This window comes from Procambarus clarkii, chromosome 37 (genome assembly GCF_040958095.1).
Source record: "Procambarus clarkii isolate CNS0578487 chromosome 37, FALCON_Pclarkii_2.0, whole genome shotgun sequence".
Lineage (NCBI taxonomy): Eukaryota > Metazoa > Arthropoda > Malacostraca > Decapoda > Cambaridae > Procambarus > Procambarus clarkii.
This window is the reverse complement of record NC_091186.1, coordinates 20,974,690-21,046,778: the sequence shown is the minus strand read 5'-3', so window position 1 is coordinate 21,046,778 and position 72,089 is coordinate 20,974,690. Positions and strand designations below refer to the sequence as shown.

Sequence of the window (72,089 nt, the reverse complement as noted above, 5' to 3'; positions counted from 1 at the left end):
AATGTAAATGTTGGGCATCTTATGTCTCAACAATTACGTCCAAAACCCCACTGGCCCAGATCTGGAAGCGTATCCGCAAGATAGCGGGTAAGTTCGTTCCCGATGTTTCACCGGTCCTTCACCTCCATGATACTCTTGTGGCGGACCCGTTGCATGTCGCTTCCGAACTGGGTTCCCACTTTTCTTCTGTTAGCTCTGGTCTTCATCTTCCCCAATCTTTCCTTCTTCGTAAACCTGTCCTTGAGTCTCGTCCTTTAGATTTCTGCACTCATCTTCAGCTTCCCTATAATGATCCCTTCTCTCTCTCTGAACTTCGCTCTGCCCTAGCCCTCTGCGGTTCTACGGTGGCGGGCTCCGATGGTATTCATTATGAGATGCTTCGCCATCTCCCTCCGAGCACGTCTCAGTATTTACTGAGTCTGTATAATCGGATCTGGGAGTCGTCGTCAGTCCCTGAGGACTGGCTCGATGCCGTTGTCCTCCCTGTTCGCAAACCGGGGTCTCTGGGTACTTCTCCTAAGGACTTTCGCCCTATTGCACTCACAAGTTGTGTCTGCAAACTCTTTGAACGTATGGTTAACGTTCGTCTGATGTGGTTCCTGGAACACCATCACCTCCTCTCCCCTTCTCAATTTGGTTTCCGCAAGTGCCGCAGCACGACAGATGTCCTGGTGAACTTGGAGGTCTATATTCGTACTGCTTTTGCTGCGAAGACCTCCGTTGCTGCCGTCCTTTTTGACCTGGAAAAGGCTTACGACACCACTTGGCGTTATCATATCCTATCTCAACTTCATTCTTTTGGCCTTCGTGGTCATCTCCCTCTCTTTCTCCGCAGCTTCCTCTCTCGTCGTTCCTTTCGGGTGCGCCTTGGTACTGCTCTCTCTCCCTCTTTTCAGCAATACGAAGGTGTGCCCCAGGGTAGTGTTCTGAGCACTACTCTTTTTCTGGTTGCCCTCAATGGTCTTCTTTCCTCTCTTCCTTCTGGTGTCTTCTCCGCTCTCTATGTCGATGATCTTACCCTTTGTTGTCAGGGTGATAATTCGCCTCTCCTTCAACGCCGGCTTCAACTTGCTATTGATGCCGTGTCGTCTTGGGCCACAGATCATGGCTTCAAGTTCTCTACTTCTAAGACTTGTGCCATGACTTTTACGAGGAAACGGGTTGTTCTTCGTCCCTCTTTGTCACTTTATGGTCATCCCCTTGAATACAAAGATTCCGCAAAGCTTTTGGGGTTATTCCTTGACACTCGTTTGTCTTGGTCTCCCCATATCTCTTACCTCCGTGTTGAGTGCTCTAAGGCCCTTACCCTCCTTCAGGTCTTGTCCCATACTTCTTGGGGGGCAGATAGGCGCACTCTCCTTGCTTTACATTCCTCTCTCGTCCTGTCAAAGCTCGATTATGGTTGCCCTGCTTACTCGTCTGCTTCTCCTTCTACTCTTCGCCGTCTTGATGCTTTGCACCATACTGGGTTGCGCCACAGTTCTGGTGCCTTTCGTTCGACTCCCATCCTTAGCTTGTATGTTGACACTGGCTTCCTGTCTTTCCGGGACCGCCGTGATCGCTACTGTCTTCGCTATCTTGCGCGGTCCTTGCAACATCCTTCCTCTCGCCTCTGTCATGCTTTGAGTTTTGCCACTCCTGCGGTTCCTGTTCCTCTTCACCACCTCCCTCTTTCTGTCCGGTTATCTCGCCTACAGGATTCTCTTTCCGTTCGTATTTCTGATGTTTCTCTTCGTGTTGTTCCTTCTTTGCCCCCGTGGAGGGTCCCTCTTCCGCGGTTTTGTACTTCCTTGACCCGTATCACTAAAGCTTTTACCCCTCCTACGGTTCTAAAACGCCTTTTCCTCGAGCACTTTTCTTCTCACTCCCGCTCCGTTTCTGTCTTCACCGATGGGTCTAAGTCAGCGGACGGTGTTGGCTACTCTGTTGTTTTTCCTGATCGCACTTATATGTGTCGCTTGCCTCCGGAGACTAGCATCTTTACAGCGGAACTTTATGCTATTCTCTATGCTCTTCGTCTCCTGCTTTCTCGTTGTCAGTCTTCCTTTGTGGTTGTTGTTGACTCTCGTAGTGCCCTCATGGCTCTCGGGTCCTTTAATCCGGTTCATCCAGTAGTTGTCGAGATCCAGCATTGGCTGTTTCTCGTTCACAGTAAATTTAAGTCGGTTGAGTTTGTTGGGTTCCCAGCCATATTGGTGTGTCTTTAAATGAGCGTGCGGATGCTGCCGCTAAGGAAGCTGTCCGCTCTTGTCCCATCTCTTGTAAATGCATTCCGTATTCCGACTTTTACCCGGTTATCCATTCCTCAGTCCTTACCCGTTGGCAGGCTTCTTGGTTGTCTGTTACTGGTAACAAGCTACGTACTCTTAAATGTTGTGTTTCCTCGTGGCCGTCCTCCTTCCACCGTAACCGGCGGTGGGAAACAGCTCTGGCGAGGTTGCGTATTGGCCATACTCGCTTAACCCATGGTCACTTGATGGAGCGCCGCCCTGCTCCTTATTGTCCTAGTTGCATTGTCCCTCTTACGGTCGTGCATGTCCTTCTTGAATGTCCTGACTTCCAGGACGAGCGTGTGTCTTGCTTTCCGACCACCCCTCGCGGTCACCTGTCCCTCGATAGAATTCTTGGTGACTCGGATACTTTTGATATCGTTCGCCTTATGCGTTTTTGTTCTCGTATTGGCATCCTTGGTGATATTTAGCGCCCTCTGATTATTTTGCGTATTTGATGGTGCTACATAGCCTTCCCGGTTTGGTGCCTTCTTTTGATAATTACTTACTTTCTTACTGTCATAAACAGTGCATAATTGCACTTATGGGGCTGTTACATTTACCCAACCCCCTCCCCCGATTTAATTCTCCTTGTTTTCTGTTAAGACACTCAGAATTTTAGAATGAAGTTTTCAATTTCAATTTGCAATACACAAGTTTTAAATATCAGAAATTTCTTTTTCAAGTTTATTAAGCAATATAGATTTTATACAAAATCTTAAAATATCCTGAGTTACTTTACAATTTATTGATATATTTTAGTTTTGTTTTATTAGTTTTATAAAACTGTAATATCAATATAGCTATAGGTTAAGTACTAATTGTAATTAAGAAGCAATAAAATTATTATCTTCAAAAACTAAGACGGTTAGGTGAGGTAGTGGTTTTCTATTCAGTTTTTCAGGTAAACTCAAATATTTATAATATATTTGACAGTACGATTTAATACTAAGTGAAAATATGTGCAATTCCTAACTGCTATGAGTAGTACATAATTGCACTTATTTGTCTTCTTACATTTACCACCCCATTTTTGGAGAACGGGCTGACCAATGCTATTGCCTTGCAATAATCTTCAGTGTAATTTGCACCAAAATAGTTTCAATGACTTTTCTTACATCGGTCATGTCAGTAAGTAGTTTGGGGGAAGAGTGTATTCCTCATAAACAGAAGATGTAGTATGTTCTGGTTGGAATGATTGTTAGGGACTTTCAAAATAAATCTACCTTTTGGCATTACTCAAAGAAAGATGCAGGGTACCCAGAGATGGTTGGCGACCACAGATCAGATGCAACACCAGGGCTCAATATCATCAAGTCATAAAAGGGACTAAGAAAGAGAAGGATATTTTGCGAGATGAAAAGTTGCTGATAACCTTTCGAGTAATATGTTTTATGAATTTTGGGTGAAATTTGACGAATTTAAAGTTCATGCAGAAGGGGTAACAAATGTCACTGATGAAGCTTTTGGGCCCAATAATATATATGTAATATTTTCAAAGAAAATATTTAATGTACTACAGTGTGAGGTATAGGGCAGATGAGACTGAAACTGATCTAAATACAGTTGTATGTGAGACCTGTGTGCACCCTGCCCCCCTAATGTTAAACACCTGCACACTTTAACCCCTGTAATGGTTGAGAAATCTGCAAAAAAACTAAAAAATTGGACTAATAATAGCTCCTTTAACCATTAAACCGCGCAATACATATACTGTATATACGATGGGAGTGACTGCCTTGAAACCACACATTACATACATATACGATTGTGGGTCTAGCGCACGATTTTAAATGCCCAGCGAGAGAGAGGAGCAGCTATAGTCCAGCCACGGCCGTTAGTATCCAGACGCCACCTAGAAAAAAAATCTTGGGTAACATATCCGGGTGTGAGAGCCTCAGTTCTGAGTGAGTCGCCAAGGCTGGCACACGCAGCATGCACTCACAGCACTGCTGTTCAGCTTGTGACCACAGCATCGCCAAAAAATGTCAAAATATACTGTCTCCACTCGATCATCCAGACTATATGGGACGGACCCCCAGCCGGATTCTCACATTTTTCGGATAATGGTACTTTTTCACCTATGAGTCCAAAAGTGACCATTTCCAACTTTTTTTTTATACTACAAACAACATAATTTGAATTGCCTTGCCACATATAATTATTAAATATTCCACTAGAAACCTCAACTTACCTTGTTGGTGTTCGTCTTCTTGATTGATGCCACACATCTTGAAGTTAAGAATTCTTAACAATTTACGTAACCTATACTAACACAACACTAAAATTAACACTTAAAATTACTGTATAGTTCATTAAGCAAAGTTAGTTTTGACTGCCAGCTGCTGAAGCCTCACTGGTTGAAGGCATTTGGGTTGCCTGTGAGGCCTCACTTGTTGAAGGTGCTTGGCTTGCGCCTCACTTTTTGTAGGCGTTTGGCTTGCCTGTGACGCCTCACTTGATGAAGGCGCTTGGCATGCCTGTGAAGCCTCACTTGTTGAAGGCATTTGGCTTGCCTGTCCCCCTCCCCTTCCGGCCCGCTGGCATCGTGAGGGGGCTTGGTGGACGGCTGCCGGAGTGTGATGCTCCGTTGGGCAGTCCTCTGTCCTTTTCTGGCCTTGCACTCCTGCTGCTGTCTTCTCCAATTGTGCCGGATCGCTTTTCCTTTTCCTTATGTTTCGTTTTTCTCCCCCCTCTTCTCCTATCTGCTTGTCGTTTCCTGCCGACCTTTTGCTTGTTTTGGATTATTTCTTTGGACTTCTTCTATTTTGACGCCCGGGTGCTTGAGGAGGCATACTCTTGCACCCGTAGAACTGTAGTACCCGACGTCTCGAGCGAGGGGAACCTTTTATTGTCAATCCCCCTTTCGTCGCTGAACCCGATCTCGACGGACTGACGGTTCTTAAGGTGGTGTTTGTGGGGCGTATACTCACGACGCACCCCTAGGGGGCCCCGGCATGATCGGCGATAGCTTCCTGTTGGGTGTTCTGCCTCTAATTGTGGCTCCATGGTGGGTATGGGGGCACATTCGTGGATGAATTTGTCACTTTTCGTCTCTATGTCGTTGAATGTTTCTGTTGTACCCTCTCAGGCTCGTGGGGTGGGCGACCAAGCCCCCGAGTCGGCCTGTATTGGAAGACCAGGCTCTGTAGCTCCCGCTGCGTTGGGCCCCGACCTTGCTCCTCCTTTGACCGTCCTGACTTCTTCCCCCAGCTCCCCTCCCTCCTCTGAGGTTGGGTCGAGCCTCCAGCCCCCGGTGGTGACCACTTCGTCCCCTGGTGTGGCTAAGTCTTTCGTTGTGACTACTGCGCCTTTTGACCCCTCTCTCTCTAGGGGTTCTCACCGCCGTTCACGCCCCAACCGCACTCGCTCGATTCCTTCCCGTGCTGATGCGTATCAGGCCTTGTTTGGTCCTGCTTCATGGGCCAAATACTTTGATCTCCTCCCTCTTGATTCTGCGCCTCCTGACGATTTCTCCCTCCATCGGCATCTTGTAGATTCCGTGGATGCGTGTGTTACTTTCAACCCCACTCGTCTCGGTACACGTGTCGTTGCTGCTCCTTCTCAGGATGCGGCTTCCCGCTTGGCTGCCTTATCTTGCCTTGGCGAGATCCCTGTTCGGGTCTCCAAGAACGTTCAGATGAATTCCAGTGTTGGCACTATTCTCCTCCCACCCCATGTTGCAACCGGTGTTCGGAATCTGCAGGATTGCCACGATGATATTCGTCATATCCTTGATGCTCAAGGCCATTCTGTCCTCCAGGTTGACTCGTTTACTCGTCCCCCTCGTGGTCGTCGCCGTCAACCCCTTCGCGTCGTGAAGATCACCTTTGATGGTAGGACCCTTCCATCCTCTGTCATTCTTGCTGGTGCTAGGTGCTCTGTCCAGGAGTATATTCCTTCTCGACTTTGTAATAAGTGCTGGAGGTTTGAGCATGGTGCCCTCCGCTGCTCTGGGACTGTCTCTCTCTGTCCTTTGTGTGGGAGTGAAGGTCACTCTAAGTCGGAGTGCACTTCTCCCCAAGCTCGCTGCCTCAACTGCGGTGAGGCCCATCCTACGTTCTCCCGTGCCTGTGTCCATTACAAGCTTGAGGCGGCCGTCCTTAACCTGAAGCACCGGGAGCGTTTGTCTTTTCCTGAGGCGAGGCGCCAGGTTCGCTGGCTCCCGCCTTATACTAACATCTCTTATGCTCGCGCGTTGCGCTGTTCCTCTCCTCGTCCTTCCCCCCTTCCTCAGACTCTCAACCGTTTCCGGGCCTTGGACCCTGATACGCCCACTGCCCCCTGCTCTGTTCCTTTGAGTTCTTTCCCGAGGGGTCCCCCTCCTGGTCCTCTGTCTGGGGTTCCCCTTCTTTCAACCCGGTCTGTCATGTCTCCTGTGTCTTCTTCCTCGTCCCCCTCCGATCCTCCTTCCCATCCTCTTCCTCCATCTATCGGCTCTCCCCGCCGCCTGTCGGTGCAGGTGGATGTCCATCGCTCTCCTAACGGCCGTCGTGTGTGCTCTCGTTCGGCTTCTCCTGTTGAGACACTGGAATCCGTTGCCCGGTACGTAGTTGCTGGGACACCTGTCTCTTTAAGTCAAAAGCGTAAGCCTGGCTCCTCTCCTTCCTCTTCCCCGGTGGGTAAGAAGGCTTCGCTTTCTTCCTTAGCTCCTACTTCTGGCTCTGTTGCTCCTTCCCCTCCCGTTTCAGTGGTTGCGCCCCCTGTTCCTGCTATGGAGGTTTCTTTGGCCCCTGCTCCCCTTTCGGTTGCTGCTCTTGCTGGGGTGCGCTCCCCTCTTTCTACTCCTCCTCTTCCTACTGCTGTCCTTGACTGCTCCTCTCCGTTGTCTCCTCCTCTTCCTCCTCCTCCTCCGGACCGCGCCCGCCCACCTCTGATCTGTTCTCCCGTTTCCTTCCCTCCGTCTTTGCTCAGTTTACCCATGCCCCCTAACCCTGACTTTGCTGACCCTGATATTCTTTAACGTGCTCTGTTGCTCTTTCGCCTTTGTTTCTTCCTTGTTCTCTGTTTTTGTCCTTTCTCTTCTCGTCGTTGTCCATTCTTCAATGGAACGTTCGAGGTTATTACGCCAATTTCCTCGAACTCCAACTTCTGATTTCGCGGTTTTCGCCCCTTTGTGTCTGTCTCCAGGAGCCAATGCTTGGTGCTCGTCCTGGTCGTTTTCGTGGCTATTCCTTTCTCTCCCCCCCCCCCAGCCATTGCTGGGGCTTCTAATTCTTCTGCTCTCTTGATTCGTGCAGATGTTCCCTTTGTTCCTTTACTTTTTCCTTCGCCTCTCCATTGTTCTGCTGCTCGTATCTTTGTGGGGAAATGGTACACAGTTTGTTCCATTTATCTCCCCCCGAGTGTCCCGCTCTCTCTTCCTGATTTGAAACACCTCCTAGACTCCTTGCCGGAGCCTGTGCTCCTGCTGGGTGACTTCAATTGTCGTCATTCTCTTTGGGGTGACGTTCTGACGAATACCCGGGGTCGCCTCCTTGAGCCGTTTCTCCTATCTTCTTCCCTGTCTCTTCTGAATTCTGGTGAGCCCACTCATTTGGACTCTCGGACTCGCACCCTTTCTTGTCTTGATCTTTCTCTCTGCTCTTCTTCTCTTTACTTAGATTTCACGTGGCAGGTTCTTGATGACCTCCATGGAAGTGATCATTTCCCCATCCTTGTTTCCTTTTTCTCTTTTCGCCCCTCCCTCTCTTTCCCTAGGTGGCAGTTTGCTAAGGCAGACTGGACCCTATTTACCCTCAGTGCTGCTCTCTCTGACCTCTCCCTTCTGCCTCTCTCTCGCGCTCTCCTCCTTTTTCATGACACTGTCTTCAACGCTGCCCTCCGCTCTATTCCTCGCTCTTCCTCTCGGGGTCCACGGAAGTGCGTTCCCTGGTGGACTGCGGACTGTGCTTGGGCTGTCCGCTGTAAGCGTGCAGCCTGGAAGAGGCACCGCCGTAGGCAGACGACCGATTCTTTTCTTTTCTTTCGGAAAGCGAGTGCGGTGGCCCGTAGGGCCATCCGTACGGCTAAACGTGAATGTTGGGCATCTTATGTCTCAACAATTACATCCGAAACCCCTCTGGCCCAGATCTGGAAGCGTATCCGCAAGATAGCGGGTAAGTTCGTTCCCGATGTTTCACTGGTCCTTCACCTCCATGATACTCTTGTGGCGGACCCGTTGCAGGTCGCTTCCGAACTGGGTTCCCACTTTTCTTCTGTTAGCTCTGGTCTTCATCTTCCCCAATCTTTCCTTCTTCGTAAACCTGTCCTTGAGTCTCGTCCTATAGATTTCTGCACTCATCTTCAGCTTCCCTATAATGATCCCTTCTCTCTCTCTGAACTTCGTTCTGCCCTAGCCCTCTGCGGTTCTACGGCGGCGGGATCCGATGGTATTCATTATGAGATGCTTCGCCATCTCCCTCCGAGCACGTCTCAGTATTTACTGAGTCTGTATAATCGGATCTGGGAGTCGTCGTCAGTCCCTGAGGACTGGCTCGATGCCGTTGTCCTCCCTGTTCGCAAACCGGGGTCTCTGGGTACTTCCCCTAAGGACTTTCGCCCTATTGCTCTCACGAGTTGTGTCTGCAAACTCTTTGAACGTATGGTTAACGTTCGTCTGATGTGGTTCCTGGAACACCATCACCTCCTCTCCCCTTCTCAATTTGGTTTCCGCAAGTGCCGCAGCACGACAGATGTCCTGGTGAACTTGGAGGTCTATATTCGTACTGCTTTTGCTGCGAAGACCTCCGTTGTTGCCGTCCTTTTTGACCTAGAAAAGGCTTACGACACCACTTGGCGTTATCATATCCTATCTCAACTTCATTCTTTTGGCCTTCGTGGTCATCTCCCTCTCTTTCTCCGCAGCTTCCTCTCTCGTCGTTCCTTTCGGGTGCGCCTTGGTACCGCTCTCTCTCCCTCTTTTCAGCAATACGAAGGTGTGCCCCAGGGTAGTGTTCTGAGCACTACTCTTTTTCTGGTTGCCCTCAATGGTCTTCTTTCCTCTCTTCCTTCTGGTGTCTTCTCCGCTCTCTATGTCGATGATCTTACCCTTTGTTGTCAGGGTGATGATTCGCCTCTCCTTCAACGCCGGCTTCAACTTGCAATTGATGCCGTGTCGTCTTGGGCCACTGATCATGGCTTCAAGTTCTCTACTTCTAAGACTTGTGCCATGACATTTATGCGGAAACGGGTTGTTCTTCGTCCCTCTTTGTCACTTTATGGTCATCCCCTTGAATACAAAGATTCCGCGAAGCTTTTGGGGTTATTCCTTGACACTCGTTTGTCTTGGTCTCCCCATATCTCTTACCTCCGTGTTGAGTGCTCTAAGGCCCTTACCCTCCTTCGGGTCTTGTCCCATACTTCTTGGGGGGCAGATAGGCGCACTCTCCTTGCTTTACATTCCTCTCTCGTCCTGTCTAAGCTCGATTATGGTTGCCCTGCTTACTCGTCTGCTTCTCCTTCTACTCTTCGCCGTCTTGATGCTTTGCACCATACTGGGTTGCGCCTCAGTTCTGGTGCCTTTCGTTCGACTCCCGTCCTTAGCTTGTATGTTGACACTGGCTTCCTGTCTCTCCAGGACCGCCGTGATCGCTACTGTCTTCGCTATCTTGCGCGGTCCTTGCAACATCCTTCCTCTCGCCTCTGTCGTGCTTTAACTTTTACCCCTCCTGCTGTTCCTGTTCCTCTTCACCACCTCCCTCTTTCTGTCCGGTTATCTCGCCTGCAGGATTCTCTTTCCGTTCGTATTTCTGATGTTTCTCCTCGTGTTGTTCCTTCTTTGCCCCCGTGGAGGGTCCCTCTTCCGCGGTTTTGTACATCCTTGACCCGTATCACTAAAGCTTTTACCCCTCCTACGGTTCTAAAACGCCTTTTCCTCGAGCACTTTTCTTCTCATTCCCGCTCCGTTTCTGTCTTCACCGATGGGTCTAAGTCAGCGGACGGTGTTGGCTACTCTGTTGTTTTTCCTGATCGCACTTATATGTGTCGCTTGCCTCTGGAGACTAGCATCTTTACAGCGGAACTTTATGCTATTCTCTATGCTCTTCGTCTCCTACTTTCTCATTGTCAGTCTTCCTTTGTAGTTGTTGTTGACTCTCGTAGTGCCCTCATGGCTCTCGGGTCCTTTAATCCAGTTCATCCAGTGGTTGTCGAGATCCAGCATTGGCTGTTTCTCGTTCACAGTAAATTTAAGTCGGTTGAGTTTTGTTGGGTTCCCAGCCATATTGGTGTGTCTTTAAATGAGCGTGCGGATGCTGCCGCCAAGGAAGCTGTCCGATCTTGTCCCATCTGTCGTAAGGGCATTCCGTATTCCGACTTTTACCCAGTTATCCATTCCTCAGTCCTTACCCGTTGGCAGGCTTCTTGGTTGTCTGTTACTGGTAACAAGCTACGTACTCTTAAATGTTGTGTTTCCTCGTGGCAGTCCTCCTTCCACCGTAACCGGCGGTGGGAAACAGCTCTGGCGAGGTTGCGTATTGGCCATACTCGCTTAACCCATGGTCACTTGATGGAGCGCCGCCCTGCTCCTTATTGTCCTAGTTGCATTGTCCCTCTTACGGTCGTGCATGTCCTTCTTGAATGTCCTGACTTCCAGGACGAGCGTATGTCTTGCTTTCCGACCGCCCCTCGCGGTCACCTGTCCCTCGATAGAATTCTTGGTGACTCGGATACTTTTGATATCGTTCGCCTTATGCGTTTTTGTTCTCGTATTGGCATCCTTGGTGATATTTAGCGCCCTCTGATTATTTTGCGTCTTTGATGGTGCTACATAGCCTTACCGGTTTGGTGCCTTCTTTTGATAATTACTTACTTACTTACTTGGCTTGCCTGTGATGTCTCACTTGTTGAAGGCACTTGCTTGCGCCTCACTTGTTGAAGGCGCTTCGCTTGCCTGTGGCACCTCACTTGTTGAAGGCATTTGGCTGCCTGTGACGCCTCGCTGGTTGAACAACATGTAATTTGTCTTTAACCCTTCCAATGCTCAGGGGTCCTGAGGACATTTACACCCCTGTGCGCAAGAAAAAAAAAATATTTTTTTTTTTCGTTTTCTAAACATGTTAATTTAATTTGTGTCCCTTGATCACAGGAAAAATAAAAAAAAATCGTAGGTGACATATTTTAGGCGCAATTGACCGAGGAAGTCTGGCAAAAACTGGGCGTTGACAGAGTGGTCGTCAGAGCCAATCAGCGTTACCCGCGCTGACAGACGGGAGTTGCCACAAAGATATTATCACTTAATTATTTCTATATCTCTGATTTTTTCTTAGTTTTTTTGCAGTAATATTCAATAGTGTGTATTGTAATATATTTATATAATAAAAGTGGTGAATAATCGCTATACTCAAAAATATGGTGTGCATATTAGTGATTCAATTATTATGTTCATAAAACTATAAACAAATAGTTTTGCTGCTATTACACTCTATACACAGGTTATATATAAGTTTCTGCATGTTTTGTTCACCATAACAAACCACTAAGTTGGTATTGAGAGTCGAAAAGCAACGAGGAGTTACCGCCACACACCAGCCAACGACTCGCTGCCACTCCCTCAACACACGCACTAAACTTTCTCCCCCAACAATACCATTTGTGGTGTTATTACACTATATACAGACGTTATATATAAGTATGTATATATTTTGTTCACCACAAGTGTACAGCTAAGCTGATATATTTAGTTCAGGCACTAAGAGTCGTCGCTATACACAGCTGGCGGCTCCCTCACTCATTCAAGGTCACACACACTAAACTTTCTCCCCCAACAATACTGTTTGCAGTGTTATTACACTATATACACATGTTATATATAAGTATCTACATGTTGTATGCACCAGGGGAGCCGGTCGGCCGAGCAGACAGCACGCTGGACTTGTGATCCTGTGGTCTCGGGTTCGATCCCGGGCACCGGCGAGAAACAATGGGCAGAGTTTCTTTCACCCTATGCCCCTGTTACCTAGCAGTAAAATAGGTACCTGGGTGTTAGTCAGCTGTCATGGGTTGCTTTCTGGGGGCGGAGGCCTGGTCGAGGACCGGGCCGCGGGGACACTAAAAGCCCCGAAATCATCTCAAGATAACCGTAACTGTACACCTAAGCTTGTAGTGCACCCAAAGAGCATAGTGGCCACCCTCTAAACAGGTAGACAAATCATGCAGACGACGTTACCTCTGTCACCCAAATGGCTCCTCCCAGCATAATCCTTTTGCTGTTATTACACTAATACACACATTATATATAAGTATCTACGTTTGTGTTCACCATAGAGAACCAATGAGCTGGTATGGTGAATGCAAACAATAACAGGTGGCCACACAGTCAGTAAACAATGCTATCTCCCTCCGTCTCTCAGCATCACTCCTCTCACAGTGCTAATTATTACAACAATCGTGCTATTATCACAACCCTGGTTATTTATATCACAGTCAGGGGTCATCTGTAATATTGTCATCGCTAAATAATAACAATTATATATTTATTTTGACATTTTTCGGCGATGCTGTGGTCACAAGCTGAACAGCAATGCTGTTCGCTCATGCTGCGTGTGCCGGCCTTGGTTGCTCCAACAGTACTGTGCCTCTCACACCTGGGAATATTGCCCACAATGTTTTTTTTAAATGGCATCTGTTTACAAGAGCCCTGAGGAAGCTAATGTGAACCCCATGTAGCCGCGGGCCATTTGAATCAGGCCTGGCACCCTTGGGCGTATACAGTATATACGCCATGCGCACCGTGGGACATGTTACTCGGAGCGTATATATACGCCATGCACAGTTTAAGGGTTAATTGCTAGGGCAACCTTCTTTCTCTTAACACCTGAACGATTGATGCTGCCACCAGACATAGTCTTGGCCAAAAATGTTTAAAATTACTATGAAAATAAGAAAGTTATTTAAAAAAATATTTCTCTAATGGCGCAGCACTGTGTATAACACAAGGGATGGACGCACATGGGTTGACCAGTGTTGGACAGGTCCACTTGGGGCAGCTATAGCACATTACGTAGGCCGCCAGGAGGAAAAAAACTCACAATATTTTTTAAGGAAACTTCAGCCTGTGCACATTGCTTTTAGGAAACTTATTTATTTGTTATTACATAATTACTAGTACTTATTTCATTTGTTTTTGGCTATGATTAATTATTCTAAAATTAATGGTTATTCCTGTACCCAGGTGATCCCTCCCGACACTCCCCTCCCACCCTCCAACACCACCTACCCACCCCTCCCCTTCCTCCTCTAGAGCCACAGATGGGATTAATACGGTATGGCAGAATTTTCATCCGGCCAAACCAACTTTTATCTGGTTCCTGTGACCGTTTTGGCCGGATATTGTGATAACTTTATCCGATCACGATTTTGGCCGTATAAGGGCGTTTTCCGGATGTTTGAATCCCGGATAATCGCGGGGTTACAGTATATACATGCTAATATTTAGCAATGATATTATTACAGACGACCCCTGACTGTGATAAAAATGACCAAGATTCTTATAATAGCAGAATTGTTGTGATAATTAGTGCTGTGTGGGAGTAATGCTGAGGAAGGTAGTGTTGTCTCCTGAATCTGTGTGGCCACTTGTTGTCTGTATTCACCATACCAGGTGGTGACAACCCTCTTCTGTGTAGAGGGTTGTCACTATGCTCTTTGGGCACCATACCAGCTTAGTTGTACAGTTATGGTGAATAAAACATGTAGATACTTATATATATACCGCCTTCTGAAGCCCTAAAGCAATCCAGCTGGGATCGCCCCATTGCCGACCAAGAAGCTGCAACTTTGCTAGAAGCTGTGACAACACCACACCACACTGTCCGACTTAGAGTTGTAGCAGCTCCCCATGCAGGTGACTTCCTATTAGCAACCCATAACGCCATTTTCTGGGTGAGCCTCGAAGGCTCCCCAGGCAACCCACACTCCCTCTGGTTGGTGGTTTTCGCGTATTTTGATATCCGGCCTCAGAACTGGTGGTGTGGATCGCCAGCGTGGAGGTCTGGGGCTCCCTGATCCCCCTCCTAGGGAGGTGGGATCTGCGCAGGTATGCGGCTCGTGTGATGTCATGCTTGTTTGCTCATTTTCCCTTGGGGAGTTCTGTCCGCTTGTTTCGTTATTTTCATTGGTTTCACCAGAATAGGGGTTTGTTTTGAGGTGCTTACCTTTCTGGGTGCCTGTCCCGGTCGATGGCAGATATAGAATGCTCCAAAATCACATGTGCGTTTCTATAAGCCATTGCTCCTCGTGCCTCTCTGAGGGGGCCAGGTTCTGGCCGTGGTCCCCGGTAGGCCTAGAACTCAACCCACATTTACTGATGCCAAAAGTTAGGATTATCCCTATCAGCCTGAATAGCTCCGGGGAACCTCCGGGACTCACCCAGAAAATGGCGTTTCATTACATTCAATGCTGTTTATTTTTTTTTTTTGCTGTGCAAATGCAGCTGGCCTGTACAAATTTAAATTACAATGCTTCCTCAGTCTAACGAACCCCGCTCTATTGAATTCCCGGAAGAGCCGAACAAATTGAATTCGGTACCAAATGTTCAGTGGAACATACAAATGTTCAATTAAGCGAGGATTGTTCGTCCAAGCAATCACCGAGACTGAGTTGTCATAGTTGATGACAGCCACTGTCATCAACTATGATTCACCAAAGTGTAAACACTTGTACAGAATTATATTTTGCTTTCCTGGTGGTGAGGGAGGGAGTGGAGGTGGTGAGGGAGTGATGGTGGAGGTGGTGAGGGAGTGATGGTGGTGGTGCTGAGGGAGGCAGTGGTGGTGGTGAGAGAGGCAGTGATGGTGGTGAAGGAGGGAGTTGTGGTGGTGAGGGAGGGAGTGGTGGTGGTGAATGAAGCAGGGGTGGTGGTGAGGGAGAGAGTGGTGGTGAGGGAGGCAGTGGTGGTGGTGAGGGAAGCAGTGGTGGTGGTGAGGGAGAGAGTGGTGGTGAGGGAGGGATGGAGTGGTGGTGGTGAATGAAGCAGGGGTGATGGTGAGGGAGGCAGTGGTGGTGGTGAGGGAGGCAGTGGTGGTGGTAAGGGAAGCAGTGGTGGTGGTGAGGGAGGCGATGGTGGTGAGGGAGGCAGTGGTGGTGGTGAGGAAAGCGGTGGTGGTGAGGGAGGCGTTGGTGGTGAGGGAGGTGGTGGTGGTGAGGGAGGCAGTGGTGATGGTGAGGGAGGTGATGGTGGTGAGGGAGGTGATGGTGGTGAGGGAGGCAGTGGTGATGGTGAGGGAGGCAGTGGTGATGGTGAGGGAGGCGGTGGTGGTGAGGGAGGCGATGGTGGTGAGGGAGGCAGTGGTGGTGAGGAAAGCGGTGGTGGTGAGGGAGGCGTTGGTGGTGAGGGAGGTGGTGGTGGTGAGGGAGGTGGTGGTGGTAAGGGAGGCAGTGGTGGTGAGGGAGGGGGGTAGTGGTGATGTAGGGAGTGTTGGGTGGTCACGTTAGTATAAGTGGCGGAGGGGAGGACGGTTGCTGCACCACGCATGGCTGCCAAACCTCTCGCAAATTCTGTATTAAAAATTTAAATCTTAGCTGTAAAATATTTATGCCAAAATATGTTAATTTTTGTGTATTAATATAAATTATTAATCATTAACATGTTTTATTGTTTCCTGTGGAAAACACCAGCTGACTTGGCATTGTGTGGTGGTGGTGTTTGTGGCCGGGTACCAGTGTGTAGCTCCTTGAGTCATTGGGGGTTGGGGGGGGGGGGGGGGGGAGTTCCTAGATGTGTGAGAGGAAACCTGTCAACCCATCAATTATGGACTGCTGACTCCACGCCACATGTTTGCTTCGATACTATACTCGATGCTTTTTACAGAATTGAGAGAGAAAATTTTACCATTTCAATGGCTTGTAACATTACTCTACCATATTCTCATATTCCTTATTCAAAATGAAGAATGCATAATAAATGGGTGTGTGTCAGTGGTGAGGGGGATGTATTAGTGGGTTAGGAAGTCAGCTAGCCTCTTTTTTTTTTTTAACCCTTTAGTTGTGCAAGACATCATATGATGCGTTGAGTGACTTGCAGTAAATTGCGGCATCATATGATGTTTTGGAGTACCGCGCAAAATTTAAACAGCCCGCGGATACACGGGGTTCACCACACCTTCATCAGGGTTCTTGCAAACAGACGCCATTTAAAAAAATAAATCGTAGGCCAAATTCCCGGGTGTGAGGGTCTCAGTATTGAGTGAGCAACCAAGCCTGATGCACGCAGCATGAGCTCACAGCACTGCTGTTCAGCTTATGACCACAGCATCGCCTAAAAATGCCATAATATACATGTTCTTGCTATTATTTAGCAATGATATTATTATAAAAGCCCCCTGACTGATAAAACTGACCAGGATTCTGATAATAGCAGGATTGTGGTGATATTTAGCGCTGTGCTCCATGGAGGGAGGCGTAAGGCTGTGGGAGGGAGGGTTGTGGCGTCGTCTTCTGACTGTGTGAGGCCACCATTTATTGACTGCACTCACCATACCAGCTTAGTGGTTTGCTATGGTGAACACAAATGTAGATACTTATATATAACGTGTGTATAGAGGGTATAAACAGCAATAGGAATAGGTTGGGAGCCGCCATTTTGGTGAGGGAGGTGCGTCTGCACGACTTATCATGTTGTTTACTGGGGACCACTATGGTCTTTGGGCACCATACCAGTTTACTTGTACAAGTATGGTGAATAAAACAGGTAGATACATATACATAATGTGTGTATATAGCGTAATAACACCACAAACAGTATTGTTGGAGGAGAAATATTAGTGCGTCTGGCCTTGAGGGCGGCCGCCACCAGCTGACTGTGTGAGTAGCTACATCTTTGTGCCTTTACTCACCATACAAGCTTAGATGTACAGTTATGGTAAACAAAACATGTAAATATTTATATATAATGTCTGTATATAAAAGCAAAAACAGTATGGTCGGAGGAGAATGGTAGCAAGTCAGGTGAGGTGAGGTGAGGGAGGGAGTGGCAGCCAGTGGCGGGCTGCCACTGCCACTACCCTCAGCATACCAACTTAGTGGTTCGTTATGGTGAACACGAATGTAGATACTTATATATAGCATCTGTATATAGTGAATAAAAGCAAAAACAGTATGGTGGGAGGAAAATGTGCGCGAGTGAGGTGTTGAGGGAGTGAGTGGCTGACTGGTGTGTGGCAGTCACTCCTTGTTAATTTTTGACTCATAATAGCAACCTAGTGGTTCGTTATGGTGAACAAAACATGCGGATATTTATATATAACCTGTGTATATAGTGTAATAACCGACAAAGTATTTGTTCACTGTTTGATGAACATAACTGAATCAACAATATGCACACCATATTTTTGAGTACAGCGATGATTCACTCATTTTATTATTTAAATATATCACACTACACACTATTGAATAATATTACAGCAAAAAACTACGAAAAATCAATCAGAGACATTGAAATAATTAGGTAATTATCTCTTTGTGGCCACTCCGGCCTGACAGCTGGCGAGCAACAGACCATCTGGGACGCACGCTGAGTCAGCGCCTGTTTTTTGCCAGACTTCCCCGCCATATAGCAGGCAATATATGCCACTTATGATTTTTTTCCCATGATCAGTGAACACAAATTAACAGGTTGAGAAGAACAAATATTTTTTTTTTTTTTGGTATGCGCCTGTGAGTGACACATGCTAAATAGCCAGGCGCCATTTAAGGGTTAATGAGACGCTTCCACGCCTGCTGCTTCAATACACCCCATGGATGGTGTGGTGTGGTGGGTGGTGTGGTATGGGTGATGTGGAAGGTGGTGTGGGAGATGGTGTGAGAGATGGTGTGGGTGGTGTGGGGGATGGTGTGGTGGGTGGTGTAGGGGATGGTGTGGTGTGGGGGATGGTGTGGGTGGTGTGGAGGATGGTGTGGGTAGTACTCACCTAGTTGTATTCACCTAGTTGTGTTTGCGGGGGTTGAGCTCTTTCTCTTTGGTCCTGCCTCTCAACTGTCACTCAACTGGTGTACAGATTCCTGGGCTATTGGGCTCTATCATATCTACATTTGAAACTGTGTATGGAGTCAGCCTCCACCACAACACTACTTAATGCATTCCATTTGTTAACTACCCTGACACTGAAAAAATTCTTTCTAATGTCTCTGTGGCTCATCTGGGTACTAAGTTTCCACCTGTGTCCTTTTGTTCATGTTCCACCTGCGCTAAAGAGTTTGTCTTTGTCCACCCTGTCAATTCCCTTGAGAATTTTGTAGGTGGTTATCATGTCTCCTCTTACTCTTCTGTTTTCCAGGGTTGTGAGGTTCGGCTCCCTTAGCCTTTTCTCGTAACTCATTCCTCTCAGTTTTGGGACCAGTCTGGTGGCATACCTCTGAATCTTCTCTAACTTCATCTTGTGTTTAACTAGGTATGGACTCCAGGCTGGAGCTGCATACTCTAGAATTGGTCTTACCTAAGTGGTATACAAGGTCCTGAACGATTTCTTACACAAGTTTCTAAAGGCAGTTCTTATATTGTCTGCACACTTCCTTCCTCTTGAAGGTATATCAACTAGGGAGTTCTTCTCTATCAGGAGCTCAATGGAGCACAACTTCCCCTGACGATTTCTGGTGCTCAAGTGAGCTCAACGTCCTCAGAAGCGAGCCTCACGCCCCCAGAAATCTCTCCACATCTCAAGTCAAGTCATTCATTCCTATTCATGTTCACTGCCCATATTCTTAAACTGTCTGTCAAATTTAACCAATTGTTTTACGTATGTATCTTCATGTCCCTATATTTCTTTGACCTCTTAGGTCAGGTCTTGCAGAATAACTCTCAAAATAGACTCATTTTTTCAGCTACCTGGGATCATAACAAGGTCAACTAATTGCTTCCCTGTGATTTATAAGAACTAGTCAAATGCGTGTATGTGAAGTAATATTTGCCCCACTGTGCTGCTTCCCTTCCAAATACGGCACCTCCCCCCCCCCCTTTCCCTGTGCGCAGGAAATAAATTCTCAGGAAAAAAATAATTTTTGTTTTTGAAAATGTTAAATATCCTTCCCTGATCTCAGATATATAAAAAACAATGAAATTGTACCTACTTTGGCCGCAATGGGGTCCGGAAAATAGCATGTGACGTCACGATTTGGTGGTCTCCCGTTACGTAGACCCCGGAAGTCAGTCACCCACCAGCTTGAACATGCGCGAGTGGCCACAAATATTTTTTGTTCATTTTTTGTGTACATTTCCAAATACATTTGTTTTGTTTTTTCTTGCCAATTTTATGTATAATGAACACGTACACAACATTATGGCAGTAGAACATTCGTACTGTCCAAAGACATTATGTTATATGTTTCACAAATATGTCCACATATATTGCTCATATATCCTATGTTTCATGCTCATTTATGTATGTTTACAACATATTTACACACTATACACTACCACACACTATATATAGTCACTATCAACACACTCAGAACTTCGCAAGTGTGAGCTGCCACACCCACCCAGCCCTCTCTCACTCCTCCAACACCTAGCTTACTCCTTACACCTTACTCGCCAACATTCCTCCTCTCACCATACTGTTCTTGTTGTTATTACACTATTTACACACGTTATGTATACGTATCAACATGTTTTATTCACCATTGCTATGCAAGTAAGCCGGTATTGTGTCCAAACAGAACAGTGGCCACCATACACTGCATGAGAAATCACACAGCAGCCAGCAGACGATGCTACGAGTACGATGCCACCTCCCTCACCAAAAGGACTCCTCCTAACATACTCCTGTTGCTGTTATTACACTATATACATACATTGTATATACTCATGTACATATGTGTTCACCATAGCGAACCTCAAAGCTAGTATGGTGAGCAAAACAAGAGTAGCTGCCACACACAGTGACTTAACCTGGATTCCCTCCCTCCCTCCCTCGCCAAAATTTCTCCTACCACCATGCTACGCACAGCGCTAATTGTCACTAAAATCCTGCTATTATCACAATCCTGGTCACTGAATCCTGTAAATGAATAACTGACCACAAGTTAGTTTTGTAAAGTAACATAAAGAAGTCATTTGAAGATTCCTACATGGACGAAATAATGCTGTGGCGCTGTGGTTAGTACTGTGAACATCGTGAACAGCATTGATTCACTGATATTTGAACATTGTAACCAGTCATTATCACACTCAGGCTCTTCTGTAATACTATCATGGTTAAATAATACTGGTTACATATACAGTGGTACCTCAGTTTAAGAGTTTAATCCGTTCCTGGAGACAGCTCGTATGCCGAAAACTCGTATTCCGAAGCTAATTTCCCCATAAGAAATAATGGGAAATGAATTAATCCGTTCCTGACTACCCCAAAAACCCCACTTCAAACTAAATCTTATACCTAATTCATCTAAATAAACCTACAAAACTATGTTCAAGTTATTACTTGCCTTGCTGTTGGCGTATGGAAGATGGTGAGGAGGAGGGAGGAGAAGAGGTGTTACTGTTTGGAATGGGAGTCCCCTTCCATTATAACACCCCCTCCCCTTCCGGCCCGTTGGCGTCGTGAGAGGGCTTGGTGGACGGCTGCCGGAGTGTGATGCTCCGTTGGGCAGTCCTCTGTCCTTTTCTGGCCTTGCACTCCTGCTGCTGTCTTCTCCAATTGTGCCGGATCGCTTTTCCTTTTCCTTATGTTTCGTTTTTCTCCCCCCTCTTCTCCTATCTGCTTGTCGTTTCCTGCCGACCTTTTGCTTGTTTTGGATTATTTCTTTGGACTTCTTCTATTTTGACGCCCGGGTGCTTGAGGAGGCATACTCTTGCACCCGTAGAACTGTAGTACCCGACGTCTCGAGCGAGGGGAACCTTTTATTGTCAATCCCCCTTTCGTTGCTGAACCCGGTCTCGACGGACTGACGGTTCTTAAGGTGGCGTTTGTGGGGCGTATACTCACGACGCACCCCTAGGGGGCCCCGGCATGATCGGCGATAGCTTCCTGTTGGGTGTCCTGCCTCTAATTGTGGCTCCATGGTGGGTATGGGGGCACATTCGTGGATGAATTTGTCACTTTTCGTCTCTATGTCGTTGAATGTTTCCGTTGTACCCTCTCAGGCTCGTGGGGTGGGCGACCAAGCCCCCGAGTCGGCCTGTATTGGAAGACCAGGCTCTGTAGCTCCCGCTGCGTTGGGCCCCGACCTTGCTCCTCCTTTGACCGTCCTGACTTCTTCCCCCAGCTCCCCTCCCTCCTCTGAGGTTGGGTCGAGCCTCCAGCCCCCGGTGGTGACCACTTCGTCCCCTGGTGTGGCTAAGTCTTTCGTTGTGACTACTGCGCCTTTTGACCCCTCTCTCTCTAGGGGTTCTCAACGCCGTTCGCGCCCCAACCGCACTCGCTCGATTCCTTCCCGTGCTGATGCGTATCAGGCCTTGTTTGGTCCTGCTTCATGGGCCAAATACTTTGATCTCCTCCCTCTTGATTCTGCGCCTCCTGACGATTTCTCCCTCCATCGGCATCTTGTAGATTCCGTGGATGCGTGTGTTACTTTCAACCCCACTCGTCTCGGTACACGTGTCGTTGCTGCTCCTTCTCAGGATGCGGCTTCCCGCTTGGCTGCCTTATCTTGCCTTGGCGAGATCCCTGTTCGGGTCTCCAAGAACGTTCAGATGAATTCCAGTGTTGGCACTATTCTCCTCCCACCCCATGTTGCAACCGGTGTTCGGAATCTGCAGGATTGCCACGGTGATATTCGGCATATCCTTGATGCCCAAGGCCATTCTGTCCTCCAGGTTGACTCGTTTACTCGTCCCCCTCGTGGTCGTCGCCGTCAACCCCTTCGCGTTGTGAAGATCACCTTTGATGGTAGGACCCTTCCATCCTCTGTCATTCTTGCTGGTGCTAGGTGCTCTGTCCAGGAGTATATTCCTTTTCTTCGACTTTGTAATAAGTGCTGGAGGTTTGGGCATGGTGCCCTCCGCTGCTCTGGGACTGTCTCTCTCTGTCCTTTGTGTGGGAGTGAAGGTCACTCTAAGTCGGAGTGCACTTCTCCCCAAGCTCGCTGCCTCAACTGCGGTGAGGCCCATCCTACGTTCTCCCGTGCCTGTGTCCATTACAAGCTTGAGGCGGCCGTCCTTAACCTGAAGCATTGGGAGCGTTTGTCTTTTCCTGAGGCGAGGCGCCAGGTTCGCCGGCTCCCGCCTTATACTAACATCTCTTATGCTCGCGTGTTGCGCTCTTCCTCTCCTCGTCCTTCCCCCCTTCCTCAGACTCTCAACCGTTTCCGGGCCTTGGACCCTGATATGCCCACTGCCCCCTCCTCTGTTCCTTTGAGTTCTTTCCCGAGGGGTCCCCCTCCTGGTCCTCTGTCTGGGGTTCCCCTTCTTTCAACCCGGTCTGTCATGTCTCCTGTGTCTTCTTCCTCGTCCCCCTCCGATCCTCCTTCCCATCCTCTTCCTCCATCTATCGGCTCTCCCCGCCGCCTGTCGGTGCAGGCGGATGTCCATCGCTCTCCTAACGGCCGTCGTGTGTGCTCTCGTTCGGCTTCTCCTGTTGAGACACTGGAATCCGTTGCCCGGTACGTAGTTGCTGGGACACCTGTCTCTTTAAGTCAGAAGCGTAAGCCTGGCTCCTCTCCTTCCTCTTCCTCGGCGGGTAAGAAGGCTTCGCTTTCTTCCTTAGCTCCTACTTCTGGCTCTGTTGCTCCTTCACCTCCCGTTTCAGTGGTTGTGCCCCCTGTTTCTGCTATGGAGGTTTCTTTGGCCCCTGCTTCCCTTTCGGTTGCTGCTCTTGCTGGGGTGCGCTCCCCTCTTTCTACTCCCCCTCTTCCTACTGCTGTCCTTGACTGCTCCTCTCCGTTGTCTCCTCCTCTTCCTCCTCCTCCTCCGGACCCTGCCCGCCCACCTCTGATCTGTTCTCCCGTTTCCTTCCCTCCGTCTTTGCTCAGTTTACCCATGCCCCCTAACCCTGACTTTGCTGACCCTGATCCCGACCCTGATATTCTTTAACGTGCTCTGTTGCTCTTTCGCCTTTGTTTCTTCCTTGTTCTCTGTTTTTGTCCTTTCTCTTCTCGTCGTTGTCCATTCTTCAATGGAACGTTCGAGGTTATTACGCCAATTTCCTCGAACTCCAACTTCTGATTTCGCGGTTTTCGCCCCTTTGTGTCTGTCTCCAGGAGCCGATGCTTGGTGCTCGTCCTGATCGTTTTCGTGGCTATTCCTTTCTCTCCCCCCCCCCCAGCTGTTGCTGGGGCTCCTAACTCTTCTGCTCTTTTGATTCGTGCTGATGTTCCCTTTGTGCCTTTACTTTTTCCTTCGCCTCTCCATTGTTCTGCTGCTCGTATCTTTGTGGGAAAATGGTACACTGTTTGTTCCATTTATCTCCCCCCGAGTGTCCCGCTTTCTCTTCCTGATTTGAAACACCTCCTAGACTCCTTGCCGGAGCCTGTGCTCCTGCTGGGTGACTTCAATTGTCGTCATTCTCTTTGGGGTGACGTTCTGACGAATACCCGGGGTCGCCTCCTTGAGCCGTTTCTCCTATCTTCTTCCCTGTCTCTTCTGAATTCTGGTGAGCCCACTCATTTGGACTCTCGGACTCGCACCCTTTCTTGTCTTGATCTTTCTCTCTGCTCTTCTTCTCTTTACTTAGATTTCACGTGGCAGGTTCTTGATGACCTCCATGGAAGTGATCATTTCCCCATCCTTGTTTCCTTTTTCTCTTTTCGCCCTTCCCTCTCTTTCCCTAGGTGGCAGTTTGCTAAGGCAGACTGGACCCTATTTACCCTCAGTGCTGCTCTCTCTGACCTCTCCCTTCTGCCTCTCTCTCGCGCTCTCCTCCTTTTTCATGACACTGTCTTCAACGCTGCCCTCCGCTCTATTCCTCGCTCTTCCTCTCGGGGTCCACGGAAGTGCGTTCCCTGGTGGAATGCGGACTGTGCTCGGGCTGTCCGCTGTAAGCGTGCAGCCTGGAAGAGGCACCGCCGTAGGCAGACGACCGATTCTTTTCTTTTCTTTCGGAAAGCGAGTGCGGTGGCCCGTACGGCTAAACGTGAATGTTGGGCATCTTATGTCTCAACAATTACGTCCGAAACCCCTCTGGCCCAGATCTGGAAGCGTATCCGCAAGATAGCGGGTAAGTTCGTTCCCGATGTTTCACCGGTCCTTCACCTCCATGATACTCTTGTGGCGGACCCGTTGCAGGTCGCTTCCGAACTGGGTTCCCACTTTTCTTCTGTTAGCTCTGGTCTTCATCTTCCCCAATCTTTCCTTCTTCGTAAACCTGTCCTTGAGTCTCGTCCTTTAGATTTCTGCACTCATCTTCAGCTTCCCTATAATGATCCCTTCTCTCTCTCTGAACTTCGTTCTGCTCTGGCCCTCTGCGGTTCTACGGCGGCGGGCTCCGATGGTATTCATTATGAGATGCTTCGCCATCTCCCTCCGAGCACGTCTCAGTATTTACTGAGTCTGTATAATCGGATCTGGGAGTCGTCGTCAGTCCCTGAGGACTGGCTCGATGCCGTTGTCCTCCCTGTTCGCAAACCGGGGTCTCTGGGTACTTCCCCTAAGGACTTTCGCCCTATTGCTCTCACAAGTTGTGTCTGCAAACTCTTTGAACGTATGGTTAACGTTCGTCTGATGTGGTTCCTGGAACACCATCACCTCCTCTCCCCTTCTCAATTTGGTTTCCGCAAGTGCCGCAGCACGACAGATGTCCTGGTGAACTTGGAGGTCTATATTCGTACTGCTTTTGCTGCGAAGACCTCCGTTGTTGCCGTCCTTTTTGACCTGGAAAAGGCTTACGACACCACTTGGCGTTATCATATCCTATCTCAACTTCATTCTTTTGACCTTCGTGGTCATCTCCCTCTCTTTCTCCGCAGCTTCCTCTCTCGTCGTTCCTTTCGGGTGCGCCTTGGTACCGCTCTCTCTCCCTCTTTTCAGCAATACGAAGGTGTGCCCCAGGGTAGTGTTCTGAGCACTACTCTTTTTCTGGTTGCCCTCAATGGTCTTCTTTCCTCTCTTCCTTCTGGTGTCTTCTCCGCTCTCTATGTCGATGATCTTACCCTTTGTTGTCAGGGTGATGATTCGCCTCTCCTTCAACGCCGGCTTCAACTTGCAATTGATGCCGTGTCGTCTTGGGCCACTGATCATAGCTTCAAGTTCTCTACTTCTAAGACTTGTGCCATGACATTTACGCGGAAACGGGTTGTTCTTCGTCCCTCTTTGTCACTTTATGGTCATCCCCTTGAATACAAAGATTCCGCGAAGCTTTTGGGGTTATTCCTTGACACTCGTTTGTCTTGGTCTCCCCATATCTCTTACCTCCGTGTTGAGTGCTCTAAGGCCCTTACCCTCCTTCGGGTCTTGTCCCATACTTCTTGGGGGGCAGATAGGCGCACTCTCCTTGCTTTACATTCCTCTCTCGTCCTTTCTAAGCTCGATTATGGTTGCCCTGCTTACTCGTCTGCTTCTCCTTCTACTCTTCGCCGTCTTGATGCTTTGCACCATACTGGGTTGCGCCTCAGTTCTGGTGCCTTTCGTTCGACTCCCGTCCTTAGCTTGTATGTTGACACTGGCTTCCTGTCTCTCCAGGACCGCCGAGATCGCTACTGTCTTCGCTATCTTGCGCGGTCCTTGCAACATCCTTCCTCTCACCTCTGTCGTGCTTTAACTTTTACCCCTCCTGCGGTTCCTGTTCCTCTTCACCACCTCCCTCTTTCTGTCCGGTTATCTCGCCTGCAGGATTCTCTTTCCGTTCGTATTTCTGATGTTTCTCCTCGTGTTGTTCCTTCTTTGCCCCCGTGGAGGGTCCCTCTTCCGCGGTTTTGTACTTCCTTGACCCGTATCACTAAAGCTTTTACCCCTCCTAGGGTTCTAAACCACCTTTTCCTCGAGCACTTTTCTTCTCACTCCCGCTCCGTTTCTGTCTTCACCGATGGGTCTAAGTCAGCGGACGGTGTTGGCTACTCTGTTGTTTTTCCTGATCGCACTTATATGTGTCGCTTGCCTCCGGAGACTAGCATCTTTACAGCGGAACTTTATGCTATTCTCTATGCTCTTCGTCTCCTACTTTCTCGTTGTCAGTCTTCCTTTGTAGTTGTTGTTGACTCTCGTAGTGCCCTCATGGCTCTCGGGTCCTTTAATCCAGTTCATCCAGTGGTTGTCGAGATCCAGCATTGGCTGTTTCTCGTTCATAGTAAATTTAAGTCGGTTGAGTTTTGTTGGGTTCCCAGCCATATTGGTGTGTCTTTAAATGAGCGTGCGGATGCTGCCTGCCGCCAAGGAAGCTGTCCGCTCTTGTCCCATCTCTCGTAAGGGCATTCCGTATTCCGACTTTTACCCGGTTATCCATTCCTCAGTCCTTACCCGTTGGCAGGCTTCTTGGTTGTCTGTTACTGGTAACAAGCTACGTACTCTTAAATGTTGTGTTTCCTCGTGGCAGTCCTCCTTCCACCGTAACCGGCGGTGGGAAACAGCTCTGGCGAGGTTGCGTATTGGCCATACTCGCTTAACCCATGGTCACTTGATGGAGCGCCGCCCTGCTCCTTATTGTCCTAGTTGCATTGTCCCTCTTACGGTCGTGCATGTCCTTCTTGAATGTCCTGACTTCCAGGACGAGCGTATGTCTTGCTTTCCGACCGCCCCTCGCGGTCACCTGTCCCTCGATAGAATTCTTGGTGACTTGGATACTTTTGATATCGTTCGCCTTATGCGTTTTTGTTCTCGTATTGGCATCCTTGGTGATATTTAGCGCCCTCTGATTATTTTGCGTCTTTGATGGTGCTACATAGCCTTCCCGGTTTGGTGCCTTCTTTTGATAATTACTTACTTACTTCCATTATAACATCAGGCAGTGAGGACTTCACTGGTGTGCGCACTCTGGCACGTTTTGCCTGCATACCACTAAGACTTGCTTGTCTTACTAAGAATCTGTCTACAAACACTTGTTTTTCCCTACATTTTAACACTTGTCTGTAGTAAGACATCACATTGTCATTTAAAAGGTCAATGCAACGGCCTGCTACAGCTTTATCTGGGTGAGTTTTTTCAACAAAACTTTGCAATTCTTCCCATACTTCACACATTTTCTTAACACTTCAGCGTTATCATGGTGCTCGAGAGCGTTACCACTTTTTGTGTTGAGGTCACACAGCGAACTCGCTCATAAGTCACGAGAAAAAATATTTCTATAAACTCTTTGTTATGCGATCGACTTTGGGATAGTTTGAAAATGTCCGCCATGAAATTCCTGTTTTCTCTAATAGCCGCATAGTCTATTTGGGAGAACGGCATAGCATTGCACCATCGAGGTAAGACCATTGTATTGTTGACACGACAAGCGTAATCGACGTAATTTTTTATTTGGTGCCGGTTTAACGCATCCTTGTGTGACATTTTATACTTATGTTCTTCTAGAACATTCTATTGCGAACACATTGGTACAAAATTTTAATACGTTCATCGAAAATTAATGTCAGGACAGTGAAAAGTGTATACACTTTTCAGTGTTACCACTCGATCGCCTTAAACGCCGCACTATTTTCTTAGGTTAAACCTTACCACTGGTTTTCTTGGGACCCATGACGAGATATAAAATAACAACTTTTATGGTCAAATGACGAAAAATCCAACAAAACACTGAAAATTTGGGTGAAGAATTGACGTGGGATAGTCACTGGGCGCGAGGCACTGGTAAACTGAGGGGTGAGGGGGTACAATCGCCGTACCACCACGCACTAGGTCGGCCTGTACACGTATCAACAAACTTGCCTGCCGAGGCACATTTTCAGAGCAAATACTGCTCGTATTCCGAAAAACTTGTATTCAGGGACACTCGTATTCGGAGGTACCACTGTTCAGTGGTACATCGAATAACAAATTTAATCCATTCCGGCGCAATCGTCATGTGAAATGGACGTCATACAAAACGAATGTCCCCATTGACATTAATATCATATTCGATGTTTTAAATAATGGAGCAGCCTACCATACATACACTGCACAAACCTTTATGACATTTTTCTTTCTTCAAATTTGTTCAATATTTATTTTTCATTTGACTTATTGCAAAAGGTTCATTTGGTGGTCGGCAGGTAGGTTGCCCCATGTTTCTTACATAAAAAAAAAAAAAAAAAAAAAAAAAATTAAGAATTTGAAAACCCGAACACATGTCAAAAAAAAGTTCGTTCAGTTGTCTACAGGTAGGCATGTTTCTTAAATAAAAAAAACAGTTGAAACAATTTGGAAAATGGACAAATGCCATAAAGGTTCGTTCAGTGTTTGACGAGTAGGCTGCTCCATTATAATAATCTTTGTTTCAAATGTTTTCCATATGTTTTGTATTTTTCATTTACGTCTCAATAATGGAGCAGCCTACCCAACAAACACTGAACGAACCTTTATGGCATTTGTCCATTTTTCAAGTCGTTTCAACTGGTTTTTTTTATTTTTTGTTTTGTTTTTTATTTAAGAAATATGGAGTAGCCTACCTGTAGACAACCGAACGAACCTTTTTGACATTTGTTCTGGTTTTCAAAATATTTCATTTTTTTTATTTTCGTTTTTTTATGAAAGAAACATGGAGCAGCCTACCTGCCGACCACCGAACAAACCTTTTGCTATAAGACAAATGAAAAATAAATATTGAACAAATTTGAAGAAAGAAAGATGTCAGAAAGGTTTGTGCAGTGTATGTACGGTAGGCTGCTCAATTATTGAGACGTAAATGACAAACACAAAACAAATGGAACACATTTGAAACAAAGAAAGATTGTTATAATGGAGAGCCTGCCTGCCAAACATCGAACATATCTTTTTGACATTTGATGTATTTTAGAAATTTCATTTCATTTTTTCTACAAAAACACCAATGCTTTGCAACATCTCAGTGATCACCCCTTTATATCCCAGCATCACTAGCACCTTTAACCCTTTAGTTGCGCAAGACATCGTATGATGCGTTGAGTGACTTACAGTAACTTGCACTCGGCATCATATGATGTTTTGGAGTACTACGCAAGATTTAAAACGACCCGTGGATACACAGGGCTCACCACACCTTCATCAGGGCTCTTGTAAACAGACCCCATATAAAAAAAAAATCTTGGGCCAAATTCCCGGGTGGGAGGGGCCTCAGTATTGAGTGAGCTACCAAGCCTGACGCACGCAACATGAGCTCACAGCACTGTTGTTCGGCTTGAGACCACAGCATCGCCTAAAAAAGCCATGATATACATGTTCTTGCTATTATTTAGCGATGATATTATTACAGAAGACCCCTGACTGTGATAAAACTGACCAGGGTTCTGATAATAGCAGGATTGTGGTGATATTTAGCGCTGTGCGCCATGGAGGGAGGAGTAATGCTGTGGGAGGGAGGGTGGTGGCGATGTCTTCTGACTGTGTGTGGCCACCGTTTATTGACTGCACTCACCATACCAGCTTAGTGGTTCGGTATGGTGAACACAAATGTAGATACTTATATATAACGTGTGTATAGAGGGTATAAACAGCAAGAGAAGGTTTGGAGCCGCCATTTTGGTGAGGGCGGTGGCATCGTCTGCACGACACCACCGTGCAGACGACGGTGTTGTTTACTGGTTACCACGATGGTCTTTGGGCACCATACCAGTTTATTTGTACAAGTATGGTGAATAAAACAGGTAGATATTTATATATAATGTGTGTATATAGCGTAATAACACCACACAGTATTGTTGGAGGAGAAATACTAGTGCGTCTGGCTTTGAGGGTGGCAGCCATCAGCTGACTGTGTGAGGTCCTATGTCTTTGTGCCTTTCCTCACCATACAAGCTTAGATGTACAGTTATGGTGAACAAAACATGTAAATACTTATATATAACGTATGTATATAAGATATATAGTGTAATAACACCACACAGTATTGTTGGAGGAAAAATATTAGTGCGTCTGGCTTTGAGGGTGGCAGCCATCAGCTGACTGTGTGAGGTCCTATGTCTTTGTGCCTTTCCTCACCATACAAGCTTAGATGTACAGTTATGGTGAACAAAACATGTAAATACTTATATATAACGTATGTATATAAGATATATAGTGTAATAACACCACACAGTATTGTTGGAGGAGAAATATTAGTGCGTCTGGCCTTGAGGGCGGCAGCCATCAGCTGACTGTGTGAGGTCCTATGTCTTTGTGCCTTTACTCACCATACAAGCTTAGTTGTACAGTTATGGTGAACAAAACATGCAGATACTTATATATAACCTGTCCTTATAGTGTAATAACTGACAAAGTAATTGTTCACTGATTGATGAATATAATTGAATCAACAATATGCACACCATATTTTTTAGTACAGCGATGATTCACTCATTTTATTATATAAATATATCAAACTACACACTATTGAATAATATTACAGCAAAAAGCTATGAAAAATCAATCAGAGACATTGAAATAATTAGGTAATTATCTCTTTGTGGCAACTCCGGCCTGACAGCTGGCGAGCAACAGACCGCCTGGGACGCACGCTGAGTCAGCGCCTATTTTTTGCCAGACTTCCCCGCCCTATAGCAGGCAATATATGCCACTTACGATTTTTTTTTTATTTTTCCCGTGATCAGTGAACACAAATTAACAGGTTAGGAAGAAAAAATAAATATATAAATAAATAAATAAATAAATGTTTATTTAGGTAAGGTACATACATACAAGAGATTTTACAAAGTTTGTTGGATTAATAGATAGAGCTAGTACATACAATGCCTAAAGCCACTATTACGCAAAGCGTTTCGGGCAGGAAAAACATTAATGACTAAAGCTTAATACTAATCGGTATAAAGAATAAAATGTGTTGAGAACAAATAAAAATAGAGGTAAAAGAGGGGGGAACATGGCTGAAAAAGCAGCACAAATACAATTACAAATTATAACAGACAATTACATTCAAACAGCGTTGTTTTGAAAAAAAAAACATACATGGGTTGACAACAGAGGGGTAAGGTAGGTTACAGGGAATTTATTAGGTAGTGCTTCGTTTTTATCTTAAACTGGTTGAGAGAGGTACAGTCTTTAACATGGTTGGGAAGGTCATTCCACATTCTGGGTCCCTTGATTTGAAGAGCATTTCTAGTTTGATTAAGTCGTACTCTAGGAATATCAAAACTGTATTTATTTCTGGTGTGGTGCTCATGGGTTCTGTTACAACCTTCAATGAATCTTTTGAGGTCAGGATTGGCATTACAGTTCAGCGTTTTATATATGTATAATACACATGAGAGAATGTGCAGTGACTTAATATCTAACATATTCAGAGATTTGAGTAGGGGTACCGAGTGATGTCTGGGGCTAGAGTTGGATATTGTTCTAATAGCAGCTTTGTGTTGAGTAATTAGAGGACGTAAATGATTTTGGGTAGTAGATCCCCAAGCACAAATACCATAGTTGAGATATGGATAGATGAGGGAGTAATAGAGTCACCAGGGTAGGGCGGGGTACATAATATCTGATCTTAGAAAGAATGCCAACAGTTTTTGAAACTTTTTTTGATATATTTAGAATGTGTCCCTGGAAATTCAGCTTGTGGTCGATGAGAACGCCAAGGAATTTGCCATCTAATTTGTTACAAATTTGGGTATTGTTTATTTTGAGATTGATTTGATTAGAGGATTTATTGCCAAACAGAATATAAAACGTTTTGTTAATGTTAAGGGTGAGTTTGTTGGCAGTTAGCCAAAGATGGACTTTCTTTAGCTCAGTATTTACTGTGGCATTTAGAGGAAGGGGGTCAGGACTGGAGTAAATGAAGGTTGTGTCGTCAGCAAATAGAATTGGTTTGAGGTGTTGGGAGGCATTTGGAAGGTCATTAATGTAGATGAGAAAGAGGAGAAGGCCAAGTATGCTGCCCTGAGGAACACCAATGTTGATGGGTAGGGTGGGAGAAATTGTATTATTCACAGAAACATACTGGAGCCTGTCAGTAAGATAAGATTTGAGGTATTGCAGGGAGTGTCCTCTGACTCCATAATGATGTAATTTAAGAAGAAGGTTTTGGTGGTTGACAGTGTCAAAAGCCTTATGCAGGTCCACAAATAACCCAACAGGGAACTCCTTTTTATCAAGAGCTGCGTGAATCAAGTTAATCATACTAATAAGTGCATCGTTAGTGCTTTTTTTGGGTCTGAAGCCATATTGACAAGAGCTAAGTATATTGTGTTTGGCTAGAAAAGAGTAAAGCTGCTTGTAGATTAGTTTTTCAAATATTTTTGACAAGTTAGGCAGGATTGATATAGGTCTGTAGTTGTTAACATCTGTGAGATCACCACATTTGTGGACAGGGGTTACTCTTGCTTTTTTTAGAATGTCTGGAAAGGTTTGGAGTTCAAGTGACTTGTTGAAGAGCAATGCAATAGCAGGGGCTAAAGATCTGGAGGCTTTTTTGTAAATTAACGTTGGTATCTCCTCGAGGGCACTAGACTTGGTTTTAAGGGAAAGGATTCTCATTGACATCAGTGGAATTAGTAGACTTTAGGTACAGAGACTGTGGATAGTTACCTGTAAGATAGTCCTTAACATCAGTACTGGAAGATGGAATATCATTTGCAAGGGATGACCCAAAAATAATTTTTTTTTTCAAAATTACATGCGCCTGTGGGGAAGAAAGGATATTATACCCCTAGAATGTTAGGGTTAAGGGGGCATTTCTAAATTTATAGGGAAACATAATAGAAGAACTTCTAATTTTATATTTAGAGCTAGTTAATAAGGGGTCAACAAGGAAAGAAATTAGGCAAATTATAGATATAACGAATGTCAAGGTAAATAAGGTGTTAAATGAAACTCCAAATATTTCGTTTGAGGCTAATGAGGCTACATAGATAAATAAAGCTAATATACCTCCCATGAAAATTAAAAAGAGGATGTAGGAAAATCAAAATGAATTATTAGAAAGTCCAGAGGTAACACAAATAATTAAAGTTTGAATAAATAATGTTAGTCCTATTGACAAGGGGTGAACTAACCGGGTAAATAAAATGGAGATAAAAACGGTAATTGAAATAAAAATTATAATAATTTTAAAATTATAATTTAAAGCTTTAAGAATTAGTAATTCAATTTTGATTTACAAGACCAAAGTTTTTTTTAAACTATTAAAACTAATGAATACTTTAAATTTGGCTTATATTTGTTCTTTAGCTATATTGTTTTGTGAGAGATGATCTTTTGTTTCTAATCGAAAACATTTATTAAATACTTTGCTTAGATTAGAATTTGTAATATTAAGGGTGTTTTGGATTATAGTTTTATATATTATAAGAGTGGGTATTGAAATATATTTTGTATTACTTTTTTAACTTTAGGAGTTTGTGAGGGTGCATTAGGGTTATCTTTATTAATTTCTATTGTGTGCTCTCATGGTAATGATTATTTTGGTAGATTTAATGTAGTGTAATGATAAAGTTTTTACTTATAAATATAATATTAATATTTTTAATTAATAGGTGAGGTGTTGTTCAATTAGCATATTTTTTAATGTTTTTTAGTGTTTTTAAGATTAGGTCATGATTTTTATATATTTAATTTAGGATTACAATAAGGAACAGATTATTTAAGTATAATTTTAGTAATATTGAGGGTTTGGATTGTTGTACTTGTTATTTATAGGAGTCAGATAGTAAAGAAAACAAATAAATTTAGTTGTTTATTTTTATTTTTTAATTTAATTTTATTTGCTTTAGTAATAACTTTTTGTTCTATAGATTATTTAATGTTTTATTTAAGGTTTGAAAGTTCTTTAATTCCTACTTTAATTTTGATTTTAGGTTGAGGGTACCAGCCTGAGCGAACTCAGGCTGGTACCCTCAACCAAACTAGATTCACACTGCTCCTCCTGCTTCTAATGCTGCTGGTGTCTACTCTATTTCCTGTTCATCTTGTCCTCTCCAATACTTTGGCAAAACTGGCCATACACTGAATGACAGACTTAAATAACACAAGAGAAGTGTTAAGTCTGCAGACACTAACAATGCTCTCTTCTGCCATGTGAGGGATTCTAATCATCCCATTGATTGGTCTTCCTCCAAAATAATCTTTCCTGCCTCTACGCAGACGCCGTCTTGTAGAATCGGCTCTTATACACAATGTACCCAACATGAACTTGAGTCCTGGCTTTGTTGCTGTGGACTCTTCCCTTTCACAGTATATACTCAAATGCTCTAATCTTTCTAACAAACGTGACTTAACATAAGCTTACCCCCTACCATTTATCCTTCTTTCTCTTTCCTTTTCTTTCTCTCTTCTCCCCTCTTTCTGTTCATTGTCTTCTCCTACGTTCCCTTGCTATCCTCTTCTTATTCCTATTACTATCTCCTTCTCATTCGGTGGTTATAATAGGAGCTGCCTCGTATGGGCCAATAGGCCCTCTGCAGTTCTCATTATTACTACAATCCCCTACACCTTACTTTCTTCCTCAACTCTCGCTTGCCTATTTATTGCCTGTCTCTACCTCCTCTTCACAATCGACTTGAGAATGGTCCAGGACGGACCGAAACGTCGTCGTCCCATCAACTTCTAGTGTGTGGTCTGGTCTACATCAATTTGTAAGGTAGTCCTGAAAAGATTGCTTTGTATGGTCCCACACAGGAAGAAATTCAGCCAGCCTCAAAGAGTGTCCATCAGTCAGAAAGAGATTCAGCTAGCCAAGATGGCTGCCTCTCACCGGAGGTCCTAAGAGTCCATTTCGTACACAACCAACCTCGTACACATTTAGAATTGGTACTGAAAAATCAAAAAGAGTTTTCTCGGTAGGCGCAGTTTCCCGCCGACCGAGAATACTCGGTTGGTGCAGTTAAGTGGTTAACTGCACCACCTCCAAATATGACAACCACCCCCCCCCCCCCCCAGTGCACAGGAAATAAATTATCTTGTAAAAATTATTTTGTTTATTTAAAGTGTCAAAAACCCTTCCCTCAGTATGGATATGTCAAAAAAATTTCAAAATTGTACTTACTTTGGCTGCTATGGGGTCCGTACGTTGGCGCGTGATGTCATCATTCCATGTTCGCCCGTGACATACGCTCCAGGGGCCAGTAGGGCACCCGGGGCGGGGCGCGTGAGTTGCTGCGAATATATTTTTATTAATTTTTTGTGCACAGTTCCAAATACAGTGGAACCTCGGAATGCGAGTGTCCCTGTATGCGAGTTTTTCAGAATACGAACAGGATTTCTTCGGAAAATATGTCTCGGAACGCGAGGGTTACCTCGAGACGCGAGTTTGTTGATACGCGTTCAGGCCGACCTAGCGCGTGGTGCACGGCGATCGTCGCCCCTCCGCCCCTCAGTTTACCATTATCTCGTGCCCAGTGACTATCCCTCCTGAATTCTTCACTAGGATTTACAGTTTTATGTCGGTTTTTTGGCCATTTGAGCATAAAAGTTGTTATTATATATCTCACCATGGGTCTCAAGAAAGCCATTGATAGGGTTCAACCTAAGAAAATAGCTGTGAGTAGAGGCAGTAGAGGATGTCCCTTCTTGATTAAGAAAATATGTGAAGTATGGGAAGAACTGCAAAGTTCTGTTGAAAAAACTCACCCAGATAAAGCTGTAGCAGGCCGTTGCATTGACCTTTTAAATGACAATGTGATGTCTTACTACAGACAAGTGTTAAAATGTAGGGAAAAACAAGTGTCTTTAGACAGATTCTTAGTAAGACAAACAAGTCCTAGTGGTATGCAGGCAAAATGTGCCAGTGTGTGCTCACCAGTGAAGTCCTCACTGCCTGATGTGATAATGGAAGAGGACTCCCCTTCCAAACAGTAACTCCTCTTCTCCTCCCCCCTCCTCACCATCTTCCATACGCCAACAGCAAGGCAAGTAATAACTTGTACATAGTTTTGTAGGTTTATTTAGATGAATTAGGTATAAAAATTTAGTTTGATGTGGGTTTTTTGGGGTAGTCAGGAACGGATTAATTCATTTCCCATTATTTCTTATGGGGAAATTAGCTTCGGAATACGAGTTTTCGAAATATGAGGCGTCTCCAGGAACGAATTAAACTCTTAAACTGAGGTATGCCTGTACATTTTATTTGTTTTACGTGCTAATCCTATGTATAATGAACACGTACACTATATTATGGCAGTAAAAGATCCGTACTGTCCAAGGACACTGTTACGTGCATGACACTTGTGTACACATATCTTGCACATATTTACCATGTATCATGCAAATTTATGTATATATACAATCTTTTTACAGACTATACACTGTCACACACTATATACATTCACCATCAACACATTCAGAACACCGCGAGTGTGAGCTTTCACTCCCAGTCAGCCCTCTCTCACTCGTTCAACATTGCATTCGCCAACATTGCTCCTCCCATCATACAGTTATTCACACCAGTGTTTCATGTTCATTTATGTATATTTACAACATATGTTCACACTATACACTGTCACACACTATATACATTCACAATCAACACATTCAGAACACCGCGAGTGTGAGCATCCACCTCTCCCAGCCAGCCCTCCGTCACTCCAACATCTCACTCTGCACCATTCCTCCTCCCACCATACTGTTATTGTTTTTATTACACTATTTACACATGTTATATATACCTATCTACATGTTTTATTTACCAGAACTACGCAAGTAAGCCAGTACAGTGGTACCTCGGTTTAAGAGTTTACTTCGTTCCTGGAGACAGCTCGTATTCCGAAAACTCATATTCCAAAGCCAATTTCCCCATAAGAAATAGTGGGAAATGAATTAATCCGTTCCTGACTACCCCAAAAACCCCACTTCAAACTAAATTTTATACCTAATTCATCTAAATAAACCTACAAAACTATGTTCAAGTTATTACTTGCCATACTGTTGGCATATGGAAGATGGTGAGGAGGGGGGAGGAGAAGAGGTGTTACTGTTTGGAAGGGGAGTCCCCTTCCATTATAACATCAGGCAGTGAGGACTTCACTGGTGTGCGCACTCTGGCACGTTTTGCCTGCATACCACTAAGACTCGCTTGTCTTACTAAGAATCTGTCTACAGACACTTGTTTTTCCCTACATTTTAACACTTGTCTGTAGTAAGACATCACATTGTCATTTAAAAGGTCAATGCAACAACCTGCTACAGCTTTATCTGGGTGAGTTTTTTCAACAAAACTTTGCAATTCTTCCCATACTTCACACATTTTCTTAACACTTTAGCGTTATCACGGTGCTCAAGAGCATTACAACTTTTTGTGTTGAGGTCGCACAGCAGACTCGTTCACGAGTCACAAGAAAAAATATTAATATAAACTATTTGTTATGCGATCGACTTTGGGATAGTTTTAAAATGTCCGCCATGAAATTTTCATTTTCTCTAATAGCCGCATAACCTATTTGGGAGAACAGCATAGCATTGCACCATCGAGGTAAGACCATTGTATTATTGACACGACAAGTGTAATCGACGTAGTTTTTTATTTGGTGCTGGTCTAATGCATCCTTGTGTGACATTTTATACTTATGTTCTTCTATAACATTCTATTGCAAACATATTGGTACAAAAATGAAATACGTACATCGAAAATTAATGTCAGGACAGTGAAAAGAGTATACACTTCTCAGTGTTGCCACTCGATCGCCCGAAATGCCGCACGATTTTCTTAGGCTAAACCTTTCCACTGGTTTTCTTGGGACCCAGGCTAAACCTTTCCACTGGTTTTCTTGGGACCCATGGCAAGATATATAATAACAACTTTTATGGTTAAATGACCAAAAATCCAACAAAACACTGAAAATCCGGGTGAAGAATTGACGTAGGATAGTCACTGGGCGCGAGGCACTGGTAAACTGAGGGGTGAGGGGCGACGATCGCAGTACTACCACGCGCTAGGTCGGCCTGTACGCGTATCAACAAACTTGCCTTCCGAGGTAACCCTCGCCTTCCGAGGCACATTTTCCGAGCAAATACTGCTCGTATTCCGAAAAACTCGTATTCAGGGACCCTAGTGTTCTGAGGTACCACTGTATTGTATCCAAACAGTACAGTGGCCACCATACACTGCATGAGAAATCACACAGCAGACAGGAGATGACGCTACGATTACGACGTCACCTCCCTCACCAAAATAGCTCCTCTTAACATACTCTTGATTCTGTTATTACACTATACATACACACTGTATATACCGATGTATGTGTTCTCCGTAGTGAACCACGAAGCAAGTATGGTGAGCAAAACAAGAGTGGATGCCACAGTGAGGCTACCTCAATTCTCTCCCTCCCTCCATCACCAAAATTCCTCCTTCCACAATACTACGCACAACGCTAATTATAACCACAATCCTAGTCACTAATTCCTGTAAATGAATAATTGACCACAGGTTTATTTTGAAAAGGAACCTAAAACGTCGTTTGAAGATTCCTAGATGGACGAAATAATTCTGTGGTGCTGTGGCTAGCGCTGTGAACATCGTGAACAGCATTGATTCACTGATATTTGAACATTGTACCCAGTCATTATCACACTCAGGCTCTTCGATAATACTATCATGGCTAAATAATACAGATTATATATATATTTTGACATTATTAGGTGATGCTGTGGTCACACGCTGAACAGCAGTGCTGTGGTCACATGCTGCATAGCAGTGCTGTGGTCACATGCTGAACAGCAGTGCTGTGTGCTCATGCTGTGAGCGCCAGCCTTGATTGCTCACTCACTATTGAGGCTCCCACACCCGGGAATGTGGACTACGATTTATTTTAAAGATGGCGTCTGTTTACAAGAGCCCTGAGGAAGTTGATGTGAACCGCATGTAGCCGTTGGAGTTTTGAATGGAACGTGAAAAATACAAATACCCGGAGGCACATAGCACACCCCAGATGTGGGCCTGCAGGCGCGTTGCGCAGTTAAAGGGTTAAACACCACTACAAGATGATGTTTGCCAGACGTCTTAATAATCAGCTAGAAACAATTAAAGACTTATATAAAATCATCACTATAAAGTCAGCTATCTGGACTATTGTTAATGCATGGGATGAGGTACAGCAAACAGCACTAAGAAATGGTTGGAAAAAACCAAAGTCCACGTCAAGTCTGTTTCCTGAGGAAGATGAGACAGATTTTTAAGGATTAGCGGCGAAGAAAGTTAGCAAGAAGTAGTAGTTAAAAGAAAAATTCATTTTATAGGGATTGTAGAACAGAAAGCTGTGCACACAATATGTAAAAATGGTGAGAATTGGTCTGAAACTGTATTTTTTTATCTGTATCTCAAGTTGAAATTCTAGAGAAACAATCGAGAAACAATCTTCGTCCACTCATGGTTTATTCTCAACAACAGCAACAACAATGACGTCACAGGTGTACGTTACATAATTTACTATTTCTTCTTCGCAATACGTGCAGTTTGCATGAAGGTATATCCTCCCAATGACTGCACAAGTAGTAATGTAGAAAGATGTGAATATGACAATGCACAACAACACATCAATGGTCATGACGTGCCCGAGTCAAGAAGATAACGAATCCACCTACGCGGGCGAGGATAAAGGCAAAATAAACAAAAGGAGAGGAACGTAGGATGGGAATAAAGAAAACAGAAGGTGAAAATGCAAAGCATTGCTGCAGGAAAGAAAGCGAGGGATGGAGGCAAGGCAAAGGATGTGAAGGGGGCAAGTGCGAATGTGTAGAAGGGTAGAGAAAGTCAAGACAGGAAGTTAGGACAGGACAGGGCAAGGTACGGAGACAGCATTCGGGGCCTCACGACTGGGACGCTAACGCACCAGACTTTCGCAGAAGCGCCAGCAGGACAACAGGAGGAAAACCTAGGAAGGGTGTGAGGACAAGTCGTGGAAGAAAGCATTGTCAGAGGCCCATCAGGCAAGGTGGCAGGACGCTTGGAAATCGAGATGACGGAGCATTACTTCCGCTTAGTACCGGGGGCAGAGATGTGTGGCAAGGCAGCCTATGGGGAGACACAGAGGAGGCTCGCCAAAGAGTTCCGAAGAGCGTTGTCCAGCATCGGCCTGAAATCGTGCACCTTGCTCCTAAAGAACTCAAGAACGGCTTGATAGAAAAAACTGCGTGCCCTACTATTTCCAAAAACACTCTGATCAGCGGGCGTATCGTCATCAAAGGCGATGATGAATGTACGTAGGCCAGGAGAACTCGTCTGACCGGGAAGGAGTGGAGGGTGTGGAGACAGAGGTTGCGGGAGGGTCACAGGGCACCGCAGGACGCAGGCAACGTTTCGCCTCTATTCTATTAGCCTATGATGTACTAGCCTATATATAAACTATGATGTTTACTGTCCAGAAAAAACACCCTTGGAATCCCCCTCCAAGACCGGGAGAATGTCGTGACCGGAATGCGTGCCAAGGGACAACAGGTCCTGAAAACCCTCAAAGGGATCGGAAAAGTTCAAGGGAAAAACGCTGCGCGAACCACCATCCGTTGCCATGGTCAGCCAGCAGGTCCCCTTCTTACTATTTAAAATGTTATAAACAAAGGAACATCTGCCCAAACATGCTACACTTAACGTCTGTGGTACTTAATCCTACAAACCTTAACCCTTAAAGTGCACATCACGTCATATGACGTGTTGGACGTTGTTCCAGTCAACTGCGCATCACGTCATATGATGTGTTGGAGTACTACGCAAGATTTAAACGGCCCGCGGATACACGGGGTTCACCACACCTTCATCAGGGCTCTTGTAAATAGACGTCATTTTAAAAAAAAATCGTGGGCCAAACTCCCAGGTGTTATTGGCCTCAGTATTGAGTGAGCAACCAAGCCTGACACACGCAGCATGAGCTAACAGCACTGCTGTTCAGCTTGTGACCACAGCATCGCCTAAAAAGGCCAAAATATACTTGTTCATGCTATTATGTAGCGATGATATTATTACAGAAGACCCCTGACTGTGATAAAACTAACCAGGGTTCTGATACTAGCAGGATTGTGGTGATATTTAGCGCTGTGCGCCATGGAGGGAGGAGTAATGCTGTGGGAGGGAGGGTGGTGGCGATGTCTTCTGACTGTGTGTGGCCACCTTTTATTGACTGCACTCAGCATACCAGCTTAGTGGTTCGCTATGGTGAACACAAATGTAGATACTTATATATAACGTGTGTATAGAGGGTATAAACAGCAAGAGAAGGTTTGGAGCCGCCATTTTGGTGAGGGCGGTGGTGTCGTCTGCACGACGCCACCGTGCAGACGACGGTGTTGTTTACTGGTTACCACGATTTTCTTTGGGCACCATACCAGTTTATTTGTACAAGTATGGTGAATAAAACAGGTAGATATTTATATATAATGTGTGTATATAACGTAATAACACCACACAGTATTGTTGGAGGAGAAATATTAGTGTGTCTGGCCTTGAGGGCGGCAGCCATCAGCTGACTGTGTGAGGTCCTACGTCTTTGTGCCTTTACTCACCATACAAGCATAGATGTACAGTTATGGTGAACAAAACATGTAGATACTTATATATAAAGTCTGTATATAGTGAATTATAGCAAAAACATTATTGTGGGAGGAGAATGTGGCTGAGTCAGATGACTGGAGGGAGGGCGGGAGTGGCTGGCTGGTACACGGCGGTCACTCCTCGTTACTTTTTGACTCATAATAACTACTTAGTGGTTCGTTATAGTGAACAAAACATGCAGATACTTATATATAACCTGTGCTTATAGTGTAATAACCGACAAAGTATTTGTTCACAGATTGATGAACATAATTGAATCAACAATATGCACACCATATTTTTGAGTACAGCAATGATTCACTCATTTTATTATATAAATATATCAAACTACACACTATTGAATAATATTACAGCAAAAAAACTATGAAAAATCAATCAGAGACATTGAAATAATTAGGTAATTATCTCTTTGTGGCTACTCCGGCCTGACATCTGGCGAGCAACAGACCGCCTGGGGACGCATGCTGAGTCAGCGCCTATAATTTGCCAGACTTCCCCGGCCTATAGCGGGTAATATATTCCACTTACGATTTTTTTATTTGTTTTCCCGTGATCAGTGAACACAAATTAACAGGTTAGGAAGAAATTTTTTTTGTTTTTTTTTTTCAAAATGACATGCGCCTGTGGGGATGACTGGATATTAAACCCCGAGCATGTTAAGGGTTAATCCTAACAATTATGGTGAACAAAACATATAGATATTTATATATAATGTGTGTATAGAGTATTAACACCACAAACAGTGTACTTGAAGGAAGAATGTTAGTGCATCTGGCCTTGAACCAGTGAGGGAGGGAGGGAGAGTCAATTGTGTGTGGCCACCTGTTACTGTCTGCCGTCATCATACAAGCTTAGAGGTTCGCTATGGTGAACACAAATGTAGATACTTATATATAACGTGTATATATATATATATATATATATATTAGTATATTTTGGTAGCAGTCTTTCCTGTAGACATATTTTATTAAATATGACCGAAAAAGTAAGATTAATAATTCTAACACGAATTTTCTCAATCTTTCGTACATTATGCTTCACTGTTGGAGGTAAATAAAAAATCACTTCTCCAAAATTCATTTTTATTTCTAGTCTGACGCGACACGGGCGCGTTTCGTAAAACTTATTACATTTTCAAAGACTTCACAAATACACAACTGATTAGAACTTGCGTTTCCCTGATTTTATATCTACATTTGAGTGAGGTGGGAAGGGTGATGTGGCATTACATTTGAGTGAGGTGGGAAGGATGATGTGGCATTAGAGGATATTAATAGGGTATTAAAAGTATCAACACAAGACAGAACACGAAACAATGGATATTGAATAGAAGTGTTTGTAGAAAGCCTATTGGTCCATATTTCTTGATGCTTCTATATTGGAGCGGAGTCTTGAGGTGGGTAGAATATAGTTGTGCAATAATTGGCTGTTGATTGATGGTGTTGACTTCTTGATGTGTAGTGCCTCGCAAACGTCAAGCCGCCTGCTATCGCTGTATCTATCGATGATTTCTGTGTTGTTTACTAGGATTTCTCTGGCGATGGTTTGGTTATGGGAAGAGATTATATGTTCCTTAATGGAGCCCTGTTGTTTATGCATCGTTAAACGCCTAGAAAGAGATGTTGTTGTCTTGCCTATATACTGGGTTTTTTGGAGCTTACAGTCCCCAAGTGGGCATTTGAAGGCATAGACGACGTTAGTCTCTTTTAAAGCGTTCTGTTTCGTGTCTGGAGAGTTTCTCATGAGTAGGCTGGCCGTTTTTCTGGTTTTATAGTAAATCGGATGGGCATATGTATAAGCAAGTAGATGGGGTCGCTATGGGTTCTCCCCTAGGTGTCCTGTTTGCAAACTTCTACATGGGTACCATCGAGCAAAAAGTCTTAGTCGACATGAACTTGAAACCGGCCATATACTGCAGGTATGTTGACGACATTTTTACACAGGTACCTGATGTCAGACATCTGCAGGAGCTGAAGGAGGCATTTGAGCAGAGTTCCGTGCTGCGTTTCACTTACGAGACGGAAAAGGATGGGAAGCTGCCTTTTCTAGATGTAACAGTCATGGAAAAGGGCGGAGGTTTCCACACTGCAGTCTACACAAAGGAAACAAACATAGGAATGTGCCTAAATGCCAACAGCGACTGCCCTGACAGGTACAAGAGGAGTGTTGTTAACGCATACGTCGACCGTGCTCTCAGCCACAGCTCAGAATGGAAGCAAGTCGACGAAGAACTCTGTAGGGTAAGGCAGGTTCTAGTCAATAACGGCTTCTCCAATGGTTTCATTGAAGACATCATAAGAAGGAAAGTGAAAAGCCATGCAACCTCCGAAGAGACAACTAACACAACACCTATACCCCCTATTAGACTATTTTACAGGAACTTCTTTTCCACAGCTCATAAAACAGAGGAAAGGGTCCTGAAAGATATTGTTAATAGAAACGTTATCCCTACAGACAAAAATCAGAGGATACAACTGACGATTTACTATAAAACCAGAAAAACGGCCAGCCTACTCATGAGAAACTCTCCAGACACGAAACAGAACGCTTTAAAAGAGACTAACGTCGTCTATGCCTTCAAATGCCCACTTGGGGACTGTAAGCTCGAAAGAACCCAGTATATAGGCAAGACAACAACATCTCTTTCTAGGCGTTTAACGATGCATAAACAACAGGGCTCCATTAAGGAACATATAATCTCTTCCCATAACCAAACCATCGCCAGAGAAATCCTAGTAAACAACACAGAAATCATCGATAGATACAGCGATAGCAGGCGGCTTGACGTTTGCGAGGCACTACACATCAAGAAGTCAACACCATCAATCAACAGCCAATTATTGCACAACTATATTCTACCCACCTCAAGACTCCGCTCCAATATAGAAGCATCAAGAAATATGGACCAATAGGCTTCCTACAAACACTTCTATTCAATATCCATTGTTTCGTGTTCTGTCTTGTGTTGATACTTTTAATACCCTATTAATATCCTCTAATGCCACATCATCCTTCCCACCTCACTCAAATGTAATGCCACATCACCCTTCCCACCTCACTCAAATGTAGATATAAAATCAGGGAAACGCAAGTTCTAATCAGTTGTGTATTTGTGAAGTCTTTGAAAATGTAATAAGTTTTACGAAACGCGCCCGTGTCGCGTCAGACTAGAAATAAAAATGAATTTTGGAGAAGTGATTTTTTATTTACCTCCAACAGTGAAGCATAATGTACGAAAGATTGAGAAAATTCGTGTTAGAATTATTAATCTTACTTTTTCGGTCATATTTAATAAAATATATATATATATATATATATATATATATATATATATATATATATATATATATATATATATATATATATATATATATATATATATATATATATATATATATATATATATATAGAGTAATAACAGCAAAAAGAGTGTTGGGAGAAGTCATTTTGGTGAGGGAGGTGGCATCATCTTCCTGACTTGTCATGCTGTGTAAGGGTGGCCACTATGCTATGTGGGTACTATACCAGTTTAGATGAACAGTTATGATGAACAAAACATGTAGATATATATATATATAACATCTGTATATAGTGATTAAAAGCAAAAACAGTATGGTGGGAGGAGAATGTCGGCAAGTCATGGTGAGGTGAGGGAGGGAGTGGAGGCCAGGGGTTGGCTGGCTGGTGTGCCGGCCACTCCTTGCTGCTGTTTGACTAGCATACCAACTTAGTGGTCCGTTATGTTGAACAAAACATGCAGATACTTATATATAAACTGTATATATAGTGTAATAACTGCAAAATTATTTGTTTATTGTTTTAATATTAGTATATTTTGGTAGCAGTCTTTCTTGTAAACATATGTTATTGAATATAACCAAAAGGGTAAGATTGATGATTTTAACATGAATCTTCTTAATATTTTTTACATTTTTTCTTCACTGTCGAGGATAATTGAAAAATTTACTCTCCAATGTTCATTTTCACATATTTATTTATGGTCTGACGCCTAGAAGCATTTCACAAGAGACTTCTCACACTTTCAAAGACTAAACATTATGTATGCCGTTTCATGCTTATATTTGTTTTGGGTGAGGTAATATGACATAAATGTTTTTGAGTGAGATGATAGAACACAAACCAATGGGTAATAATTGGGTAAAGATAATTTTACATAGTCAGAACTCGAATCAATGGGTACACTGCGTATTTTCTCTTCTTGCTTCTATGTTGGTTCGGGGTCTTGAAGTGGGTAGAATGTAATTATGTGTTAATTGGCTGTTAATTTCTAGTGTTGACTTTCGCCACCCATGGCAATTCCTCGACCCAGAGAGGCCCGGAAAGTGGAGTTGGAGGTCCTATTGGACGACATATTCGACCTCAAGATGCAAAAAAAGGTTACCACTAAAGATACCTTGCAAGCAGAACTTATTGCAGAAGGAGGAAAGATTTGAGGTAACCATAGAAGCACCATACTGTCCCCCAAGCTCAAAGCGGCAGCTAAGAGCCTTCATGAGAATAAGGAGATAGTCGTCAGGACAGGTGACAAGCTGCCAATATGCATTATTCTAAAAAATGACAAATATCTGGCAATAATGAACCTCGTCCTCTCCGACCAAAATAAATTCCAAAGGATAATGAGGGACACTACAAATGAATTAAAAACGAAGGTAAACAGAATGATTGAAATTGTGAACACCAAGAAATTCGGACTCCACCTGCCAAAGGTTATCTGGGAATACAAACCTGGTTATGCATATGGGAATGTCAAGACCCACAAGCCTGGAAACCCACTTCAGCCAATCATCAGCCAGATACCCACACCTACATACAGACTGGCTAAGCGACTCAACTGCCTGCTGACTCCTTATGTGCCTTGTGCTTTTAGCCTGAAGTTTCCAAAGGAATTCGTTGAATTACTGTGGGGAGCACGGGACACAGGAATAAGAGCCTCTCTGGATGTGAAGTCGCTGTTCACCAACGTGCCTGTGAACGAAACAATCAGGATGATAATGGACAGAGTATCATGATCCGGCTTGCACCCCTCTAAACATACCAGAGAGCATACAGAGGAAGTTGCTCGAAGCCAGTACTAAAGAAGCACCCTTCTTGAGTCCTGATGGGCACATGTATAAGCAAGTAGATAGGGTTGCCATGAGTTCTTCCCCTAGCTGTCTGCACTGCTGTTCACAAGTTGAACAGCAGTGCTGTGAGCTCATGCTGTGTGCACCAGCCTTGGTACACGCACTCAGTACTGAGGCTTTCACACCCAAGAATGTTGCCCCTATTTTATTTTTTTTTTAATAACATCTGTTTACAAGAATCGTGAGGAAGCTGATGTGAACCCCGTGTAGCCGCGGGCCATTTAAATCTTGCGCGGCACTCCACAACGCAATATGAAGCGGTGCGCACTTTCGCGTCAGTTACAGTACTCAAAGTGTCATATTAACCACTTAACTGCGCCATCCGAGTATTCTCGGTCAGTGAGAAACTGCGCCAATCGAGAAAACTTTTTTTTTATTTTTTTTTGTGCCCATTCTAAATGTGTACAAGGTTGGTTGTGTACCAAATGGACTCTTAGGACCTCCAGTGAGAGGCAGCCATCCTGGAAAAAATTCCCAGAATGCCCTAGGGCTGCTGGCTGGGTTAGTACTGAGTGAACAGCCATGGGTGGCGCACGTGCCTCTGGCTATCAAACACCTGTCCGACGCGGAGTTGAAAGATCGCGCTCTGTCGGTGAAATTCAAACCTTATTGTTTGAAGAACATAAGGGTCATAATATTGTTGAAGCTAGACGCAATAAGGACCTAACACAAGGGTTGGTTGCAAGTGATACAGCACCTATGAGGACGATACAGCAAGCGTATCCAGTTGTAGCTCTGAGCGCCACCCTTGCCCACCTATGTTATCTCCAATTTATTTAGATGATACATAGATGAATCCTTTTCTGCATTCAGTGATGATGCATCTGATACAAGAAGCATACATGAACAGTGTTAGCGGCTTCCATGGTGGTGTTTTCCATAGATATTTTCAAGAATATCTGAATCTCTTCTTGACTGACGTACACTCTTTGAGGCTGGCTGAATCTCTTCCTGTGTGGCCCCCTCCCCGCTCAGCTCGTTGCTGCCGTGAGGGGGGCTTAGTGGGTGCCTGCCGGAGTGTGATGCTCCTTGGGACAGTCCTCTGTCTTTTTGTAGCCTTGTGCTCCTGCTGCCGTCCTCTCCAATTGTGCTGAGCAACTTTTCCTTTTCCTTCTGTTTCGTTTTTCTCCCCCTCTTCTCCTATCTGCTTGCCGTTTCCTGCCGACCTCTTACTTGTTTTGGTTATTCCTTTGAACTTCTTCTATTTTGACGCCCGGGTGCTTGAGGAGGCATACTCTTGCACCCGTAGAACTGTAGTACCCGACGTCGAGAGCGAGGGGAACCTTTTATTGTCAATCCCTCTTTCGTCACTGAACCCGATCTCGACGGACTGTCGGTTCTTAAGGTGGCGTTTGTGGGGCGTATACTCACGACGCACCCCTAGGAGGCCCCGGCATGATTCGAGATACCTTCTTGTTTGGTGTCCTGCCTCTAATTGTGGCTCATGGTGGGTGTGGGGGCACATTCGTGAATGAATGTTTCTTTTTCGTAGCGATGATGTATACTGTTTCTACTGTTTCTCCTTTACCTTCTCAGGCTCATGGGGTGGGCAACCAAGCCCCCGAGTCGGTCCGTGTTGGAAGACCGGGCTCTGTAGCCTCCGCTGCATTGGGCCCCGACCTTGCTCCTCCTTTGGCCTCTCTGACTCCTCCCCTCGGCTCCCCTCCTTCCTCTGTGGTTGGGTCGAGCCCCAAGCCCCCAGTGGTGACTACCTCGTCCCCTGATGCGGCTCCATCTCTAGTTGTAACTACTGCGCCTTTTAACCCCTCTCTCTCTCTGGGGGTTCTCAACGCCGTCCTCGTAACAGCCGCCTTCGCTCGATTCCTTCCCTGTTCTGATACCTATCAAGCCTTGTTTGGTCCCGCTTTGTGGGCCAAATATTTTGATCTCCTCCCTCTTGATTCTACACCTGACGATTTCTCCCTCCATCGACATCTCGTTGATTCCATGGATGCCTCTGTTACCTTCAACCCCACTCGTCTCGGTACACGTGTCGTTGCTGCTCTTTCTCAGGATGCAGCTTCCCACTTGGCTGCCTTATCCTGCCTTAGCGAGACTCCTGTTCGGGTCTCAAAGAACACTCAGTTGAACGCCAGTGTTGGCACTATTCTTCTCCCGCCCCATGTTGCGACCGGTGTTTGGGATCTGCGAGACTGCCACGACTATATTCGACATATCCTTGATGCCCAGGGCCATTCTATTCTCCAGGTGGACACGTTTACTCGTCCCCCTCGTGGTAGTCACCGTCAACCCCTTCGGGTTGTGAAGATTACCTATGATGGTCAAACCCTTCCACCCTCTGTCATTCTTGCTGGTGCCAGGTGCACTGTCCAGGAGTACATTCCTTCTCCTAGGCTCTGTAACAAGTGCTGGAGGTTTGGGCATGGTGCCCTCCGCTGCTCTGGGACTGTCTCTCTCTGTCCTTTGTGTGGTGGCGAAGGTCACTCTGAGTCGGAGTGCACTTCTCCCCGGGCTCGTTGCCTCAACTGTGGTGAGGCCTATCCTGCCTTTTCCCGTGCGTGTGTCCATTACAAGCTTGAGGCAGCCGTCCTCAACTTGAAGCACCGGGAGCGTTCATCTTTTCCTGAGGCGAGTCGCCAGGTTCGCCGGCTCCCGCCTTATGCTAATATCTCTGATGCTCGCGTGTTGCGCTCTTTCTCTCCTCGTCCTTCCCACCTTCCTCAGACTCACAACTGTTTCCGGGCCTTGGACCCTGATACACCCACTGCCCCCTCCTCTGTTCCTTTGAGTTCTGTCCCGAAGGATTCACCTCCTGGTCCTCTGTCTGGGGTTCCCCTTCTTTCTATCTGATCTGTCTTGTCTCCTGTGTCTTCTTCCTCGTCTCCCTCCATTCCTCCTTCCCATCCTTCCCCTCCGTCTCTTGACTCTCCCCGCCGCCTGTCGGTGCGGGCTGATGTCCATCGCTCTCCAAACGGCCGTCGTGTGTGCTCTCGTTCAGCTTCTCCTGTTGAGACGCTAGAATCCGTTGCCCAGTATGTAGTTGATGGGACACCTGTCTCAGCGCGTAAGCCTGGCTCCTGCTGGCTTCTGACTACGCGTAAGTCAGAAGCGTAAGCCTGGCTCCTCTCTTTCCTCCTCCCCAGCGGGTAAGAAGGTTTCACTTTCTTCCTCGGCCCCTCCTTCTTCCTCTATCGCTCCTTCCCCTCCCATTTCGGTGGTTGCGCCCCATGTTCCTGCTATGGAGGTTTCTTTGGCTCCCGCTTCCCTCTCGGTTGCTGCCCTTGCTGAGGTGTGCTCCCCTCTTTCTACTTCCCCTCTTCCTGCTGCTGTCCTTGACTGCTCCTCTCAGTTGTCTCCTCTTCCTCCTCCTCCTCCTCCTCCTCCTCCAGACCCCACCCGCCCACCTCTGGTCTGTTCTCCCGCTTCCTTCCCTCCTTCTTTGCTCAGTTTACCCGTGCCCCCTAACCCTGACTTTGCTGACCCTGATCCCGACCCTGATATTTTTTAACATGCTATGTTGCTCTTTCACCTTTGTTTCTTCCTTGTTCTCTGTTGTTGTCCTTTCTCTTCTCATCAATGTCTATTCTTCAATGGAACATTCGAGGTTATTACGCCAATTTCCTCGAACTCCAACTTCTGATTTCGCGGTTTTCGCCCCTTTGTGTCTGTATCCAGGAGCCGATGCTTGGTGCTCGTCCTGGTCGTTTTCGTGGCTATTCCTTTTTCTCCCCCCCCCCCCAGCTGTTGCTGGGGCTCCTAACTCTTCTGCTCTCTTGATTCGCTCTGATGTTCCCTTTGTCCCCTTACTTTTTCCTTCACCTCTCCATTGTTCTGCTGCTCGTATCTTTGTGGGGAATTGGTACACAGTTTGTTCCATTTATCTCCCCCCGAGTGTCCCGCTTTCTCTTCCTGATCTGAAACACCTCCTGAACTCCTTGCCGGAGCCTGTGCTCCTACTGGGTGATTTCAATTGTCGTCATTCTCTTTGGGGTGATGTTCTGACAAATACCTGAGGTCGCCTTCTTGAGCCGTTTATCCTCTCTTCTTCCCTGTCTCTTCTGAATTCTGGTGAGCCCACTCATTTGGACTCTCAGACTCGCATCCTTTCCTGTCTTGATCTTTCTCTTTGCTCTTCTTCTCTTTACTTAGATTTCATGTGGCAGGTTCTTGATGACCTCCATGGCAGTGACCATTTCCCCATCCTTATTTCCTTTTTCTCTTTTCGTCCTTCCCTCTCCTTCCTAGGTGGCAGTTTGCTAAAGCGGACTGGAACCTATTTACCCTCAGTGCTGCTCTCTCTGACCTCTCCCTTCTGCCTCTTCCTCACGCTCTCCTTTTTCATGACACTGTCTTCGACGCTGCCCTCCACTCTATTCCTCGCTCTTCCTCTCGGGGTCCGCGGAAGTGTGTTCCCTGGTGGAATGCAGACTATGCTCAGTCTGTCCGCTTTAAGCGTTCAGCCTGGAAGAGGCACCGTTGTCGGTAGACGGCCGATTCTTTTCTTTCAGAGAGCGAGTGCGGTGGCCCGTAGGGCCATCCGTATGGCTAAACGTGAATGTTGGGCATCTTATGTCTCCACAATTACGTCCAAAACTCTCCTGCCACAGATCTGGAAGCGTATCCGTAAGATAGCGGGTAAGTTCGTTCCCGATGTTTCACCGGTCCTTCACCTCCGTGGTACTCTTGTGGCGGACCCGTTGCAGGTCGCTTCCGAACTGGGTTTCCACTTTTCTTCTGTTAGCTCTGGTCTTCATCTTCCCCAATCTTTCCTTCTTCGTAAACCTGTCCTTGAGTCTCGTCCTTTAGATTTCTGCACTCGTCTTCGACTTCCCTATAACTATCTCTTCCCTCTCTCTGAACTTCATTCTGCCCTGGCCCTCTGCAGTTCTACGGCGGCGGGCTCCCACGGTATTCATTATGAGATGCTTCACCATCTCCCTCCGTGCACGTCTCAGTATTTACTGAGTCTGTATAATCGGATCTGGGAGTCGTCGTCAGTCCCTGAGGACTGGCTCGATGCCATTGTCCTCCCTGTTCGCAAACCAGGGTCTCTGGGAACTTCCCCTAAGGACTTTCGCCCTATTGCCTTCACAAGTTGTGTCTGCAAACTCTCTGAACGTATGGTTAACGTTCATCTGATGTGGTTCCTGGAACACCATCACCACCTCTCCCCTTCTCAATTTGGTTTCCACAAGTGCCGCAGCACGACAGATGTCCTGGTGAACATGGAGGTCTATATTCGTACTGCTTTTGCTGCGAGGACCTCCATTGTTGCCGTCCTTTTTGACCTGGAAAGGCTTATGACACCACTTGGCGATATCATATTCTATTCCAGCTTCATTCTTTTGGCCTTCGTGGTCATCTCCCTCTCTTTCTCCGCAGCTTCCTCTCTCGTCGTTCCTTTCGGGTGCGCCTTGGTACCGCTCTCTCTGCCTCCTTTCAGCAATACGAAGGTGTTCCCCAGGGTAGTGTTCTGAGCACTACTCTTTTTCTGGTTGCCCTCAATGGTCTTTTTTCCTCTCTTCCTTCTGGTGTCTTCTCCGCTCTCTATGTCGATGATCTTACCCTTTGCTGTCAGGGTGATGATTCGCTTCTCCTTCAGTGCTGGCTTCAACTTGCGATTGATGCCGTGTCGTCTTGGGCCACCGATCATGGCTTCAAGTTCTCTACTTCTAAGACTTGTTCCGTGTCTTTTACTCGGAAACTGGTCGTTCTTCGTCCCTCTTTGTCACTTTATGGTCATCCCCTTGAGTACAAAGATTCCGCGAAGCTTTTGGGGTTATTCCTCTACGCTAGTTTGTCTTGGTCTCCCCATATCTCTTACCTCCGTGTTGAGTGCTCTAAGGCCCTTCCCCTCCTTCGGGTATTGTCCCATACTTCTTGGGGAGCGGATAGGTGCGCACTCCTTGCTTTACATTCCTCTCTCGTCCTGTCTAAGCTCGATTATAGTTGCCCCTGCTTACTCGTCTGCTTCTTCTTCTACTCTTCGCCGTCTTGATGCTTTGCACCATACTGGGTTGCGCCTCAGTTCTGGTGCCTTTCGTTCGACTCCCGTCCTTAGCTCGTATGTTGACACTGGCTTCCTGTCTCTCCAGGACCGCCGTGATCGCTTCTGTCTTCGCTATCTTGCGCGGTCCTTACAACATCCTTCCTCTCGCCTTTGTCGTGCTTTAACTTTTGCCCCTCCTTCGGTTCCTGTTCCTCTTCACCACCTCCCTCTTTCTGTCCTGTTATTTCGCTTACAGGATTCTCTTTCCGTTCGTGTTTTGTAATGTTTCTCCTTGTGTTGTTCCTTCTTTGCCCCTGTGGAGAGTCCCCCTTCCGCAGTTTTGTGCATCCTTGACCCGCATAACTAAAGCTTTTACCCCTCCTACGGTTCTAAAACGCCTTTTCCTTGAGCACTTTTCTTCTCACTCCCACTCCGTTTCTGTCTTCACCGATGGGTCTAAGTCTGCAGACGGTGTTGGCTACTCTGTTGTTTTTCCTGATCGCACTTATGTGTGTCGCTTACCTCCGGAGACTAGCATCTTTACAGCGAAGCTTTATGCTATTCTCTATGCTCTTCGTCTCCTGTTTTCTCGTTGTCAGTCTTCCTTTGTAGTTGTTGTTGACTCTCGTAGTGCCCTCATGGCTCTTGGGTCCTTTAATCCGGTTCATCCAGTAGTTGTCGAGATCCAGCATTGGCTGTTTCTTGTTCACAGTAAATTTAAGTCGGTTGAGTTTTCTTGGGTTCCCAGCCATATTGGTGTGTCTTTAAATGAGCGTGCGGATGCTGCCGCCAAGGAAGCTGTCCGCTCTTGTCCCATCTCTAGTAAAGGTATTCCATATTCCGACTTTTACCCGGTTATCCATTTCTCCATCCTTACCCGTTGGCAGGCTTCTTGGTCGTCTGTTACTGATAACAAACTACGTACTCTTAAATGTTGTGTTTCCTCGTTGCCGTCCTCCTACTACCATAACCGGCAATGGGAAACAGCTCTGGTGAGGTTGCGTATTGGCCATACTCGCTTAACCCATGGTCACTTGATGGTGCGCCGCCCTGCTCCTTATTGTCCTAATTGCATTGTCCCTCTTACGGTCGTGCATGTCCTTCTTGAATGTCCTGACTTCCAGGATGAACGTGTCTTGCTTTCCGACCGCCCCTCGCGGTCGCCTGTCCCTCAACAGAATTCTTGGTGACTCGGATACTTTTGATAACGTTTGCTTTATGCGTTTTTGTTCTCGTATTGGCATCCTTGGTGATATTTAGTGCTCTCTGATTATTCCGCACATTTGATGGTGCTACATAGCCTTCCCTGTTTGGTGCCTTCTTTTGATAATTACTTACTTCCTGTGTGGGACCTTACAAAGTGATCCTTTCACGACTACCTTACAAACTGATCTTTTCCTGTAATCTTTTCAAGACTACCTTAAGTTTTACAAGCTTGGCTACATATCACCTACAGGTACTAATGCCAAGGGTGTACGTGAGTGCGATATTTCCAAGCACACAGAACGGAAAAAACAGGAAGCGAAAATCTATCTGTGCCTGGTGCAACGAGAGCGAAGTCGTGCTGTGTACCATGGACTACTTCATTGATTATTATTCACTTCCGAAGTACTGAGTGTGTAATACAGTGTGTTACTGTGTAAATAGTGTGTGAAACTGTACATATTGTAATTTTAGTGAATTTTTAACAAGTAATATTGCGACAGTAAACCTTTATTGTGGACACATTACTGACACATGTATCACAGTTTCATAGAACATTATGAATGTTTTACTGTATACATATTGTAAAGGATACAAATATGCATCATATACGATAAAAAAACAAATAAAACCGCATTGGAAATATGTAGAACAAATAATTGAAAATATATTTGTGGCAATACCCGGTGCTTGAATGGCCCGTGCAACCGTGTCTGGGCGTGTCACGCACGGGCGACCTGCCCTGGTGACATCACAGCGCACCTTGTCTACATCCCCACAGCCAAAGTATATGGAATTTGGTATTTATTTTTACATAGACATGTTCAGGGAAGGGTATTTATCATTTTACAGAGAAAAAATATAATTTTTAGGGAACACTTAATTTCGTGTGCACAGGGGGGAATTTCGCAATAAACTTGGCACAGCACAATGGTTAAGTGTTGCACAGTTTAACCCTTAGGCCGCTAAGAGCCATTTTGCCCTCAACACCCACAGGCGCAACTAAAAAAGAAAATTCATCACAATTTTTTTTTTTAATTAAGAAAAAATTAATGTCTTTATTTTTGTTCCCTGAGCACGGAAAAAATAAAAACAAAAATTAATTATACTTACCAGTGACGTAAATGAGCTGAGAAGTTGGCCGATGACATCACAGATCATCTTCGTTGGAGCGTGGTGCGCCCGGGCTGAGTCAGGTGCGGCGGAGAAGGAGCCCGAGTTGTCGCGAAATTATTTTCGCTGTATTACAGTATCTATGGCGTATTTTACAACCATTTTTTTACTGGTGTGTCTCAATATGTTCTCATTTGATGTTTTATTATAATACACCTGTTGTAAATTGATATTGTTTCCACATATTAGTGTCACAAGTATTTGCACAAAATTATCTTATTCTTCAGTAAATATACACTTTATTATGAATTGTTTTCACTATTTACACTCATTCTGTATTTACATGTTTTTTGCACCAGTCTTGGACATTTAGAAGTCATCAAGACTGTGATACTCGTCAAAACATTTGACATAGTACAGAGGGACCTGACACGCTGTGCACCAAATCATCACCAATTTACATTTCTGTTCCCTCTTTGTTGTGGATCTTACATACAATGCACACACACTGGCTTACTGCACGCTTTCCAGTTGGTGGTAAATACCTTACATTGTGTGTGACAAAGGCATCCATGAAAGCGAGCCTGGGTGTGGGAGCATGGTGCAATACTGGGTTCAGAATGGGCCTCTGTATGCCAGGAATTGCTTTGCCAAACTTTTCTAGTAATTGTGTCACTACAGTAAAACTGAATGCACGGAAATTTCGTTTACCACCTGTTTTGACAAGATACATATTGTAACTTGGATTCATTGCAGAAGAAACTCTGCAGGATGGGAATACCTAAAATATGTAATTTGTCCCATATGAGAAATCTTGATTAAGATTCTGTATTTAGTTACTTAAAGACCTGATGATTTCTCAATCTTATCTTTTGCAGCTCCTACTGTCACCAGAACAATAACACCTACAGTGCCATCACCAAGTGGCATTAGAGCTCATGTGTCAGAAATACTGTATACATGATAGTGTGACCAGTGTCATGAAACTCATCAGTGTAAAATAATCTACACAGATGGTGGTTGTCATCAGCAGTGCCATGAAACTCAACAATGTGAAATAAACTACACACATGGTGGTTGACTTCAGTAGTGTCATGAAACTCATTAATGTCAGAAATACTACATGTATTAGGATAAGTCTTTGTATTGAGCCTTTTTCAACATCCTTACTGTTACATACATATCCTCAACAGTGTGTGGATGGATGTTTACTCAACTCCTTCAAATATTGTCATGATCAGCCATTGCAGAAAGCACCCTTTCATCTGAAGCACTGTGCATGATAGTGACAATATTTCATGCAGTTTACTATACTGTATAAATAGTTTAATATACTGTATATATTTTCCATTGCAAAACATCACACATCTTGTATCCTATATGAGTGTTGAGAGAGCATTTAAAAAAAAAAATATATATATATATATATATATATATATATATATATATATATATATATATATATATATATATATATATATATATATATATATATATATATATATATTATGTGTGTGTGTGTATTGTATAGTAAATATGATTTTATCTTGGATAGGCAAGTTAGCTTATTAGTGTTCTAATTGCTCAGAACTTATTTATTTATTTACTTGAAGGAATAGAGGATTAAAAAGAACAGCATGTACATGCTACATTGGACAGTTACATTCTTGTAAAGATCACACAAACATTTACACAAATGACAAACCACATATGGGTCCATTGTGCTTTACCCTTGTGCTGTGGTTACATTTATAATAAGACATCCCTCAGTGCTGTGGTTACATTTATAATAAGACATCCCTCAGTGCTGTGGTTACATTTATAATAAGACATCCCTCAGTGCTGTGGTTACATTTATAATAAGACATCCCTCAGTGCTGTGGTTACATTTATAATAAGACATCCCTCAGTACTGTGGTTACATTTATAATAAGACATCCCTCAGTGCTGTGGTTACATTTATAATAAGACATCCCTCAGTGCTGTGGTTACATTTATAATAAGACATCCCTCAGTGCTGTGGTTACATTTATAATAAGACATCCCTCAGTGCTGTGGTTACATTTATAATAAGACATCCCTCAGTACTGTGGTTACATTTATAATAAGACATCCCTCAGTGCTGTGGTTACATTTATAATAAGGCATCCCTCAGTACTGTGGTTATATTTATTATAAGACATCCCTCAGTCCTGTGGTATATTTATAGTAAGTCATCCCTCAGTGTTGTGGTTATATTTATAATAAGACATCCCTCAGTGCTGTGGTTATATTTATAATAAGACATCCCTCAGTACTGTGGTTATATTTATAATAAGACATCCCTCAGTACTGTGGTTATATTTATAATAAGACATCCCTCAGTACTGTGGTTATATTTATAATAAGACATCCCTCAGTGCTGTGGTTATATTTATAATAAGACATCCCTCAGTGCTGTGGTTATATTTATTATAAGACATCCCTCAGTTCTGTGGTTGTATTTATTATAAGACATCCTTCAATGAAGTAAAAATTATATATATACTCTTCTTTAGAAATGATTCAATAGCACATAGTAAAGTCTTGAAAAACATGCCTCAGGACTTGTTTGACTGTTTTTAAAGTTCTACACACTAATTTTCCTGCTGGCGACTTTTACACATGATTCACTTAAAATACTGTATTGAATATTTTAAGTCTAGCATATTTTTTAATATAATAAGTACAATATTTTACTATTTATGAATCAATAATAACAATGGTTTACCTATTTTCAAAATTATCTTGTGTCTTGAAAATTCAATTGCTTTATATTTCTTCCAAAGAGAATTGGATTTTTTCAGTTTTTGTTTGATATTGTGGGCTATGTGTTGACAACAAAGGTAACACAATTGCATGGCTGCTCCCTACTGACTACTATGTAGTAACATGCATTATTTATACATCCCTCAAGTTTTGGCATCTTTTAACAATATTTGCTTCAGTAATACACAAAAACTCCACACCATTTTAAAAACCATATCACACATGTATGTTAATAATATTTTTCTGCGTGATTTATAAAACATACAAGGATATATTCACGAGAATAATAATAATCATTATATACAAGACTTCACTAATCTAATATAATGTATTGAGTTAGTACTTACGTTTTGTGGATCAAATAACTATGAAGATCTATACAGTCAATTAAACTGTACACATATTTCTTCAAATAAAAACCTCATCAGTGTTAAATGTTCTAAAATATTTTATGAAAACATTTCATATAATAGCATTAAAAAAATTAGAGAAAAATCAATATTAAATATTCATTGTCTAAAAATTACTTTCAGAAATATCTAAAGATAAATATGAGTGCCCATTCAGGAGACAAGCCATATCACTGTACAATGTGTTTAAAAGACTTTTCACATAAATCAAATCTAATATCACACATGAGGATTCATACAGGAGAGAAACCATATCACTGTTCAGAATGTCTAAAAGACTTTTCCAACAAATCAAATCTAATATCACACATGAGGATTCATACAGGAGAAAAACCATATCACTGTTCAGAATGTCTGAAATACTTTTCCAACAAATCAAATCTAATATCACACATGAGGATTCATACTGGAGAGAAACCATATCACTGTACAATGTGTCTAAAAAACTTTTCAGATAAATCAATTCTAAAAAAGCACATGAGGATTCATACAGGAGAGAAACCATAACACTGTACAATGTGTCTAAAAAACTTTTCAGATAAATCATGTCTAAAAAAGCACATGAGGATTCATACAGGAGAGAAACCATAACACTGTACAATGTGTCTAAAAAACTTTTCAGATAAATCATGTCTAAAAAAGCACATGAGGATTCATACTGGAGAGAAACCATATCACTGTACAATGTGTCTAAAAAACTTTTCAGATAAATCATGTCTAAAAAAGCACATGAGGATTCATACAGGAGAGAAACCATATCAATGTTCAGATTGTCTAAAAGATTTTTCACAAAAATCTAATCTAATATCACACATGAGGATTCATACAGGAGAGAAACCATATCAATCTTCAGAATGTCTAAAAGATTTTTCACAAAAATCTAATCTAATATCACACATAAAATTCATACAGGAGAGAAACCACATCAGTGTGCAGAATGTCTAAAAGACTTTTCACATAAATCAGCTCTAATATTACACATGTCGATTCATATAGGAGAGAAACCATATCATTGTTCTTGTTCAGTGTGTCTAAAAAACTTTTCATGCAAATCAGTACTAATAAGGCACATGAGGATTCATACAGGAGATAAACCATGTCAATGTTTCGAATGTCTAAAAGGCTTTACAAACAAATCAGATCTAGTAAGGCACATGAGGATTCATACAAAAGAGAAACCATATCACTGCTCAGAATGTCTAAAATATTTTTCAGTTAAATCAAGTCTAATGTCACACATGAGGATTCATACAGGAGATAAACCATATCACTGTTCAGAATGCCTAAAATACTTTTCAAATAAATCAAATTTAAGATCGCATATGAGGATTCATTCTGGAGAGAAACCACATCACTGTACAGTATGTCTAAAAGACTTTTCACATAAATCAGTTCTAATATCACACATGAGGATTCATAAAGAAGAAAAGCCATATCACTGTTCAGAATGTCTAAAAAAATTTACAAGTAAATCATATTTGTTATCACACATGAAGATTCATACAGGAGAGAAACCATATCAATGTTCAGAATGTCTAAAAGATTTTTCACACAGGTCTTATCTAATAGCACACATGAAGATTCATACAGGAGAGAAACCATATCACTGTACAGTGTGTCTGAAAAAATTTTCACATAAATCAAATTTAAATGCACACATGAGGATTCATACAGGAGAGAGACCATATCACTGTTCAGAATGTCTTAAAGACTTTTCACGTAAACCACATCTAACGAGGCACATGAAAATTCATACACGAGAGAAAATCAGTTCAGTGTGTGTGTAAAAGATTTTCATGAAAATCAAGTCTAATATCGCACATGAGGACTCATACAGGAGAGAAACCATACCATTTGAGCATGTCTAAAAGGCTGCATGTAAATTAAGTTTAGTAAGACACACGAAACATCATGTTGGAGATCAATAGCATTGACTCTAATGACTTTACATAATTGAAATTGTTATCCTTATTGGTTGATAAAGCACAGAACCCACATGATAACAGAAGTAGGCTCTTAAGCGTTCTTTTCCACCACCCTATATGTACCTTGTCCTGGGATAATATTTGTTGTGTGATTAAACTTTCCCCATAGGAGATGTGTTTTTCTGAAAATGAGGTTTTCATGCTTAGATACAGTAGTCAAAATGGCAGCACACTAGAAACTTGTACAGTTGAATAACCACTTTCTTTTCTTTGAAGTCAAAAGATCATTTGACTGCCTAGAGTTTTTTCTGGGGGGGGTGCCCCTATGGCTCCCTGGAGCTCTTGCAGCTTCCCAAGGCTATCCAGGCTGATAGGGATAGTCTTAACTTTTGGCATCAGTCGATGTGGGTGGAGTTCTAGGCCTACCGGGGACCATGGCCAGAACCTGGCCCCCCTCAGAGAGGCACGAGGAGCAATGGCCCATAGAAATGCACATATGATTTTGAAGCATTCTGTATCTGCCATCGACCAGGACAGGCACCCAGAAAGGTAAGAGCCTCAAAACAAATCATTATTCTGGTGAAACTAACGAAAATGACAAAACAAGTGGACAGAACTCCCCCAATTGAAAATGAGCAAATGAGCATGACGTCACAAGAGCCATGCCACATGTCTGCATAGTTTTCCCCCTTCCTGGGAGAAAAAAGCACATGAGGATTCATACTGGAGAGAAACCATATCACTGTACAATGTGTCTAAAAAACTTTTCAGATAAATCATGTCTAAAAAAGCACATGAGGATTCATACAGGAGAGAAACCATATCAATGTTCCTGGGAGGGGGCAGAGGAAGCCCCAGACCTCTGCGCCGGCGATCTACACCTCAGTTCTTCGGCTAATGGGATAAGGCTTGGTCGTTGTGGCTCCAGCTTTGGACTTTTGTTGTGCTGTCTTCCTTTCAGTAGTGCTTTTATAGTGGTGTGCGAGCTGGGAGTAATATTCACAGATACTCGGCTGCTTGTGCTTAGGGTCACCTTCCCTGAGTGCCCTGTAAGTACCGTCCTTGGGGCTTGGGGTTCCCTTCCACAAGTCATTGGCGATTGACTGCCCCGAGTGTTTTGGGGGATTTCCTCCCTAGTTTGCCTTGGGGGTAAGTGGTAGTTATTGCACTGGTAGGGGCGCAGGGTACTGCATAGCTAGTTTTCACCTATAACAGCAGCCGGCTCTGTTCTCTCTGGGTACACTGTCCTCTTGCGAGGTTTTTCTTTTCTTTTTCTTTTTGCCTGGTGAGGGTCTGCCTTGGTGTTCCTTCCCCTTTATATTAGGGTTGATTGTGTTTGGTTGTACCCCCCTGCTTCACCCCTCAAGAGTGGACACGTCTCGAGGGTTCAGCTTTAGCAGTGTTGTTTGGTAGCTTGGGTGCCAGTTAGCAGTACCCTGTCTGGAATAACCCTTAGCATACCGAGTCTAGGGGACCCTGGGAAACCCCGCGGGGGTGCTCGGGGTCCTGTGGATGTGACCCCTGAATTTCCTCTCATTTTTGCGAGTTTGAGGGCTGCTCTGTCCCCTTGTCTCAGGGTGACACTCATTGTTTTTGCCTCCATCATGCTGCCTGTTGGGTCAGTGACACATTCAATCTGCAGTCCTGTGTGCTTTGTTGCTTGTACGTGACTCAGTTCACCCAATCTGATGATATTATTCAGGTGCAGGCAGCTCGGGGGTTGCAGGATAGGTTTATTTTGTTGCAGCACACTAGGTTGGTTGCTTCCCCAGATGCCCCGAGGCTGCCCGGTTTTGTTTATAGGGACCTGAACTTGTGGGTGTTGGTCACTTCCACCTTGGTTCCGTATGCACCCCCTCGTTCTTCCTCTGGTGTGGTTTATTCAGTCCCTCCTCTCCCCCCTTCCCCTTGCTTCCATCTCCTATGCATGTGAGGGCTTCGGGGTCGGGGCAAGGTTTAGAGGTTTCTGAGACTGCCAGTTTCAGTGAGTTTGCCCCTTCCGGGGTGGCTGCACAGGCATTCGAGCCTGTTCCTTCAGCTGTAGCTCCAGGTTTTGACCAATGGGTCCATCCTCTTCCTGCTATTCCGGCTGCCCTGGCTTTTTCTTGTGAGGCCGGGGCTTTGGAGAATGACTCACCCACGGGTCCTGATGTGGACGTTCCTGGGGTTGGGGAGGGGCTAACTTGGAGGCCTTGGGCCCCTGTTGAACTCTGCCTGGGTTTTCCGACCCTCCGAGTGGAGCTTGCTGTTACAAGGAGTGGGGTTTTCCTTTCCCACCTCTGCGTATGACTTGGATTTGGGTTCAGCTTCTCTCCGGGTTCGGTTCTGTGTCCCTGCAGGTCCTTCAGTTCCATCCTTCTGGAGGTTTTCGGCTTCCTGCGTCTCTACAGCTGAGGTGCGCACGGCCATTGCAACTTACCTCCTGCATGACCCGGATTATGCCTCTATAATGGATCCTTCTTCCTTCAGGTTTGAGTCTTCGTCTCCATACTGGGTTCATTATGAGGGTCCGGAGTCATCATGGCTAGTGGACTGCCCTGTGTTTTCGCTGGATGCTTGGGACACCTTATACCCTCCCGCTTGAGTGGCATGAGGCATTGAATGTGGTCCAGGTTTACCTGGACCACATTCAATGCCTCATGCCACTCAAGCGGGAGGGTATAAGGTGTCCCAAGCATCCAGCGAAAACACAGGGCAGTCCACTAGCCATGATGACTCCGGACCCTCATAATGAACCCAGTCACAGTTACTTTGCACACCTTAATGGGAGCTTTTCTGGGGGGAGCCCTGTCGGCTCCCCGAAGCTTTACTAGGCTGATATGCTAATGTCAGACTTTGGTATCAGTCATGTGTATGGAGTTCTAAGGCCTACCGGGGACCACGGCCAGAACCTGACCTCCTCAGAGAGGCAAGGGGAGCAATGGCCTATAGAAACCCCCGTGTGGTTGGAAGCATTCTATGTCTGCCTTCGACCAGGTCAAGCATCCAGAAAGGTAAGCATTCCAAAACAAACCCCTATTCTGGTTAAAATTGTTACCTAAAGCCGAACTAGTGGATAGAACTCCCCAACAGAAAACAAGCAAACTAGTATGACGTCACATGTCACCGGCCGCTGTCTGCGCAGCTCCCCCCTCCCCGGGAGGGGGAAGGGGGAGCCCCAGACCTCCCACCCCGGCTATCCACCTATCTGTTCTTTGGCTGATGCTATAGGCACCGGTTGTGTGCTCCGGTTCCATTAGTTGTTTCAGCACTGTACCTAGAGTGTGGTGTCTGTCTTCTATGTGGTGCGTGAGCCGGGTGTGAGTCTCCAGTGCTCGGGCTGCATGCACCTAGGGTTCCCTTCCCTAGGTGCCCTGTATTGAAATTGAAATTGAAATTGAAATAAGTTTATTGAGGTAAAATACACACAAAGGGATGAGGTAGCTCAAGCTATTCTCACCCCGTTCAGTACAACGTGTTAATATATACATATACACACATCACAAATAAACATATTACCAAACATTCTGAGAGGTAAAAATATACATTTCCTCCCTCACAAGGAGTATGGTATCAGACGTACACACAAATACTTTTATGACCTAGGTATACTGTATAGACAATTTGCAAGACACCTGCAGATAATTCAACAAAATATTACAATCTTGGTGCAAAATTCTTATATCTCTCAAGAATATCATCAACCTTTCCGTTGTGACACATCCAGGCTATTTGTTCAGGAACAGTCCTTATCTCAGTGTTTCTATATACACTAATCAACGGACAATCAAGAATATAATGGGCAAGGGTGTGAGACCTTAACATACCACATAGTTTACACTTCGTGTCATTACCATGAACATCTATCCCATATTCCCAGTAATATTTGTACCCAAGCCAGGTGCCCTGTAAGTACTTCCCTTGGGGCTTGGGGCCACCTTCCACAAGTTCCTTGGGTCCTGCCCCTGCTAGGCCGTATACTGCTTGGTTTTCGGCCGCTTTTTGTGTGCTCGGGTGTTCTGTCTCCCTTGTTCGCCTTAGGGTAAGGGGCAGTTTTGCACTGGTGGGGCGCAGGGTACTGTGCAGCTTGTCTTTACCAATCATGGCGGCTGACTCTGTTCCGCTTGGGTTCGCTGTCCTCTTGCGGGGTTTTCTTTTTCTTTTTGTTCATCTACCTGGTGGGGGTCTGCCTTCGTTCTTGCCCCTTGTGTTCTGAGTAATTTTCTGCTGGTACCCCCTGCTAGGTCCCCGTGCGTGTACACGTCCCGGGGGTTCAGCTCTTAGAAAGTTGTTTGGTAGCTTTGGGTGTCGGTTAGCAGTACCCTGCCTGGGATTACCTGAGCGCGAGTCCTCTTACATTAAACACTCGGGACCCTGAGAAACCCCTGGGGGGCGCGCAGGTTCGATGGATGTGACCCCAGACTCCCCCCTCGCTTCTAGCGAGTTTGAGGGTTGCTCTCTTCTTCTTCTTGAGAATAGGCGCAGTTTGCATGAAGGGGTAACCCTCCCGATGACTGCATGTTACGGACCCGAGTCCAGCGTCCGAGCAAGGAGCAGTAACAACTACGCCATCTGTGGGTCAGCTCCCGAAACCCCCGCCAAACGAACGACGACACCTAGTGAGGACAGCGTGTACTGGCCTCGAGGACCAGTTTCCAGTCTGGTTCAGCGCTCAACACCGCCGCTCCTGACCTCTGGTGAGGTGGTGCTCCGAAGACAGCGCCATCTATGGAGTGGATATGTCGGGCGTTTGTATCTGAGCCTGTGAGTGTGGTGTATTAGTGTCCCGGTTATTAATGACGTGTCTGCTTACAGAGCCGACCTGGGACCACTGTGTTGAAGGTGTAGTCAGTCTACCCGAGGCAGCCAGTCTCCATACAGTGAAGTTTGCTGCAGCTGTCGTGACGTCGTCCCCCCGGAAGAACACTGTGGTGTGTTAAGCCTGCCAGTGGAGTGGCAGTGGAAGGATTTACCCGGGACCGACGTTTGGAGACGATAATCCACTGGGGTATTGAGGACAGGAGGGTGATTGGTGATATCACACGAGACTCCTGTCTAGGGCGTACCCCTTTTATCGTTCGTGGAGTGGCCGTACCAGCCTTGGTGGCTCAGTACCTGCCAGCAGACCTGCTGGACGTGTGGTTGACGGCCTCCACGACGGTGCCCCCAGTGGACCTGTGTTGTGGCTGACCTGTGGCCAGGGTAGACTCGGCGTTCTCAGAGGACACGTCTTGAGGCCACGAAGAAAGCGCCGCGGACTCAGCATCTAGCTTCGAGGATCCATAGTCTCCAGCAGAAGACTACAGTGTTGATCCCCTTGTAAAGTGTTAATACCCCTCCCCCTTGTGTACTCTTTTATTATATATATTTAAACGGTGAAGGTGAACATTATATTATATTAAGTTCTTAGCTTTCTTTCCCTACTCCCTTTAAGTTACTTGCGTCATGGATCGCATCCCTTGAAAGCCTCTACTGGCTTGGGGTCGGATATATATCTTCCTCTAACGACATCAGAGTAAGAACCCCGTTGCGTCCCGAGAGGGCCGTAACACTGCACCAGGACAGATGTAAGGAGACGCGTTGACGGTCAGGAGGAGAAGAAAGTCAAAAGCGGTAGATGTGATGGGCCGTAGAGAGAGGAGTGGCGACGAAAACAGAGGCGAACGTTAGAGGGAGACTCCCCGCACCGGGGGGCGGGGCGTCGTGATCACGGTGGCAGCTGATCCATGCACGGCTTAGCAGCGTGCGCAAGACGGGAACTAATACTTCTCCGGAAACTTGTGTATCGGAAAGCGCAAGCAGTACGCTTCCCATATCACCCGCAGGTCAGCGGGCAGCCGGCCACCAGGCGGCGCCCTCGGCTGAGACATCCTATCCGGCACCCTATACACAAACTCCTTCACCCGCGACACCCAGACAGTGGACGAGCACCACGGGATCGGAAGCACCCGGGCATCCCGATAAGGGCCCAACTCCGGACCCTCACAGGGCACGACCCCAGCAGACGGGACTAGGCAATCCCCAGACTGGAGCAAGGAAGGAGGGGATACAGCAGGGGACGCAGGCGCGGCACCGACCCCACCACCGGGCACAGGAGCCGAGGCCCTCTGGCGCACATCTTTCCGCAACATCACGACGAGGTCCCGATCAGCAGGGACAACCCCCCACTGCGGAGATCCAACAGCAGGAGACGCAGGAGGAGAGGCACAGGTAGCAACGTCGGAGCCCCTCACAGCACCACCATTCTCGGCGGGGGGCGCCAGATTACCATACTCCCCCACCTCCTCCCAAGGCACACCACGAAGGGGAGACACACTCCGAGCCCGCCGTGAAAGCTTCGAGACAGGCCTCACCACACCACGCCCAGCAGGCCCCGCCGCAGGCACGGCCACCATCTTTACATCCACACAGGCCACACCCGCACCGTCCGAAGAGTCCACAGAGGCCACATCACCCACACTGTCCACATCATCCAGGGAAACAGCCTCAGAACACCGACGCGCACGCTTCTGCAAAGGGACGGAAAGAGCAGAACTACACTCACCAACACACACAGACACGGCAGGCACCTCCCCCTGCCGAAGCACCCCCTCTAAAACAGCAGAACCCGCGTCCCCGGGAGCCGGTATCACATCCACAGGCGGGGGCGGGACATGGACCTCCACCGAGACATCCTTCACTACACGCAGCTCAGGCGACGGCCCGACACCCACACACACCGGCTCAACAACCCCAGGGGCCATAGCAGTCACCTGACGTGTCGCCGTAGAACTCGCCCCAACAGGCGGAGCAGCAGACAGGCAATCAGGCGCCTCAGGCACAGCACCTACTCCATCCTCAGAACCGTCCGAACGTAACAAGGGCGGGAAATCCTCTGCACGAAAAACATGCACCCTACCAGTTGCACCCACGTCGCACGCCGCAGCCAGGTGACCCTCGTGACCACACCGATAACAGGTGCGCGGTTGACCCCGGTACAAGCAGCGGAGCGTGTAACCCAACACGGACATCGACGACGGTACACTACACTTCAGCGACATCGTCAGGGTGCGGGAGCCGTCAAGCATACCAACACAGTGCCCGGCAACGACCTTGTTCCAACGAACACTTAACACGGTCCCAAATCGCTCAAAACAGGAGGTTAAAAAGTCGTCCTGAAATTCGAAGGGGGCACCATGCACCGCCACAGACGTCAAGGTGACACTAAGATTCACCACCTTAACTGAGCCAGCTGAATCAGGGAGTGGGTAAACACGCCCCTCACAACGCTCGAGAAACACCTGAAAGGCAGCCTGGAGGCGGAACTTTACCACAGCACGGTTGCCCTGAAGCAGCTGGACGCCCACCAGGTCCGACAGCTGCACATGAAGCACGTCCACCAGGGCGACACCAACCAATGGATGGTCCACCGGCACCGTAAACGCTAGACCAGCCGACAATGTCCTCTGCACTGGAGGGCGAGATGACCCCATGGCGAAGGCAAACGTCACCCTGTCAGTGGCAAACCACCACCAGCAGGGCAAACAAGCAATCACCCAACGTAAACACTAGCCAGTGCGGAGAGACCTCAGGAGCGTCCGACCTGGCCGGTGGTCACCACGCAACTCCCGGGTTGCTCTCACCCCTTGTCTCTGGGGGACTCTCTGTTTTGCCTCCGTCTGCTGCTTGTGGGGTCGGTGACACCTTCGACCCGGAGTCCTGTGAGTTTTGTTGCTCGTTGTGGCTCGGTTACCCAGTTGTGCTAACTAAGCGGGTGCGGGCAGCAGGGGCGTTGCACTTTGAGCCTTGGTGGTGGCAACACTCTCGTTTGTTTGCTCTCCGGGAGCCCCGGGGCTGCCCCGTTTTGGCTCGTGTTGGGACTTGGGGGTGTTGGTTGCTTCGGTTCCTTCCATGCCCCCTTGTCTTTCCTCTGGATCCTCCCTTCCTGCCTGCATCCGGTTCCTTACTGTCTGTGGGTTCAGGGTGGGGTATGATGGTTCTGAGACTCGGGCAGTCTCGGGGAATTCCCCTTCCGGGGTAGTGACGGGCATTTGAGCCTGTTCCTCCAGCCGTGTTGTAAGAGTCTGCCAGTGGGCTCCTTTCCTTAGTGTTTTCGTGGCTGCCCCGGTTTTCTGGTACGGCTGGGGCTTTGGGGGGACGGCTCAGCCCCGGGGCCTGTCGTGTAGGTTCCCGGGGTTGGGGAGGGGCTGACTTGGGGGGCCTTGGCCCCGTAGGATCCCGTGGGGGTTTTTCTCCCCCTCTAGGCGGGACTTGTGGTTACGCGGAGTGGGGGTTTTCCTTCTCACTCACCGTACGTGTTGTTGGGCGTGGGCCCCACCCCGGGCTCGGCTCCTTGGCCTTTGAGTCAGTTGATTCCGTCCTGTGGGTGGATGCTCCCCCTCCCCTCTTTTTGGGACGGTGCCTTCATGTTTCCCTGTTCTTGGGGTTCTACGTGACTTCTGGTCTCGGGTGCGCCTGTGCCTTCGGGACTGATGTTGGCTTCTGTGTACGAGGGATCGGGAAGATTTTCGCTACTTCCCGTATCATTGGAACGTCTGTCAGCTCCTCGTTCAGATCGCCGTTTTGGGCTACTTGTAGCCCGGTTGGGCTGCTTGTGGCCCAGTTGGGCTACTTGTTGCTCGATTGGGCTACTTGTTGCCCGGTTGGGCTACTTGTGGCCCAGTTGGGCTGCTCGTGGCCCGGTTGGGTTCCCTTTTGGGCTCTGTCTTCGCTTCGTTGGCCAGTTTTGTTGTTCCTGCTTCCTCTTTTGGCTACTTTTCTAGTGCAGTAGTCCTGGTTGGCGCCTTCCCGCAGAGCGGGTTGTGGGGTTCGGCCAGCGTGTCATGCGCATGCACCGTGGTGTTTGTTTTGGTCTGGGCGGTGTGTTTCAGTGTTGGTGTTTTGCGCCCTTTTTCTCAGGTGCTTCGCCTCTCGCTCTTCTCCCTTGCTCCAGTATGTGCCCCTTCACTCCGGGGGTGTCCTGGTTTCCAGCTGTGGGGAGGACGCCGAGGTTTTCCCTGTGTCATAGGTGTTGGCCGCCTCCTTCGCCTCTACCCTGCTCTCCGGTGTGTCCGGCTCTGGCTTCTTCACCTGGCGGTGCTCCCAGGATCTTCTGGACACTGTTGGGTCGTGTCACGTTCATGCCTCCGTTCGACAGGTGAGTTTCTGCGGTCTGGCGTCTTTTGGCTGGGCGCTGGATACGGAGTTGTTTATATACCTGTCTTTATTTAGGTATATTTCTGTACGACTGAGTCCGTTCGCACACCAGTGACTGTCCCTTTTTCAACCCTTCCTGTCCCGCTCATGTGCATGTCCAACCCATGCTAGTCATTAGGGGACCCACATCTTTTATGTTATGAGGTGTGTGGGCTGTGGTGCTGGTTCTGTACTCGCCTGGTAGGGCTCTCCTGGTTGTGCTTGCGGGGTTTGAGCTCTGGCTCTTGGGTCCTGCCTGTATGGAAGAACTTGTAGGATAGTACCAATGGAGTGCAGTGGTGCTATAGGCACAATCGGGGAACACTGTATAACCATCAGAGGTCTGCGGTTGTTACAAGGCCTATCTGCGAGCATTGTGCCATATTGCCGGTACGTCCAAGGACTTCCTGGGCACACTAGCCTGTTTTCGAATAGAAGTTCCGGCCCATCCTGGTTGTAGGGGGTATGTGGGCCGCTCCAAGCAGCAGCCTGGTGGCCGGTCTAGCCTAGCCTCGGGCCGGGCTTGGGGTGTAAATGGGCTCCCAGAACCCCATCCAGCGGGTATCGTGCGGGTTTCTCCACCGTTGGTCGCCTGGTGTGCAGGTTCCTGGGCCTGCTGGGTTCTGTCATGTCTCCGTTGGCCCTGTCTGGGGTCTGCCTGCTCCGTTCTCTGCCTTTGCAGAAGCGGGTTGCTATTTACATGTTGCATGTTGCGATGGTGCCTGTTGCTGCTGCACGTGTGCATTGGTAACATGTTTCGCGGTGGCGTGTCCCTGTTCCTGTGTCCGGTGGTGGTGTGGCACTTTGCTGCTGTTTTGTGCCTAGGGTTTGCATATGGGGGTTTGCTTGTTGTTTTTCGTGGTCTTCGGGTTCCGGGCTTGGCCCTTTCATGTGCTTGGGGTTTCTGTCCCTGCCTGATTGTCCACCCCTGGTTTTTTCCTGGGGTTTGTGCTTCTGTTCTTTCGTCCTGCCTCTCCCCAGTCGTTTTCCTGGCATTTCCTTTGGTCGGTTTTGCCTGCACTTGCTGTTGTGGGGGGGGGGTGTCGGTTTCTACCGCTTCCTTTCCTTGTGCGTTCCCTTGTTTCCTCCTCTGCCGCAGGGGTGTTCAGCGTGCGTTCCTTGGCTTCTTGGGGTTCTTTCAGCCTGTGTCCTGTGGTGCACTTATTTGTCTCGGTCTGTTGCTCGTTGCTCGTACTAGGAGGCCTGGTCGACGACCGGGCCGCGGGGACGTTAAGCCCTGGAAGCACCTTAAGGTAACCTAGGGTAACCTCAAGGTAACCCCTTGGTTCAGGTACTGTTTCTGGAGGCAACCCTTCCGCCTTCTTCGGTTTTCCTGGCTTACCCTGCCAGTTGGCTTTTCGGGGTCTTGCGATGTCTCGCGTCGGACCCGTCGTTTCTGAACACCTGGTGGGCTTGCTTGCTTTGGGGAGTTTTTCTGTTCGGCAGACGTTCCCTCTCCTTGTGTCGCCTGGGTTTTTGAGGGTCGCGCCCGAGATCTTCCTGCGGCTCTGCCTTTTCCTGGGCTCGGAGGGGCCTTGTCGGGACTGCTTACGTTCTGCCTCGAGGTCTCGCCTCTGGTTGGTGGTTGGGTGGCTTTGTGGTAGGTGTCTCACCTGCGTACTTCTTCTTGGCGGCAGTATGGGGTATTTTGGTGGTCCTTCCTTTTCCTCCTGTCCCTTCTTAGGTGGCTGTGGTAGTTAGCGTCGGCTTGGTTTTTCTGGTGGGGGTTGGGGACCGTCGTCTTGCCACATACTGTACTGTCGCCGCTTTTCGTGCGGCGCTGGCGGAGCCACTTTGGCTTGCTTTTGGTCTTGGTGTTGCTTCTGCACAGTTAGTAAGCTGTCTCGTGTGTTGTCTCACCTCCGGCCTGTTTGTGCGCTGCTTGCACTGTCCTGGTCTCTGGTCAGTATGCTCTGTCTTCTCCTCGGATGGTAGTGCCCCTTCGTTTCCAGTTTGTTTTTTCATCGGTTCTTTTTCCTGTTGGCTTTTGCCTCTGGGGGTCGGGTCGCTGGTTTTCTTGCTCCTCCGCAGGGGTTTTTCTGCTCCTTCAGTTTTAGCATTTTGGCTGTTCGGTGGCAGCAGTCTCCATCTTTTCTGGCACGGGATGGGGCTGCTGCGTTCTGGAGGTGTTCTTTGTTGGTGCTTGCTTGGTCGGGCCGGGGGTGTGTCATGTTTTGTGCTCAGTGGCGGCCCTCCACTGTTATTTGCGTGCCCTGGCATCTGTGTCCGGGGTGCGTTTTGCGTTGATCCGGTTCTGTTCTTCCTGGTTCGCAGGTGATGGTGTCCCGGGTTGTCAGCCGTGTTCTTGCAGCTAACCTGCCTGTGTTCTTCCTCCATGCCCGTGGTGTTCGTGGCTTCGCTGCTCTTGCTGCTGTATGAGCAATGTGTCCTTGCTGTCATTCGGGCACGGATCTTTGGTGTTCGTACTGGGGCCTTGCTGCTCGTTGTCTCGTGTTGTTCTTGGGCCCTTTCGGGGCTGTGGCACCTTGGGTTGGCGTTTGCTGCCGTTTGTCTCGCTTCCGTGGGGGGTGCGTGGTGTCCGCCTCCCGGTTCCGTCCCTTTGACCTTCCTCTGTGGGTAGTTAGCTCCGGGGAGCCAACAGGGCTCCCCCCAGAAAACCAGCGTTGAATGTAATGAAACGCCATTTTCTGGGTGAGACCCGGAGGCTCCCCGGCAACTTTCCCTCCCTCTGGTTGGCGGTTTTTCGCGTGTTTTGACATC

General features: G+C 46.0%; 1 protein-coding gene and 1 pseudogene across 1 annotated transcript; both read left to right on the top strand.

Moving 5' to 3' along the window:
* Positions 1-58,404: 58,404 nt before the first annotated feature.
* Positions 58,405-59,248, top strand: LOC138371958 (zinc finger protein 271-like; annotated as a pseudogene).
* On the top strand, positions 59,248-60,269 carry LOC138371957 (zinc finger protein 271-like). The gene has a single exon (XM_069336996.1). It carries the CDS (start codon positions 59,271-59,273, stop codon positions 60,075-60,077), a length of 807 nt encoding a protein of 268 aa, XP_069193097.1. The 5' UTR covers positions 59,248-59,270; the 3' UTR covers positions 60,078-60,269.
* The last annotated feature ends 11,820 nt before the right edge of the window (positions 60,270-72,089 follow it).

What these genes read in the sequence shown, in the direction of transcription:
- LOC138371957 (XM_069336996.1), top strand. Translation starts at nt 59,271, where the DNA reads ATGTCGATTCATATAGGAGAGAAACCATATCATTGTTCTTGTTCAGTG.